The sequence below is a fragment of the Rosa rugosa genome, chromosome 1 (assembly GCF_958449725.1).
Source record: "Rosa rugosa chromosome 1, drRosRugo1.1, whole genome shotgun sequence".
NCBI lineage: Eukaryota > Viridiplantae > Streptophyta > Magnoliopsida > Rosales > Rosaceae > Rosa > Rosa rugosa.
Window position 1 is genome coordinate 20,757,230 of NC_084820.1, and position 68,714 is coordinate 20,825,943.

At 38.9% G+C, this 68,714-nt stretch overlaps 6 protein-coding genes and 2 long non-coding RNA genes across 16 annotated transcripts; 3 read left to right on the top strand and 5 right to left on the bottom strand.

The window, feature by feature from the left end:
- Positions 1-6,991: 6,991 nt before the first annotated feature.
- Positions 6,992-9,467, bottom strand: LOC133727549 (uncharacterized). Its single transcript, XM_062155146.1, has 4 exons — positions 9,098-9,467; positions 8,502-8,984; positions 7,732-8,403; positions 6,992-7,644 (listed from the first exon to the last, which is right to left on the bottom strand). The coding sequence occupies exons 1-4, from the start codon at positions 9,380-9,382 to the stop codon at positions 7,114-7,116; spliced, it is 1,971 nt and encodes a 656-aa protein (XP_062011130.1). The 5' UTR covers positions 9,383-9,467; the 3' UTR covers positions 6,992-7,113.
- Positions 9,468-12,869: 3,402 nt separating this feature from the next.
- LOC133723908 (disease resistance protein At4g27190-like) lies at positions 12,870-15,377 on the bottom strand. The gene has a single exon (XM_062150809.1). The coding sequence runs from the start codon at positions 15,375-15,377 to the stop codon at positions 12,870-12,872; it is 2,508 nt and encodes an 835-aa protein (XP_062006793.1).
- A 4,705-nt stretch (positions 15,378-20,082) lies between these two features.
- LOC133723322 (uncharacterized) lies at positions 20,083-21,056 on the top strand. The gene is made up of 2 exons (XR_009852934.1): positions 20,083-20,475; positions 20,511-21,056. It is a non-coding gene; the product is annotated as an uncharacterized LOC133723322 (long non-coding RNA).
- LOC133723306 (uncharacterized) lies at positions 20,900-25,434 on the bottom strand. 5 transcript variants are annotated; one of them, XR_009852933.1, is made up of 3 exons: positions 22,033-25,427; positions 21,132-21,193; positions 20,900-21,038 (listed from the first exon to the last, which is right to left on the bottom strand). XR_009852933.1 is itself a non-coding variant. In XM_062150118.1 (3 exons), the coding sequence occupies exons 1-3, from the start codon at positions 25,108-25,110 to the stop codon at positions 22,131-22,133; spliced, it is 324 nt and encodes a 107-aa protein (XP_062006102.1). In that variant the 5' UTR covers positions 25,111-25,434; the 3' UTR covers positions 21,279-22,130. The 5 variants fall into 5 exon arrangements, 1 of the variants encoding a protein (XP_062006102.1); XR_009852931.1 differs by having other exon boundaries at positions 20,911-21,049; positions 21,132-23,137; positions 24,369-25,424; XR_009852930.1 differs by having other exon boundaries at positions 20,911-21,049; positions 21,132-23,201; positions 24,369-25,424.
- A 9,076-nt stretch (positions 25,435-34,510) lies between these two features.
- On the bottom strand, positions 34,511-35,751 carry LOC133737086 (putative disease resistance protein RGA4). Its single transcript, XM_062164712.1, has one exon. The coding sequence runs from the start codon at positions 35,726-35,728 to the stop codon at positions 34,565-34,567; it is 1,164 nt and encodes a 387-aa protein (XP_062020696.1). The 5' UTR covers positions 35,729-35,751; the 3' UTR covers positions 34,511-34,564.
- Positions 35,752-38,530: 2,779 nt separating this feature from the next.
- LOC133723993 (disease resistance RPP13-like protein 4) lies at positions 38,531-39,976 on the top strand. The gene has a single exon (XM_062150860.1). It carries the CDS (start codon positions 38,531-38,533, stop codon positions 39,974-39,976), a length of 1,446 nt encoding a protein of 481 aa, XP_062006844.1.
- A 16,658-nt stretch (positions 39,977-56,634) lies between these two features.
- LOC133727551 (uncharacterized) lies at positions 56,635-60,059 on the top strand. 5 transcript variants are annotated; one of them, XR_009855241.1, is made up of 8 exons: positions 56,635-57,127; positions 57,474-57,581; positions 58,547-58,621; positions 58,721-58,852; positions 59,116-59,161; positions 59,269-59,313; positions 59,417-59,549; positions 59,794-60,058. It is a non-coding gene; the product is annotated as an uncharacterized LOC133727551 (long non-coding RNA). The 5 variants fall into 5 exon arrangements; XR_009855239.1 differs by having other exon boundaries at positions 59,116-59,313; positions 59,794-60,059; XR_009855242.1 differs by lacking the exon at positions 59,116-59,161.
- Positions 60,060-64,476: 4,417 nt separating this feature from the next.
- On the bottom strand, positions 64,477-66,696 carry LOC133724150 (uncharacterized). The gene has a single exon (XM_062150897.1). The coding sequence runs from the start codon at positions 66,694-66,696 to the stop codon at positions 64,477-64,479; it is 2,220 nt and encodes a 739-aa protein (XP_062006881.1).
- Positions 66,697-68,714: the final 2,018 nt, after the last annotated feature.

Genomic DNA, 68,714 nt, shown 5'->3' on the forward strand with positions numbered 1-68,714 from the left:
TCCTCTGAGAATCTCAGATCTCCAATCACCAGTTCAACAACTCCAATCCTTCTAACAAAATCTCCCTCAAACACTAAACCATGTATTCCTCGATATTCACATCCTCTCACCTCATGACCCAAGAGCCACGAACTCTGCAACTAATGGAGCTCCAAACCCCGCAACAAATGGAACCACAACAACAGCAACCAACAGAGGAGGGAGGAAACACCCAAGCAGCTGGAAGTAGTGCCAACATGGATTTCTGGCGAAGCCGTACCAGATGGATTCCTACTCCAGAACAAATAAGAATCCTCAAGGATCTTTACTACGTCAAGGGATTTAAGTGCCCATCTACAGAGCACATTCACGAGATCTGCCTCCAGCTGAACCAGTATGGACATGTTGAGGGTAAGAACATTTACTTTTGGTTCCAGAACGTCAGGGCTCGAGAGAAGCAGATGAATAGGTGTAATCAGGCTGCTCCAGTGCCCATGGGAACTAGTTCTCTTGGTACTGGTGGATCCATCGATCTCAATTTTGGGTCCACTGGTTCTACTGGTGCTGGTGGATCCATCGACATCAATTTTGGGCCGGCTGGTGGATCCATTGACATCAATTTTGGGTCCACTAGTTCTACTGATGATGGTAGATCCATTGATCTCAACTTTGGTTCCACCTATTCTACTGGTAATGAAGGATTTCTTGATTTAAATTTTGTTTCATATTCTTCCTCACACTTCAACACTAATACCAGTACAACTCTTTTGGCACAACAGGAGGACAAACATCCCTGCAACAACGAGGAGGAGATCACCAGGAGGTTCAAACTCTTCCTCTGTTCCCCGTGCACGGCGAGGACGTCTTTGGTAACCTGAAGGCTACTTCCGAGGAAGGTAGCGCTTTTGGTTACTATTCTGGTGGCTCAGGCGGTTACCACAGTGGCTCAAACGTTTCTCTTGAGCTCAGCCTCAATCCATCCGGAGCTGCTGACTAGGCTTAGTATAGCATAGTCCTCGTTTTCCTTTTTTTTTTTTTTTTTTTTTTTTTTTTTTTGTAATGTAAAATCAATAAGATGGTGTGCATGTTTTCTTTTCTTTTTGTTTAACCAACAACAACACCAAGGATCGAACCTTGGTCACCCAATACTATTTTCAAAACCATAAACAACTCTACTGCACACATCTTTCATAATGATGCAATAAAAACAATCACTCAAAAAGAATCCAACAATCAATTAAGTCGCATCGAGGTCTAGCTAGTATCCTCTGAGTCAAACCAAACACAACAATTTCATCGATAGGATTAGGGATTTATAAAGCTAAACACATCCTGAGTTAGCTAGGAAAAACCCACGTCTTTAGAGTTACTCTTACAACTCTTATAGAATCTCGATAATTCCATCTATCAATTGCTTCAACAAAAACTCACCACAATTCAATCCCTAACATTTAGCGATTCAGAATTCGAATCAAACTCCATATCACATAGTAATTCACTTGAACCACCATGGATACCTAACAAAGTCACTAAAATCAATATCCGAAATTGCGTTTAACTATATCACCTAAAATCAATCACCAAAGGCACACACTCTCATCCAACATCATTCACAAGAACTGATTCTAACTCTCCCAATTAATTACACCAAAATCAACTCCCTTGCAAAACTTTAAGTGTCCCGCCTACTTAAACTTAAAAACACACAACAACTTCAAATTCACTGCAGTCCATCTCCATACTATGATCCAAAACTTAAGAAAACTAGTTCACCACACAAAGGCCACAAAATTCAATTTCATTCACTTGAACAAAACTATATTCACAAGTCACGGTCAGGTCATCAACCCATGGTGTTCAAATGAATAAATTTCAAATCCAGTTTTCCTTTTGAATCGTAACGTATCGTTCCAAAATGATGCAAGCAACATCAACCACGTATATAAGACACGTCTCGCGAACTCAATTCAAATTCCGAATCATCAAAACTACTACTAATTCCAATTCTACCAACAATCCTGATTCTGAAGGAATTATAGTACTCAACGACAACCCAAAACAATGGTCTCTCATCTCTAACCATCGAGCACAAAATAAAATTCTTGTCTCGCACCTTAAACCCTGCTTAACAACTTACAAGCACAAGGAAGAAGTAACCACAATAATTTCTTTCCTAACCTTCAACCCTACTAACAAACTCCACAAGGACATCTCATTACAAAACAAGATATTTAATCCTTGATACGTACATCCCATCCAAACGTCTGTACGTCCAACTTAAGAAGACAAAATTTATAACAATTCATACTCGTATCCACACTAGGTACGTGCATAGGTCAACATCATGCCTTCAACCAACACTTCAACATCCAAAAGGACCTCACTTCCATAAAACAAATCTCACCGACTCATCAGAGTTAAATCTAGAGGTCTCTATTCCTCGAAGATTACAACCTGCGGAAACTAAATTTATTCTAATACGAACTTAGAAGACAACTCTACCGTCCTACAGACATACACGCTGTCTAGACCCCATACTAAGACATACCCAATGATTATACCAGTACCGAAGAGTATATGATGGGGATCCGCTGCAGACGGGCCATCACTCGGGGAGTACTGATTATCACCAAATATGTACCTTACGCTCTGATACCAAACTGTCACGCCCCGAATTTTGAATAATAAATTCAAATCCGAAACATGAATAATTACAATTACAAAATCCAAATCTCGAAACTTCGAGTTCATTATTACAATTCACTCTCACAAGCAATATTGTAAAGCTCAAATGAGCATAACACACCTCACAACGTACAATTGCTGTAAAACTCTAACAATTGCTCTAACCGCACGATCACCGTCCTGGTTCTCCTGTCCTGTAGGATTACCCGCTACACAATTTGAATAGTGTACCGGGAGTTGCAACAACACAAAACCCGGTAAGCTTTTGACAGCTAGTATGAGTAAACAAGAAAGAACTGTTGATTTATTAAATTACAAGACCACCACAAACCCACGTTACTTTCTCACTCTCATATATATATATATAGACACTTATGAGTTACTCTCAATTTCCCCCATAAGGTCACTCAATATTTGGCAGACAGACTAGAGCTCTAACTGATCGTTTCCACCTACCCGGCGCGAGAGCGTGGTTCACGATTTAATACTATTCAGTTCCACCTACCCGGCGCGAGAGCGTGGTTCGCTGATAGTATGCCATGGTCACCCCGTGACCTATTGATCTCCACAGATCACAACAATTTATTGTTCCTCAACAATAAAACTCAACATCTCTCTCAATATATTGTTTCACAACAATAAACTCAATACCCCTCACAATATATTGTTTCTCAACAATAAACTCAATACCCCTCACAATATATTGTTTCACAACAATAAACTCAATACCCCTCACAATATATTGTTTCTCAACAATAAACTCAATACCCCTCACAATATATTGTTTCTCAACAATAAACTCAATACCCCTCACAATATATTGTTTCTCAACAATAAACTCAACACAACTCCAACAATACATATTATTTCACGTAATAATATATATACAGACATTCACACAGGAATGTCTAATACACCAACAATAGTTCATATGATTGCAAAATAAAGCAATTAAATATATTGGGTTCGTAATATGAACCACGTGAGGTTTACTCACCTCCAATTCCAGCTGCGTCTTCTAAAAGTCACATATCCATCTGAATCGTCCACCAACTCGATTCGTCAATCACCTAATCAGATACTATCTTGACTTAGTAAATTACTCATAAACCACACATATACTGAAATCCAACGGTCGGATTCTAATTATATGATGATCCGACGGTCGAATCTTAATTTAATGATGATCCAACGGTCAGATCCTCACGGATCGCCCTTAGGATCATCCTCCAAAATTATAATGAAGATCCAACGGTCAGATCTTCTTGAATCGTCCTTACTAACATCTTCACAAAATTATACGAAAATCCGACGGTTAGATTCTCACGAATCGCCTTCCGAATCACTATTTCACAATTATACGAAGATCCAACGGTCGGATCTTCGCCCATGACCACACAAAGTCATCGGGACAGTCATACGATCAACATATCTAAATTTGAAGTAAAACCGATGGTCAGATCTTCGCAGATCGTAAACTTAAGATAAAACGTAAAAACGTTAAATAGTAACGTAAAAACGTAAATCCACTATTTATCAACTTTTTCTAACCTAACCTTGTAATATATCAAAACGCTCGTATGGATGCGTAGAACATAGCCTAGATAATAAAAATTCAAAATATGGTCGAATGCGCTGCCACAAGCGGTGGTCAGTGGGCGGTCAACGCGGCGGTCAACGCCGGTCAACCACCTCAGATGGCAAAGTGACCAACTACAAACTGGTTCAAAATGAAAGGGTGATCGACTTCCATACCTGGAGCTAAGTCTGGTTTGGCCTAGATCGTCCTAGATCAAGCTTGGAAGTCGGATTAATCCTGTGCGTCCGATCAGATTTCAGATTAAATCAGGGACGTCGAAAAAGTCAAACCATGATCTAGCGTTCTATACACAAAATCGTGATGAAAGGCTTACATGGGGATGATCAGGGGGAAGAGGAGATCACGAAAATGGGAACGATCGGCCCATGCAACGCCGGAATCGGGGATTTCCGGCCTGGTCGGGTTTGCATGGCTGGGGTGTCTTCGATCTCCATCTGGGGGCAACGGCGGGGCAAGGCGGTGGCAGGGAGCGGCTGGACGGCTCGAGGCGACCTCGGGGAGGGCCGGGTCGTGGCCGGAGGACGAGCGACGGCGCCGCTGGCGTCGGGTCGGGTCGGCGGGTCGGCAAGGGTGGGAGGGTTTTGCGCGAGAGAGAGAGAGAGAGGGGGGGACTATTCCGCAAAAATCAGATTTTTTTCGTCCTTAATGAAAAAAATCAGATATTTTTCCTATTTATAGAAAATTCCCAATTTTCAAATATTCATAACTTAATCATACGAACTCCGAATATTACGTTCCACATATGCACGAGATCGTATCGACGAGCTCTACAACTTTCATGAAGGAAGTTTTCCGAAATTCCATACGTATAAAAAGTCAATTTTTGAGACGCTCCTAAATACGTACGATTTCGAAATAAAATCGTTCAAACTAATTCCACCACTTCTCCAAGCCTCGTACTCGCTCCCACTATCGTGAAATCATTTCTAAAAAACAACGGAATTTAATTTGGATTTTTCGGGTATTACACATGGTGTCAAGCTCTCCACCACCCCCAGTGCTGGCCTTCATGGGGCACTAAGTGAACTTGTCCCGGGCACCCGTGGGGGGCCTAGGGGAACGGGTATGTGTCGTCAGAAGGGGGCGGCATATGTTTCCACAAGTCAGGATGTCTCGTGGATGGTATTGGCCGAAAGGCCGATATTGCGGGTCGACGTCGGGGACGAGGTTCGAATGAGGGCGATCCTTATGCCATCGGCGTTAGACAAACATGTGGGCTTACGGAAGATATGTCGGGACCCCGTGGTGCTCATTGGCCACGGAGCAAGCGACATGGGCATGTGTTAGGGTTCGACGTTGCCCAAAGCAAAGTGATGCCAGCAAGCACGGGAGGGGCGACCCTGTGTTAGACTGAAGGAAGCTTAAGAGGGGCATCAAGGATGAGTTGCTCACTCGAGCGGTGTGCCAACAAGCAAGACGACATACCCTCTTGGGGGATTGGCCTATGGGCTAGAATATGCCTTGGAGCCATGACAGTCATCAAGAAGAGAACATGGTAGCCTTGTTAGATGGGAAAGGCCACAAGGCCTCGATGGCTTGTCAAGTTGGTACTGAAGGCTTGAGTAGACGGGCAAGTGTTACCCATGAGCTGAGTGGACTGTCTAGGTGATGCCCATGAGGCAAAGTATGAGGGCCGGTGTTGCCCAAGAGCCAAGTGGGTTGCATAAGAGATACTCACGAGGCAAGATACGACGACAGGTGGTGTCCACAAGACGAAGTGAGCGGGCATGTGCTGTCAAGTAAGGTGCGTAAGTGATGCGCACAAGGTTAAAGTATGCGGGCCTAGGTTGCCCTTGAGCTGAAGACTGAGTGGGTCGCATAAGTGATGCCCACGAGGTGAAATATGTAAGACATGTGTTGTCTTAGAGCTGAGTGGGTGGTGCGAGAGATGCCCACGAAGTGAGGAAGGTGTGCAAGCCACTAATGAATGACTCAAGGAAGAAATGTGAATGCCAACTTAGTCTCGATACACAACCATGCTGCTTGCTATCGACATGCGGGATGCATGCGGGTCAGTAATGGGCTGGCGCAAGCTGGGATGACACGAAAGCCTATCGATTGGGCGAGTGTCTTGGAAGACAACCATGACACAAGGAAGCGATCGGTTAGTCACAGGATGTGAGCCTCAGGTGTGAGTAGCTTTTGTTGGTAAACCTCAACAAGTAAGAGGATGATGTCGAAGAGGGTCCAGTTGACAAGAGAAGCACACAGAAAGAAAAAGAAAAATGGAGTATCAGTGAAGTAAGGAAGATAGGCTGGCCTCGGTTCAGAGGAACCTTGGTGCTTCACGGGCTAATTCCGCTGCGTATAAAGTCGGCCCGTGACACTAATGGCTTTATTATTAATGAACAATTCTTAGGTTCACCCCTATGGTGAATAAGCAAATTCACCCTCTCTTGCGATTAACGCATAATAACTTTATAATTTTGTAATCCAACCATTTATGTTGTATACGTAATATAAAGATTAGCTCTGTAAAAAATCAATCAAATTGAAGACCTTTTTGTTATTCATTTCTATGAAATACATGGACGGTTCATCATAGTAGTAATAAGTGTTATTAGAACCATCCATTTGTTTGATTCAATTAGATAATTAAACGATTTCCGATTCGATTGATTTTTTATAGAGATGATCTTTACAGAATAATTTAAGATATAGACCGTTGGATTATAAATTTATTAAGTAAAAATATGTTAATCGACAACGGGGGTGAATATACTCGTTTATCCTAGGGGTGAACCTAAGAATTGTTCATTATTAATTGACCAAAGGATAAATTTACGGTGAACAAAATTGCTATACAAAAATTCAACAAGGGCTGCACTGCTGCACTACGATCTTGAAAGTTAACTTCCTGAAGGGTCAGATAATCGTTTAGCTCTCACAAGATCAGCAAGCTTTTGCTCTGTATCTCTCCTCTCTGCTTCTTTGGCACTTAATTCTTTCTGCAGACGCCTTAATTCATTCTGCAAACCTCCTATGTCTTCATCAAGCTTAATAGCTATGCTTTGCAACCGTGATTCCGTTTGTACACCATCAAGTTGTTTCAATTGAAGCTGGTTGCCTACATCTGCATTCAAAGGTTCAGTGAGGCTCTCTTCCCTGCCAAAATCAGCCTCCCAAGTATTGGTGACAATGTGCTTGTGCTTTAGGTCCATAGCTTCAGCATGATTCATGTTGTGCGAATTAATAGGAGTTTCTTGAACCACAGCTTCAACTCCACCATGTTCACTTTCAGCAATGCCTGGCCGTAGAGGCCCGTCTTTTTTCGGCTCAGTTTTAAGGCTGTCATCATGGAGTTCTCGTAGATTAAACCCGACATGTTGAGCTCCTTCAGAGGCGTTTGGGGAAGGCTGTTTCTGATTTGTTATCAAGGCCTACAAGAAGAGAAACTAATTTGAGTAATTTCTATTATCAAAGCTGCATGTTTTGAAAAAAGCCATTAGGAAATAGGTTTCCTTTACCTCTTCTTTGGGATGTGACTTTTGTACATCTAGATGCATATTGGGAACAATTTCTTCTAGTACCCCATCGGAGGAAATCTTCAGCTCGAAAGAGCACCATTTTACCTCTAAAGTTTCCAAGGTTTCTGGGACCTTCACCCTGCAATTTCTTGGGCAAAAGCGTTCCAAACTTACTAAATCAGTAAGTTCCAAATGTTGCAACCGGCTGAAAACAATCGTACACTCACTTGTATCTTCTTCCATTCCTTCGCTTGTGAAGACTTCTTTCATTTTTTTACACTCATCAACTTTCAATTTTTTGAGTCTCACTAAACTTTGAGCAACCGTATAAGTTGCCAAATATTGCAATCGCCAGCAAAAGGTTACTTCTAAAATTGTTAGATTCTTGAAGGATATTGCAGAGAACTCTAGATTATTCAATCCACAAAACTTCACCTCTAGAATTTCCAACTTTGGAAAATCTGGGCCAGCTGGTTCGGCGGTGTCCCAGACACGCATAGGCTTCTTCACTCCATGCAGCCTCAAAGTTCTTAAATATAGAAGGGATCCCCCATCTGGATGTCTACTACTGATCACAGAGAAGAGAGCTTTCGCGCACAAAACTGATGGGGCAGGTCGGCTGTGCCAATTGTCCATACAGACGGTCAAATCTTCTAGGTTGGGGAATGAGGTCTGAAAACTTATCAATGTGTATATTATATATGTTAGAACGTCTGAGTATGGCAAGCATTAGATACAGTTGGCTCATGTATATTGCATAAGTGACTTACCGTATTGATCAGAACAGAAGATTGTTTAACTGGAATAGACTGACTGCCCGAGTCATGTGTTTCCTCAGTAAGGCCTGAAAATTCCGGTGTAAAAATATTCACCTGCTGACAATCAAACACTAATGTTTTGAGGTGTGGCCAACTGAAAGCAGGCATACTTGGATAGAATCTCTTAAGTTGGGATAGACTTTTAAGTTCCAAACACTCTAGCTTTGGGAAGAAGTTATCGTGGTTTTGTATTTCTTGTCCCTCTTCCTTGGCAACTATTTCCTCCACTACACAGTCCTCCACTGTCAACTTTTGTAGCTCCTGAAAAGCTCCAGCTATTATCGAGTCTGGAAGAATGCTTTTAAGACTATTGCATCGTTTAACTGTAACGTCCCTGATTTTGCAAAAAGAGTTTCGAGCAAGTTGGGTGTGCCACATTGTTGTCAGCTTAGGTAAGCCATTGATGGTCAATATCTCCAACCTTGGAAACCCTACCTGCATGCACATCCATTTAGAGGAAATCGTAATTGAGAAACTGTTGTTGTCTTCATAAGTGACTGTTGAAAATATATGATGAAAGAAATATAAACATATATGGTATAGTTCACCTTCTCGTCAAAAAGAAAATACGGAGCAGCACTCTCATGATTAGAGATGAAAGTCTCCAACTTAGTGCACTTCTCTAGTTGCAATCTCTCCAGAGATGCAAATTCAACGTAACCTCCTAAGCAGAATCTAGTGAGATGAGGAAGATCACTTAGCTCCAATTTCTCCAACTTAGGAAACATGTTATCCTTGTTTTCTTCACTGTATTCTTTTGTCGATACTATCTCTTCCATGATTTGACATTCTGATATTACAAGATGTTTGAGTTGTACAAAACTTCTTGCCATAGAAGGTGACAATAAGAAACTTGAACCATCACATCGGTGAACAGTGAAGCTTATTAAGTTCCGCAACAGAACCTTGCAGTGCACATTTGCTAATACAAGCTCATCCATCTATTAAGTACAGAGAAACAATAGTTTAATTCACCTTTTTTTGTAAAAAGAAAGTAATTTACAATCGTCTCGATCAATATTTTGTTTTGAGCCCCTCTTCACATTATTTGTGCATTGCAACATATATACACTCAAACAGTCAAAGACTCAAAGATTCTAGTACAGAGTCTCAAGTTTAGTACACTCAACTACGAATATTATTATAAAATTTAAAAATAATAAATTTCCCCTTGATAGGTACTGTCACGCTCCGAATTTTAAATACAATTAAAATCCGAAACATGAATTATACAACTTAATAGAATAAACGTCCTGAATTTTTTTCTCACAAACAACCACACTTCACACCTCTCAATATTACAATAAATCAAATCCTCAAGTTAATTATTACAACACACTCTCACCAAATCAAATTGTAAGGCTCAATGAGCTTAACTCACCTCACTATTACAAATGCTGTAAAACTATAACAAATACTCTAACCCGCTCGATCACCACCCTGATTCTCCTGACCTGCAGGATTACCCGCTACACCGTTTGAATAGTGTACCGGGATTGCAACAATACAAACCCGGTAAGCTTTTTGCAAAGCTCGTATGAGTAAATGAAAGGATTGCACGATTTAAAGTAACACAATCAACTCAAGCACATTTTAATTTTGTTTTGCATAAGAATTGAAGTGTACAACATCACTTCAAGCATCAATCAACTCACATCTCATCATAACTACTCAATAATAAACAACTTCTTACTCAATATATACTCACAGGCTTATGATTTATTTATATAAATCATCCCATGCAGTATATTATACTTACAGGCTTATGATTAATTATATTAATCACCCCATTCAGTATATCATACTTACAGGCTTATGATTAATTATATTAATCACCTCATTCAGTATGTCATGTCATACCCAAGGGCATATGATAACTCGTTTATCCCCCAAGCAGTATGACGGCAGACAGACTAGAGCTCTAACTGTATCGTAAAGTGTCACCTGGGCCAAGGTTCACCTTACGAATGACTGCTTTTCTCAATTCACTCGACTCCTTATTTAATTCATCTCAACGACTCAACTATCGCACTTTACTCAATTACCCATTATCATAGACAACACAACATCTAAGATAAATCACATATTCCAAGGGTAATGCTCAAAATATAACTCAGTAAATCACACCATCCAATATATATTCCACGTAAATATATATATACGTAGTCACCCACACAAGAGTGACCACTAATACCAACTATAGTTCACATGCAATAAAATCTAGAAATTCATTTTTATAGTTTAAACACATTTTACTTACCTATGGACCGTAGTCGATCAAGTCCATATAATTTAAAACAAATATTTATTTTCGTAAAACAATTTCCACAATTTCTCAATTAAATAAAATCACCGAATTTCGGTTCGTGAATGAACCATGTGCGATTTACTCACCTCGATATTCCCGCTGCGTCTTCAATTCAACACAATACACACCGAAATCGCTCACCCAAGGAAGACCGTTAATCACCTAATCACACATGACCTTAACTTAGCCAATAACTCAAAAACATACTCAAACAACAATCCAACGGTCGGATCGAAATTAAATGATGATCCAACGGTCGGATCCTCACGGATCGCCTTTAGGATCACCCTCCAAAAATCATCACGAAGATCCAACGGTCGGATCTTCCTGAATCGTCCTTACTAACATCTTCACAAATTTATACGAAAATCCGACGGACGGATTCTCACGAATCGCCTCCCTAATCACTGTTTTGCATTTATACGAAGATCCAACGGTCGGATCTTCGCCCATGACCACACAAAGCCACTGGGACAGTCATAAGATCATCATATCAAAACTACAAGTCCATCTGACGGTCCTAACTTCACAGATCACAAATCTAACGATCGAAATCGCTCTAAACTTAAAAAATTCATAACTTAATCATACGATATCCAAAAATTGCGTATAATATATCAAAATGATCGTATTGAAATATAGAATCTGAAAATGTACAGAAACTATATTTTTGACCCCCGGAGGTGGCCGGAAAGGGCCGCCGGAGTTAGTGGCAGAGCCGCCGCCGACCACCACCAATGGTGTCGGGGCCGGGCTGCTCTTCTTCCTCTCATCATGCTTAACAACTTTCATAACTACCATGTAAGCTGAAAATGACCGGAAGTGGTTGAAATTACCTAAAACAGTCGAGGTGGCCGGAATTTTTTTCCAGAAACCGGCGAGAATTTGCAGAAGTCGGCGAAGCTCCGATCAACGTAAAAATGTCCTCCTTTCGCTTCGATTCCTTGAGGAGACTTGTTCAGAACTTAAAGACGAACGCACTGGTTCAAGAATCACTCAAAACGAAGCTCTACAGCTCGAGATATCTTGATCGAAAGCGTCGGTGGCCGGAAAATTTCCAGAATCCGGCGAGCTTGAATTCCGACGTAAAAACTTCAATTTCTCGCTTCGATCCCTTCTGAAGAGTTGTTAAGAAACTCAAGGAGAACTCACTGGATCAAGAATCACTCAAAACAAAGCTCTACAACTCGAGATATCGAGCTCCACAGTCCAGTTTCGATCTAGGTCGGGTTGAGCTTCCAGTCGCCACCACAAGCCACGCCGACGTGCAAGGTTACTTCTGGGAGCTTCAGGAAGTTGAGGCGAGCTCGTGGATGAAGTTTGGTGAGGATTGATGGCCGGTAGCTTGAGATATCAAGCTTGGAACCAAAATGAGCTCAAACCGGCCTCGTGTTCCACCGTCGTGTACGGTTCAAGAGCCGGCGAAAGGCTACCACCGGCAGCTGCGCAAGGAAGAAGTGAAGGCGTGGGACGTGGTCTAGGGTCGATCGATGGCCTATGGAGCGAGAACGAGCTTGGAGAAGTTTGCTCTGTTCTTGGATGCTTTCGGACGAGAGAGAGTGAGAGAGAGGTCGATAGAGAAATGAAAAAAAGAAACAGAATGATGGCTCTCCGACAAGAGGAGGACCGTTACAGCTAAAGGGAGGGGTGAGAAAACTAAAGGAAGGGTGAAATGTTTGTCTTTGATTCTTTCACGAGATGGTATTATTCCTCTATCGAGGTTCGTATTATTCCTCCGACGAGTTTCGTACAATTCCTCTAACGAGGTTATTACAGGTACAATGTCCTTTTCTAGGAAGAATGTCAAACAAATATAAAATAAAATCTATTTTGCAGTTTAGTTATGAATTAACGGCATACAATTAATCAAATTGGAATGAGAGGAAAATGATAGATGCAATCTCTTACTATTTTATTTTCTCAAGACTACTGCAAAAAGAATGACAAAAAAAAAAAAAAAAGTAAAGAACATAACAATTAATAGATAATAAGATGTACCATAATCAAACTCATCAAACTGTCAGCAGAGAACGTACCTCCCTGTTAATGGGATATCTTATATCAACATAGTTTTGGACTTGCAAATGTTTCAAACACTCCAAATACTGGAAGTCTTGAGTAACTAATTCATCGAGCATCTCATTGACACCCTCCGTTCCATCCAAGGACAAGTCTTCTGTTCTCTTCAGCAACAATTTTAGTCCTGTATCCAATCCTTCGGTGCTGGTAGTGGGCTTGAGTTTTAGTGTGTTGAGTGTAGTCTCAACCATTAGTAGGGTCTTTCGAGTATATCTCTCAACCCACACGTCCCCAATAAAAACATTGAATCTTTCTAACTTGCGGGAGAACAAGTTTGCTGGAAGAATGTCAGCATTCAGAATATGTATCTGTAATACGGATAACTGAGACAAATACTTCAGCTCAGAAAGGCTTGCGTTGCTTCTTTTAGCTTCAGCCTCCCACTTGTTAAAGCTGTTTCTCATTCTCAAGTCTTCTAGTCTCTCCAAGCTTGATATGACATTGGGTGAAATAACTTCAAGTTCAGAGCAATCAGATAAATCCAACAACCGAAGACGAGTCAAATGCCCTATTTCTTTAGTCAATTGTTTGACACTGGACTGAGAAAAGCTGAGAATTTCCAAGTTACTTAGCTGCCCAACTAAAGCAACGTCTCCCAAGGTGCATTGATTTAAAAATAAGGCATGCATATTCTTCAGGAACTGAAGAGATGAAGGTAGTGACAGCAGATGCAGTCTGGTTAAATCCAACATTTTGAGTTCCTGAATCTCCCTAAAAAAGTTGGATGGCATCTCCACCAAGTTATCACCTTTACCGTGCAAATAAAGCATTTTTAATTTGGGGTGTATCCTAGTTACTTCAGAAAGCACGGGAACTGTACTGGATTGTGGAGATATCATACTGCACTTTTTGAAGAAATCCTTATCTAGCCATTCTTTTAACTCATAGTCACCCCCATCTTCAGCCGATGATAAGATGTGTCCATCTCGGAATGCAATCTGGTTAGCAACATCACGTACAAGGTCATGCATTCTGACAGATCTGTTATCATCATCACTGTCTGTCAGTAGATAAAAATCCTTGAGTTTTTCAACCGATGATTGAAATGCATCTTTTGCTTGCTCCATTGTGTATGCCTTACTGAAGAGGCCCAAACCCATACTAAATTTCAACAAGGCTGGCAAATAAATATCTTTTCCCCATATTGCAAATCCACATAGCAAGAACAACTGCTTCACTTCCTCATCATTCAATTGTTTGTAACTCCACTCTATCCCCAAGTGTGGGTCTCGTGTGATCCTGTGATCTGTAATATTAAACTCTTCAAGGCATCCCAAAGCATTTTCCCATGAAGTTAAAGTAGATATTCTCTTCAAAGTGCTTGCAACTATGACAATTAATATGGGCAAACGTCTACATCTATCAGCAACTTGATTTGCTACATTTCGTATATCAACTGCTTCTTTAACATCATCACCTATCATCTTCTCAAATAGGAACCTAGCCTCTTTGTTATCTAAAGGGCCGAGCTCGAAGTACTGCATTATTGTATCTAAAGGGCCGAGCTCGAAGTACCGCATTATTGTATCAGAGGAGGTTGTTTTAGATGTCAGCAATATCTTACAATTAGGAACACTTGGGAGTCCCAGAGCTTCCAAGTCAATTTGTTCCCAAACATCATCCAGAATCACAAGAATCTTCTTGTCTAGTATCCTGGCACGTAGACGACTTGCTCTTCCATCTAAATTCTCATCCTCAAGAATCTTCATATCTAACTGACGAACAATCTTGCTCTGAATTACTTCCAGGTCTGGATTTTTCTTGACATCTAATAGGATAACCACATTATCAAATAACTTTTTATCTTCTCTAGCTTGCCTATAAACTTCTTTGGCAAGTAGAGTTTTACCCACACCTGTAGGTCCACACACCCCGATCCTGCGGGCACTAGAATTCTTCAGTTCACCCATGATTTCCTCAACAGTTGACGTCCTTGATGGAAAAGCCTGGTACTCCCCGGTGGATACACCCCACTTCTCAAGCCAAATTTCAACTGTGGAAAGTGTGTCCCGGAGATGAACAACCTCCATTATCAATTTTGTTGATTTCCTGCCCAGCCGATAACTGTACTTCAGATTAGGACAAAACCCATGGAGACATTTCAGATCTACTTGGCTTTCACCTCTCAAAAGTTCGTCTGTCACTGCAGCGACCCGCGCCGCTCTTGTTAGGCAATACTGCAAACGCCATGCAACTAGTTCGCCTCTTCTAATAGCCTCATCAACCTCATGTTCTAACGACTCTCTGGCAGCTTTTAACTCTTCCGCTCGGCCTTGCAGTGTTTGAAGGTTGTTTTTGCAGTGAATTACATAACCCACTTGGCGTCCCACCCAGTGTATGGGTTCAATTATTGTTTTTTTTCCCAATGTTTTAAAACGCTGCGTAACCCGAGGTGGAATCTCAGAAGACCTAAAAGCCGGCAAGTGTACGAGCCGAACCATTCGGCGTAAGCCTTGCATCATAATAAATTAAGTATATATTAAAGAAAAAAACTAATAAAACATGTGTGTAGAAAAAATAACAACTAATTATGTATATAGAAAAATAAGTGTTTGTATTGTAGTGTGCCACTAATTACATTAAGATCATGTTTGGTTCGCGGAAAGTAAGCATCAGAAAATGAAATTTGTTCATTTCCTGCGTTTGGGATGCAAAAGTAAAGGAAATCATTTCCTGAAGGAAGTGAAAATAAGAAGGAAAGTGGTTCCTTTCAAACCACAAAGGAATCATTTTTCCCCTTTCTTTCTTTGCATTTATTACTTAAATACACACCCCTAATCACTTAGTACACATCCCTATTATTTTATATTTCAAATTAGATTTTATAGGTAGGTTAAATGACCAAAACAGACATCTATGCATTAGAAGAAGAAAAAAATAGTCATATTTTCCTTATATTATTCTATTTATGTATAAATAGTTAGATAAACACAACAAATTTCTATACATGGCCTCCCAATTTAATACAAGAATAAAGTTAGAAACTATCTAATTTTATTTTTCCTTAAATAAATTGTAATTAAATGAGGTTAGAAACCATAATATTTAGAATTTCAAAATCAATGGCATTAAATATTTTTAAAACATATCGCTTTACTCCCATTTTTTAGTTAATTTCCTTTTTTTTTTTTTCTAAGAGTTATGATTAATCAATTTATTTTCTAATATAAAACATCACAGGTGAAAAAACTTGTAATTGTTAATTTATTTGGCCCCTCTAATGACAACTTTTTAGTTCTGCCACTATGGAGAAACTACTGGTATAGTTTTGGTTGAATGTTCAACTCATAATTTTATACTTGATTAACATGGTGTTTAGTGGATGAGAGTCAAATAACACAAAACCTATTTATATGCATCTATTTAAAAGGAACAATAATAAATCTTTATGGATTTCTCAATAACTAACACAAGTAATCAATATGGTCATTTACAAAACGTCAATATACCAGCATATACTAATCATATTAAATAGTAACCTTAATGTAGTCAAAAAGTAGGATATTTCATGATTTTTGAGATTAAGGGTATTTTAGATACTTTGGGTTGTGTATTTAGTAAAATATTAGAACGAAAAATTAAACGGGTGGTGTATTAAGTATGGAGTGTGTATTAAGTAATTAGGGGTGTGTATTTAAAACTTCTCTTACTTAAAACATATTATTTTATTATATTATTTACAAACTTTTTAACAACTTTCTTGATAACTCACTACTAAGATCAAAGTCATGGATTCGAGTCACCATGGGGGTAGGAGTGAAATCCTTTGATCCTATTTAAAATAAGAAAAAAAACAACTTTCCTGATAACTTTCCTTACGTTACCAAACATCGGAATGAAAAGCTGTTGGAAAATTTCATTTATTTTTCATAGGAAAGACAAAAGAATTATTTTTCTTTCCCTGAACCAAACGAGACCTAACGTATATAAAGTATTTAGGAAAGGTGGAAGACCAATAGATAAGGATAAAGGGGTCTTGACCGATAGCCCCATTTTAAGATAAAACACTCCCAATCACCCCACCAACAAATTAATATTCTCATTCACCCCATTTAAAGACGAAATGTCAATTTTGGATTTTAATAATTAAGAAATTACAAAACATGCCACTCATCACTCTCCCTAAAGTACTCTGACCCCAAGCAAAGCCCGAGATCCATCTCCATCACCGGAAAGCTGAAGATCGCCGCGAAGACGGGACCGCTCCGGTGCAGTCACCGCCGGGGAAGAGGGACAGCCTGAAGGGACCTTTTCACCCGGGCTTCAACGCGCACAACACCACAAGCCCTGCCGTCTCCGTCAACCCGTACCCATGGCTTCCACGCATCATGCACCTCCTCAATTCCTCTGCTGGAGGTCCCCGTCGCCGACGACGAGAATAAGGAGTTTTTCGATGTGCGAAGGTCCGGCAATTCCAAGGCTGGAACCAAGGTCAGTCATTCCCTTTTCAATTTGAGGGAGGCATGCATGTACCTTGAGCTTTGCTCTCTCACGAATAAGAGTGAGGGAAGCATCTGTCACCCGGTTCTGAGACGAAAACCCAACAAAATTTTCTGAGATGATTATTGACATTTCTGAGACGAAACTAGAGTCAGTGAGGCAAAGAAAGCGTGAAGGTTTGAGCTTTTTGGTTTGGCTGATGTGTTTGTGCAGTGGTTTCACTTTCCCATGTAGATTGTAATGTAATATATTATTGAATTACAATGGTGATTTGCCGAGTCACATGGCAATCATTCTAATGTTGGAGAAAGGTACAAATCCTTGACTTGGGTGGTCTTGGTCGCGCTCTTGACTTGGGTGCCCAAAGCAGTTGTTTTTTTTTTTTTTTTTTTAAGTAATGGGGCAGACAGAAAGTGAAATTTTTTTTTTTGAATGTCTATTGGGGGCAGTAGACGTCTATTGGGGGGCAATAGGCGCTTTTCAATTAATATAATCTCTTCGTTTTTTTCTTTAATCAAAGTTTTATTTGTCTAATTTTAGGAATATAAATTCTCATTTCAGCTACCCAAAGTTCTATTGGAGGGCAATAGACGTCTATTGGGGGGCAATACATGGCCAATAGTCGTCTATTGGGGGGCAATAGACGTTTTGAATTGATGTAATTTCCTCATTTTTTTTCTTTAATCAAAGTTTTATTTGTGTAGTTTTAGGAAGATTAATTACCATTTTGGTAATCTAAACGTCTATTGGGGGGCAATAGACGTCTACTGGGGGGCAATACATGACTGATAGTCGTCTATTGGAGGGCAATACATGGCTGATAGTCGTCTATTGGGGGCCAATAGACGTCTATTGGGGGGCAATAGACGTCTATTGGGGGGCAATAGACGTCTATTGGGGGGCAATAGACGTCTATTGCCCCTCTATTAGGGGGCAATAGATGTCTATTAGGGGCAAAAAAAACTTTCCGGTGAGATTTTCAGCAATTTCCGGTGGGCGGCAGCCGGTGACCGGAATCCGGCGACCGGTGACCGGATTCCGGCGGCCGGTGACGGGCTCCGGCGAAGTCTCCTATAGTTTCTCTCTCTTCCATTTTCTCTCTCTCTCTCTAAGTAACAAAGGGGTGAGGGGTAAAATGGTATTAAAAAAAAATTAAAAACAAAAAAAAAATCTTAATGGGGTATTAGGGAAGACTCCCTTAGAGTGTATTGGGTAAGAGGGAATTAAAAAAACTTAATGGGGTGAGGGAGAAAAAAAATCCCTAGAAATGGGGTAAATGGACAAAACCCCAAGGATAAACCATAATAACCTTTCACAAAAACATAGTAATCTTTCAGATGTAATTTGGTCATTAATAGGAGCTTAATCAAATAAATCTGTATTACTTGATTGTATATATGAAGAGATATTATAAAATCTGCACCAAAGCTGCTTCTCAATGTTCTCAATCAATTAATTAAGTCATCTTATGCTGTTCTGACGGGCACAACTCGATCATAAGCTCTCTCTCTCTCTCTCTCTCCGGTTCTATCCCTTTTTCTTTTTTTCTTTTTTTCTTTTGGGCGTACGCCTCCATCATGTTTTTCACAACTCTCGGCGTTTTTCACGCCTTGAAGTACGCATTTTGCCCCTCTACACCTTGTGATGAAATCTGATGCAAAATATATACAAAATAACGTTTTTTGCGCCCCAGGCGTAGCCTAAAGCGCGCTTTTTAAAACACCGAACCCGACAATGCCTATAGGTAGGCCTGTAAGAAGTTCCATGCCTGTTGACTCCTATCAAGCAAATCATGAGATTCAACTCCAACGGAAAAAAAAAAAAAAAAAAAGGGAAATCTAAAGGCAATACTTATATTTAGTTTCTTGCTTTTTCCAATTTAGTAAGTAGATCAAATGAACAATCAAACTACAAGTTCGATGATGCAACGAAACAAATTAACTACAAGCCGACCGGCCTACAACAAATCTGGATGTTAAAGTAACAACAGAGAGTTTTAGAATGAGAATTAATAAGCTTGAACAAGTAAAAACAGAGAGTTGTAATGCATTACACGAAAAAATCAAGCACACATGAAGGAGAGAACCAGAGATTAAGAATGTAGTAAATGGTCTAAATGTAAATATCAGGAAACAAAGCCTCTTTTGCTGTGGGATTATATTTGGGTAGTAACAAAAATTAGGTACTGATAAGAGCAAATGAAATTAAAGGACGTACCTAATTATATGCCTCGTTCGAGAAGAAAATGATATCAGAATAGAAACAAAAACAACAAGGGAAAGTAGTCTTTCAGTTTATGATATATCAAACGGTAAAGAGCTATTTCTCAGTTTCTCTGGAGCTTGGGCATCTTGAATTCTAGATCGAATAGTATAGCACAATGGACGAGAAAGCAGCTCTCTGTTATCAAACAAAAAGTTCAGGGGTTCAGGGTTTAGATTTGTGTAAAGAGAATCGAAGATAGACCGTCAACCAAGCCAAGTAGAAGTGTCAACCAAGTCAAGTATAAGTGTATCAACATGAAGACACGTGTAAACAATACAAAAAAAGGCTCAGAAAGACTAGTCACTAACTGGCCTAAGGAAAACGTTAGTCTAAACAAAAGTGAGGATAGAGAACCAGTCTCAGCAATCTCTGTTTCCTTCATTATTTTGTCAATCTTGATTTCTTTCTTCACCGTTTCATCTTACCCTGAATCAAATCAAACCTAACATACTTAGATCAGAATCATACTTTTCTTTATGTGCTGGGTATTAATCATACTTTTCTTTAGGAGCAAGCTAACAGCCACTCAACTCCGTTAACCTTTAGAAAAAAATCAAGTGACAATACAATACCGTAGAAAGCACGGATCCATAACAAAAATTGGTTGATTTCTCTTCATTATGCTAGAATAGTGAGTAATGCCTTCACGACCTTATCATATTCTCTACTTACATCTCAGCTCAAACCTAGGTAAAATGTTTGAGCTGATCTTTCTCCATTCGTTTACTCTGCTCTTGTAAACGATACAAATAAATATAGATTACATCGGGAAAAAGCAAAGGGCTGGCCTGGTCAATTCCCCTAGTGCTAACTACTGCTATTAATTAATCTGAGGTTGGTTAATCGTCAAAAAAAAAAATTAATCTGAGGTTGGTTGACTTCCTGCGATGTCTACTTCTGTCAGTACACAAAATTGTGGAATTTCCTCCGCCTTCTGAGTCCTCTGTACGGCCTTTCATATCTCCATCAAAGTTTGGAAACAAAAGGAAGGTGTCACCACGTCTGATGAACGCCTGAATTGGCTGTACGGATTTGTTCCTACTTGACCAAATATGTAATCAGAGAAATCTTCATTGCTGGAGGAGTCCGTGGAGCTCACGGTGCTACAAGAACTTGCATCCGAGGAGCTGAAAATCGATGAACTCTCACTTGATGAATCCATAGCAGGAGCTCTGTACATGGAATGAGATCTCCAATCATCTGGATCTAATGATTGATAGCTTGAACCATCAAAATTCATCCTGTCCATTCTCTACTAGACTTTGGTTGTCCTGCGGAACTATTCATACTTGGAACCGTGTATCTCAACTTGGATTTGCTAAGACTTGAAGGGACTGCTTCCGAGTTCCTTCTATAGGATGTCCCAGCATGAGAAAGGGCGTTACTTCCTAACAAGACTGGGGGTCGCCTAGAAACATAAAAAACATAAGGTATTTGTGCCAAAACAAGGGTAGATATATGCTGTAAACTGGAATCATCAACCATATTACCTTGCATAAAGAAGCATGTATGCGCCTTCAGATAAGACCCTCTTTAATTCCACGGGTTCAACCTACAAGAGCATATGTTTATAAATACAATAAAAAAACATATAAGCTAACAATCATCATTCTTCAAATCCTCCCCCCCCCCCCCCCCCCAATAATCAGGTTAGAAATTATCAACACAAGTTCATCCACATAGATGATAACTAGAAGCTTCCATCTGGGCTCGCACCGCCCAAATGTTGGAGTTATGCTTTCCCACACTAATATGATAATCAACTTCAGGCAACTATGGATTCGAACAGTGAAAGTTTTCCACAAAACAATGACATAAGGTTGAGCCCAACGACAAAATCAGAAATGGACAGAGAACATACCGAGCTGCCGTCAATCTTGAACCAGTTCCCTTGACTATTCTTTACATAACATATATAATGGCCTGAATATGCAGCATTCAGAATATCCAAGAGAACAATGACCGCATAAAGATTGTACAAAGGAGATTTATAACTTATATCACTTTTCAACTCCAAGGAAGAAAACTAGGAAATCTAAAGGCAATACTTATATTTAACTTTTTCTGATTCAGTAAGTAGACCAAATGAACAATCAAACTAAAAGTTCGATGATACAACGAAACAAATTAACTGCAAGCAGCCGGCCGGCCTACAACAGATCTGGAGGAATAATAGCTTAATTAAAGTAACAACAGAGTTTTTAAATGGGAATTAATAAGCTTGACGTAAGTAAAAGCAGAGAGCTGTAATAACTTGCACAAGAAAATCATTTAAGCACACATGAAATAGAGCAACCAAAGACTAAGAATTTAGTAAATGTTGATATCAGGAGTAACAAATCCTGTTTTGCAGTGGATGATATTAGAGTACTAACAAAAACAATGACGTACCTTGTATGCCTCGTTTGAAAGAAAATGATATCAGAACAGAAACTAAAACAATGAGGGAAAGTACTCTCTTTCAGTATCGAAGGATGAAGAGCTGTTTCTCAGTTTCTCTTGAGCTTTGGCAACTTGAATTCTAGATCGAATAATGGAGCACAATAATGGATGAGAAAGCAACTCTACATTATTGAAGGAAAAGGAGAGGACCATATTGGATTACGTGCTCATCTACTGTAATATGAACTAATGTATTATTGAGGAGAGAGAAACGACCTCAGCAATCTCTTTTTTTTCTTTTTTGATCCCGAAAGACTTTCATTGCAAAAACACTTCAGAGAGACAGACAACTAAAGCAAAAGTTTATAAAAAAGCTGGCGCACCAGCGAAAGCAACTAGACACTAGAAAGGTGAGTAGGGAAGCCCGTCATTTCGAAGTACAGAAAGTATAGAGGTCAGCAATCTCTAGTTAGTTCTCTCTACTTCACTACATTTTTTTCGGAATTAGATTCTCTGTTATGAACTTATATGCTAGAATCTGCGTGTAGAAGATTGACACATCATCTTGAGCCAATCCAGCTAAAATTAAAAGTCTAACAGCCTCAACATTCTCATGTAACCACTAGATTGGCACGCCTCCCTCCTTCTCAGTTAAACCATAAGAATAGCAAAGCATTTTAAGGTGTTTATAATTCTTCCGACATATAAAAGTTGGAAGAGAAAGAAATGAACATAAAGAGCAATTGACTCAATAAGACTTGAGATTAAATTTATTTTTTATTTTCCCAAAACTGAGGCACCTTTGCCTATAGACACTTGAGAAGGAATGGACAATTTTTTTAAATCATGCAAATTTGTAAGTTGTTTTGTCATGTGATCCGTAGATCCTAAGTGTATAATACAATAATTATGCATAGCATTAACATTAAGAGGAATTGAGAAGCAGTTTAGCTACCTGACACTTCTTCACATGGAACACAATCAGTTTCTGCAACAAAGCCAGCAAACTTTCCAAAGAGTGCAGTGTGGTTTTCATTCCTAGCCATAATTGTTTCCTCGCACCTACCATGCATCTGCTTCTTGTTGAGATAGGCAGCAAACTCATTAATTAAAGCTGCAAGATTTGCAGTAGAATTCATCATTCCCTCAATAGAAGGAGCAGCTGCAAGATTTGCTCTCTGTGGAGGATTGTTACAGCTCTTATAAGCGTTGAGAATCGGTCAATAGGTGAAGTTGAAAAACACAAATAAGCACAGCATACCAAGAGAAACAACCATAGAGATACGGGCACAAGAACACAGATTTAAGGTGGTCCAGCAAAACAATCTTCTACTATATTTATAATGGATACACAATCATACCAAGCCTCAAACAGACTTGATGAACAACCAGAAAGAATAAGAAAACAAGACTCTCTCTTCTCTTCCTATCTCTCTTCTTTGCCCTCTCTCACTCTCTAACTCCAAGAATGGAATACACTTTGCTCTCCGTATCTGTTATGCAAAACCAAGAGCAGAACCCCTCCTTATATAGCCGTAAGGATATTAGCTTTCTTCACTAGGAAAGGAAACCTATTCCTATTGGTGGTAGGCAATTATGCCTTCCCCTTCTCTATAATCAACAAGGATTACAGGTAATCCTACATCAATAAGGATCTTCCTTCCTTATTGGAACTCCATTCATCAGCAGGAATCCAAAACCTACTGGGTAAACATTTTTCATACTCTAAGATAATAGTCTTAAGAAAAAACTCATGGGCTGGAATTTAAATGTCTTACTTTCTTTTGAACTTTCAACATGAATAGATCAGCCAGAAGCCTGGATACAACTGACACCAAAAAAAAACTCCAGAACAGTGACCATAGGAAATGGAGGGAACCACTCAATTTGCAGGTAAACTTATATGTGAAGAGAATGGGGTTAAAAAAAAAAAAAAAACTCCAGAACAGTGACCATAGGAAATGGAGGGAACCATTCAATTTGCAGGTAAACTTATATGTGAAGAGAATGGGGTTTCATTCAACCTCTTACGCTACAATGCACCAAAATATAACTTAAGAGGAACTGAATCAATCCTAGTCACCTATGCATAAATTTGTAATTAACTTGTACTTATGGCAAGCAGAAGTCGATAATTGTGTCATAACATGTGTCTCTGACAAGATTTAACAATTTTTTTTTTAAAATAGCGCTTCAAAAGCAGTTACCATACCAGCGAGAAAGCAATCAAGCCCTTGAAAGCTCTCCCAAAATAAGGAAGGTGAAATAAAAAAAATGAACAAACAAATGTTCTGAAGACATAGAAACCAAATAACTGTAATAAACACATCGGTTCAAAAACTTACAAGTCCTACAAGGCTTTCAATTCATTTTAGTTGCAGCAGAGCAAACAGCAAGCTCTTTCCCCTACAATGATGTGTGTGAGTGAGAGAGAAAGAGAGAGAGAGTCACTCTCACAAGAACCCTTATGCAACAGCGCTGATACTAACAATGGTAGAAGACAAGAGAAACCGATAACAGAGTAATGTAAAGAGAGGCTCTTGGAACCTAAGGCTCTACTTGGATGGAGTGATTCCAAAACATAAGGATTTAGGTACATTATAAGGTTAAGTTGCTTGATTCCATACATCTTAACTTTTGCATTGAAAGAAAACAAGAAAACAAGTGGATTTCAAACGACTCTTACTTCAAATATATGGCATCCAGTATTACAACAAATACATTTTACTTAATGTTGTATAGCTTTTCTAACAAATGTAGCTTTGTCGGCAAATCCATATTGCTTTTTAAAGTCAATCCATCCAGATGGAACCTTAATTTCTCAGTTTTCAATTAATCAAAGTCAAGCATGCATGAATGTCCATTAATTTCTCAGTTTACCAATCCTACAAGACCAGGATCTAACATAATCTATGCCCAGGATCTAACATACTAGATAGAAAGTTCACAACTTTCATAATCTATGCCCAAAATTGAAATCACAGAGAAGCTACAAACTGATAAAGAACAAATTAGAACCCGAGTGAGTGTCGATGATCTTGGCTCGGCCCTCATCGTCTTCCGCCGGAAAGTACCAAAACACTTCATTTTACCAAAACACAAAATACCAAATTTTTCAATTGAGGGGCTGAGAGGAGCAGCGGACGTTGAAGTGAGCGAAGGGCGTCGTTGTAAGCTTGGCGGTGCAAGTGCTCCGACTCGAGGATGACGCCGTCGCAGTCGAAATTCAAGGCTTGGAGAGCGGCAGAAGAGGAAGAAGCTAAGAGCCTAAGAGTGAGATGAGAGAGGTCGTCGTGTGGAGGTGGAGACATTTCTTGGGCTTTCGGAAGTGAAGGCGGGAGAGTAGAAAGAGAGTCATGGCTGGGTTGGGTTTTTCATTTTTGTGGATTTCAATCCTCGAATGAAATTAATATGTAACTAATCCAAATTTGTTTATTTGTAGGAAATAGACACAATTTTAAAAGAAAATGGCGTGATGTCGAAGCAAAGTGAGAAAATTCGAGAAAATGTTTCACTTTACTAATGAATTTTTGGGTAATGAAGCCTTGATATTGATCCGTCTAATTCGTTAACTTAATCCCCTCAATAAATCACTCACCATAATTCGCTTGCTAATTTTTCATCAGCTCTCTAGATCTTTAGTTAAAGATCGAGATATACAAAAGCAACACCTTAATCTACTGAGAGATCTCCTTCAAGATCAATGGAGATTTATCCAGATTTGCTCACCTAAGGGACAGTTTATAAGGGACTGTGAGGGACAAGTGTATCTCAACCACATGTATTAAATATAAAAACAGAAATTATAACAACTGTTTCTGTGTGAGAATACGGAACGGGAACTAAGTATGGATCATGATGGGGAGAGAGAGAGAGAGAGAAAGACACAAGCATGTATAGTGGTTCACCTTGCCCTTGAGGCAAGGCTGCGTCCACTTAGAGAATTCACTATGAGTGAGGCCATGTAGCTTTTGTAGTATACAAGTATGGGGATCATGGATCCCACCCCCTTCCAAGAAGGGGAGGACTTCCTCTTATAGCTAAAAGAAGTCTCATTCTATTCTATATTTCCGATGTGGGACAACAATACACATATTGCTTCTCTTGAAGCCTTTTGGAGAGCATGGGAGAGTGGCCTCCTGGCAAGATATAGGCCGACCTCCACTATAGCAACGTAGCTCGGGTATCGGTCTACCGGATGCATGTCGTAGGCGGGACTAACCATGTCGCGGGGGCCACCTACGAGGTTGTTGCTTATGCTTGGCGGTATGTGATATAGGCGGTATGTACAAGTCCCCCAAGTCCCCGAGTAAGACGCGCTTCTTGGTTGGGGAGTTTAAATATGATGCCGCCAAGTATGAGTGACGACCTTGTTGAACGCCATACCCATACTAGTCCCCGAACTCTATAAGCAAGAAGGGACTCTTCGGGTAGGTTGGTGCCACGGGGCCTCATCATTGGGCTAGTACCTGCAAATAGGATGAGAGTATACAAAAAGCATATTGATTGCGCTAGGGCAATCTAAGTGACACTTGAGTCAAATGCATCAAGGTGCACAAATGTTTATATGAGATGCTGTTACACATTGTGTGTATGCACGTATTATGTAGTGTTGACATACGACGTTTAAGTCTAGAATGTATGTGGTTGTGAAAGTATAACAAAGTGCATATGATGCATAGATGTGTGATGAACACGATGACGCGTACATAATGATATGTATATGTTGTATGCATATGATGCACATGTGTTAGGACCAGGAGTGTTATTACTCGCCAAGTCCCCCAAGTCACGTAGTTAGTGCTTAGGTTACGCTCGAGGATGCCCGTGAGGCTGAGCATAGAGCTCCGATATCGGAGTAACTATCAGCCATACTAGCAAGACTATGGCGTGACCATGATAATCCTACAAGTATAGGTTAGAGGAAGGAATTCTAACTAACTTAACCCGAACGTATAAGCCATAACTCGATTGTTTGGCTTATGCGCGACGGGAGTGTAAGAGTTGAGCTCGCTCATATTGAGCGAGTGATAAGTTGTGTGAGTTTTGTCCTATGGTCTTATTAATGGGATGCAAAAGGAATTTGATTGTTGCGATCAACAATAGGTGAAAAAATCAATATTTCCATTAATAAACCAGAACATGAAACTCACACGTACCATTAAGGCACAAGCGTGATGTTTGCAATGATAGTCCCCGTTCGGGTGCTACCTCCACTTGTGATAAGTGGTATGAATAAGTCCCCCAAGTGTAGAGAACGTTCAGGAGGTGAGATGACTCAAAAGCAAGGGACTGGACCTTGGCTTACCCCCTGGGTACCGCTGTCACGCCCCGAATTTCGAATAAAGATATTCAAATCCGAAACACGATAATTAAACCAACTCTTAAAATTACAAGAAACTTTTTCAAATAAATCTGAGTAACAACAACAAGTGTTTACAAAAATCCAGCGAATGGATATACAAATGTAAACGCTCACTAGGAGCATACCAAAAAAAATAGCAGTACGCTAACAAAATGGGTTATGAACCTAGCGCTGCCTGTACTCCTCGCCTCGATCTCAGCCCTGGTGATCCTGACCTGCCGGAACAACCGCTACACCATAGAATAGTGCACAGGGAATGAACAAAACAAACCCGGTAAGCTTTTTAAGCCCGTATGAGTAAACTCAATTAAAATGACTCACGTCACTCATGCTTATAATTTTTCAACTCGTGAGATAAATTAAAACAACAACACTTAACTCCACAAAACACAACCAAACATACAATCACACTAGGTAAACAATTAGTAATCCCTGCATAGAAAATTAGTTCAGGAGATTACATTAAAACAAACAATACAAAAGGCAGTAATCCCTGCATATAACTTAGTTCAGGAGATTACATTAAACAAACAATTCAAAAGACAGTAATCCCTGCATATAACTTAGTTCAGGAGATTACTTAAAACAAACAATACAAATAGAATGACACGAAAAATAGATAAAGAAGTCAAACAACTCACACTAGAGTCGATGATCACCCATCAACACCAAAGTCGATGATCACCCATCAACTCCAAATAAATCATCTCACAACATGACTCGTTTTCAAAATTCGACATCCTTACCCCCTCAAGGTAACATACATCACAAAAGTAATAAAAAATCATACTATCCCTACTCACTCATAATATGAAAATCATGTCCCTCTTGGACAATAAAAGAAAGAACCCACCCGAACTCTTTTAAAAACACGTGCACTCATGGGCCTCAAGTGACCCAACGCGTCACTCCCATGAAGTACGTACTCATGGGCCTCAGGTAACCCAACGCGTCACTCCCATGCAGTACAAAGGCAGACAGACTAGAGCTCTAACTGATAGTAACCACTAACCCGACCAAAGGTGTGGTTCCCGATATACTTGCCTCAGTCACCACTGTGACACCAGATCCGTAGATTCGAAAACAGTCACAACTGTGACACCAGATCTGTAGATCCGAAAATATTTATGAAGTCCCACACAACTCAACACATCATACTCAACACAAGATACTCTTTAACACAATCACATCAATCAATCACATGATATATTGCATTCCCGAAAAGAGTAAATGCACAATTAATAATGCGAATAATTCCCAAATCATACACATATCCCAATGTCACTCCATCCATATATATATTCCAAGTAAATATATATATACGTAATCATTCACGCAGGAATGACCACTAATACCAACTATAGTTTTATAATTTATACTTCTCGAAAATCATTATATATCAAAACATTGTTTTAACTTACCTATGAACCGTTGTCGATCAAGTTCATATATTTTAAAACAAATAATTGTTTCGATAAATACGATTTTTCATGCTAACAATTAAATATACTAAATTAAACATGACTAATTTATCGACCGAAACACCGTGAGATTTACTCACCTCAAATCCAGCTGCGTCTTCAATATAGCCCAAAATCACATTCACAACCGTCCGCCCAACCAAAATCGTCAATCACCTAACCAAATACGATATTTAACTTAGCGCACAATTCATAAAATGCACATATACAAAGATCCAGCGGTCGGATCTTCACCCATGACCACACAAAGTCATCGGGACAGTCTTACGATCAACATATCAAAACTACAAGTCCATCGGACGGTCCTATCTTCACCGATCACCAATCGAACGGTCGAAATTGATTGAAACATAAAAATTCATAACTAAATCATACAGTATCCAAAAAATGCGTATAATATATCGAAATGATCGTATCAAAATGTAGAATCTAAAAATGCAGAGAAACGGTATTTTTTGATCCCCGGAGGTGGTCGGAAAGGGCCGCCGGAGTTAGTGACAGAGCCGCCGCCGACCACCACCAATGGTGTCGGGGCCGGGCTGCTTCTCTTCATCTTATCATGCTTATCAAAAAACTCTAAAGGCATGCTATCAAAAAACGTCAGGAAGGGATCGAAATCTACCTTTGAAGCTACGTTGACCGGGAAAATTTGCAGAATCCGGCGAGAGCTCCGATCTGCGTAAAAACCTCCTCCACTCGCTTCGATCCCTTATGGATATTTGTTCAGAAACTCAAGGTGAGCTCACTGGTTCAAGAATCACTCAAAACGACGTCCTGTAGCCCGAGATATTTGGATTGATAGCTCCGTTTCGATCTAGATCGGGCTGACTTGCAGCCGCTGCTACGGGCCGCGCCGCCGTGCAAGGCTGCTTCTGGGAGCTTCAGGAAGTTTAGGCGAGCACGAGGATGATGTTTGGCAAGGATCGATGGCCAGTAGTGTGAGATATCGAGCTTGGAACCAAATCGGGGTTAAACCGAACGGAGCTTCCCGCCGCCGCTGCTGGCCGTCCCACGGCACAAGGCTGCCACTGGCAGCTGGGCAAGGTCGAGGCGGAGCCAATGGAAGTTGTCCGGTGTCGATTGATGGCCGGTGGAGGGAGGGAGAGCTCAGTGAAGCTTGCCCTGTTTCTGGGCTCCGTCGCGCGCGCGAGAGAGAGAGTGAACAGTTGGTTTCCAAAAATGGGAGGCCGGGTGAAAATGGAAACTTTTCAAAAAAAAATTAGGGTTTTTTCTTTATATACCCGAAATGGAAAAATCTTGTAAATGTCATAACTAATTCATACGAATTCTGATCCTTGTGTTCCACATATCCACGAACTCGTATCGACACGCTCTACGACTTTCATGAAGGAAGTTTTAGGAGAAACCCAACGAATAAAAATTCAACCCTTGCGCCCCCCCCTAAAATGACGCTTCCTGAATAATTATTCGCCCAAAACACTTCCGCTCCATCCATGAGCCACGAAATCGTCCGATAATCACTAAATTAAATTCCAGAAAATCCTCTGAAAATAAATACGAATTTCCGGGGCATCACAACCGCGCTCCGAGCGAGGATTTTGATGCAAGGGACTGGACCTTGGCATATGTAAGGGAGCTACCCTTTAGTTATCCCGTTGGGATACGTCGCTCGAGTAGAGGATTTATGAGGGCCTGTAGGCCTCATGTACGTACAACGACTTTGGTACCCGTTGGGGTATTGTATAGGCGTCGACCTCCAGTACCCATTGGAGGGCCCGGTCTCTGGTACCAGGCTGGGTAGTGAGAGGGCTTGGTGCCTCTTATTCCCGATGGGATAGCATGAGGGTCTGTACCTCATACCTCATACCCGATGGGGTAGGATGAGGGTTTGAGATTCGTAACCCGGTGGGGTCACATGAGGGCCGGTAGGTCTCCTTTACCCGGTGGTGTGACCCCTGGTAGAATGAGGGTTTGTGCCTCCTAACCCCGTTGGGGTACCTCGCATGATTGGAGGGGATTTATGCAAGGATTTGACCTTGGCTTACCCGTTGGGGGTACCTCGCTTAGGACGAGGATTTTAAGTACCGCGTGTTTACACTTTGTTTGGTGTCACAATTGGGTTGCAATTAAATAAAGCATGACATTAATACATAGGCATAATAGATATGATATCGGAATTAGCAAATGTCGTAGGCATGCTTAGATTATAGAAATCGTTATTGAAGCATGTAAAGCATTGCATTAGCTCAAATTTATATATATATATATATATATATAAGTGTAAATGAGAACTTATCTTTTGCCGATTGGAGAAGTTGAAAATTGGGATTGACCCGAATACCAAATCATGTTGGAATTGTCCAAGCATGACGCTCCATTGTTTTGAATGAGCACTTCAATATGTCGTTGATGGAAGCGATGCTCCGTTATTTGAGTCCTTAACATAAGATAAGGGATTAGCAACTTTGTTCATATAAATAGATTGACTAAATATTTGTAGTTGAGACTTTATGTAATCATGTTGAAACATAGCGTAATTATAACTACATGACATTAATAGACAACCAAATGTTTGAAGTTCACAAGCGTGAGCAAGTTCGAAGTTGGTGAAAACTAATTAATTTTGTGGTCATGAGACATGCCTATGTAATTGAATATATGATTGAATATTTGAAACACACAAATAAGTGGAATAAGCAGTAGACTACCTTGTATGTGAGACAAGTATATAGTAATGGAGGTGAGAGCATGAATATAGAGCTGCTAGCTATAGGAATGCAGAAGCAGACAAGCATGCCATTTTGTGCATGTGTGTCACCAATTTAGAGAATGGCATTGACACATATGTGATTTAAATGATGACAAGTGCGCTTTAGCAGTAGCTATGCTATTTATAAGTTAATTATAACAGGCCGAGTGTATGTGTGCATAGCAACAAAAATGGAAAATCATGCTCAATAAGAATTTGAGTACACGATAAATAATCATGGGAGCGACGGTGCTCATCCCGTATTGATCACAACTATTGCATGGGAATAGTAATGATGGGTAAGTAGGGCATGTAACGATGAACAATTTGCTGTGAAATTAAAGAAGTAAAATATAGAGATGAAACAAATGTGCTATTGTGTAACATCTGTTCTACTCTTGCATGGAATGATGCTTGATAATGTATATTTGGTGAGATGGTTGGTATTTATGAATTGTCATAGGGATGCTAGCCAATGTGATAATGATAATTGATGAAATCATGCTATAGCAACTAAGTGTATTTGTCATGCTTGTCATGTACATTAAGGAAGCCATGTGATATTGTCATGGTAATGCACCCGTGTGATATTAAATGTAGTAATTATGTACTAAGAAATCTATACTTGACATGTGTGCCTCCTAGGATTAAAATAGGCATGACTCATGGCGTTGTCAGAAGCATGTTTCTAACAATTAAATTATCTTTATACATGTTGCCCTTTTTGACTTTGATCTTTTGTAAAAGAGTAAGGCTGGGACTTATCTGGATGAAGAGATTTGTTCAATACGGTGCTCTAGCATGAGAGCACAAGCCTGAAACAGACAGAGGCCGAGCAGGTTGTGTCTCCAGGTGAAGATTGGCTTGATATATGAAGGATCGAGCTGCCGTAAATGGGGAACTCCCGTACTTGAACTCCAAGGTCCTAGCGCTGCAAGTATGTTCTTTAATCAAAGCACAGGGTATTCGGTTACCGGGAGAGTGGTGCCGGGTAAATGAGTTACCGGAAGGGTGGGTGTTCAAACCAACTTCCTTGGGTGCCCAGAGCAGAACCATTCTCTTCTTTCCACTGTTTTTTTTTTTTTTGGTGTGAACGGTACTTGGCCGAATTGAATACCGGCTTCATGAGTTTCAAATGCTGCAAGACGGGTCAACGAGACCGAGATGGGTCAGCGGGTCCGAGACGTATCAAGGCACCGAGACATTGGGGTACCGAGAAGAGCAGCTGGTAGTACCGGTGAGGGGAAGTACAAGTCCATGGAAGCCCCGGACTAGTGCTGGGTTTGAACAGGGAAAGCGCAGCGAGTACCGGAGACTGCTCGACCAAGATGTCACTGAATTTTTTTTTTTTTTTTGAAGTCTTGTCTCGGAGGCAGGAATGTTTGGAAGACTCGGAGTCGGACTGAGAAGAAGTCTCGGTCGTTGGGTCAAGGCTGAGAAGATGAGCTCGATGTTAAGGTACCGAAGCAAACTAGCTGCCAACAGATCATGCCCACTCCGAGTGTCTCGGTGAAGGAGGTGATTTCTCGAATGCCGGGTCAATACTCGTTGTTCCCGGACCGGCCAAGTTGACTGGTAGTGGTGGAATTTCAAGGCATCGAAGTTTGGAAGTTGCCTCATGTCGCCGGTGGGCTCGGAGGTCGTCGACTGATGTGAGAGAAGCATCTTTGGGTGGTACCCGACAGATCAAAGAGAGGAGTTGCGGAGATGATGGACTTGTGGCAGCAGAATCAGACTCATGGCTAGTGTGCGTGAAGAGGTAGATGCGAGAGAGAGAAGGGTCCGGGTTCAGAGAGAGAATTCGGGGTGTCCAAATCAACTTCCCTGGTACTGAGAGCCATTTTTTTTTTTTAAGAACAAGACCAAAGCTCGGCTTCGATAGGTACGGGTACAGGAGGATACTCGGCCGAGGTTGACTTGAGAAGTCACCAGGAGGTTGATGCGGTCTTGAGTGGTGAGATGGTACCGATGAGTCACTGGAGAATTTTCATGGAGGCGTCCCTGAGGCTAGCGAGAAGAACATGGTCCCGGGAGGCTCACGTACCCGCTGGCTCATGAGAGTCCCGGAGAAGAGTGAGGTTTGGGAGTGGGGTTGAGGGTACGGGGATGTGCAAGTACCCGCTGACTCACGTACCCGCTGGCTCCTCGGAGGCTTGGGTGAGGTTAAGAGTGAGGGGTGTCCTGTGTGTACCCGCTGACTCATGGTACCCGTGCATGACCCTTGCTCGAGGTGCGGGGTGTCTTGTGCGTACATGATTGGTGGTTCCCGTACATGACCCTTGCTCAAGGTCGGAGGTTCATACCCAAACCTAGGGGCCCTCCTTCTAGCGCCAATGTTTCTGTGTGAGAATACGGAACGGGAACTAAGTATGGATCATGATGGGGAGAGAGAGAGAGAAAGACACAAGCATGTATAGTGGTTCACCTTGCCTTTGAGGTAAGGCTACGTTCACTTTGAGAATTCACTATGAGTGAGGCCATATAGCTTTTGTAGTATACAAGTATGGGGATCATGGATCCCATCCCCTTCCAAGAAGGGGAGGACTTCCTCTTATAGCTAAAAGAAGTCCTATTCTATTCTATATTTCCGATGTGGGACAACAATACACATATTGCTTCTCTTGAAGCCTTTTGGAGAGCATGAGAGAGTGGCCTCCTGGCAAGATATCGGCCGACCTCCACTATAGCAACGTAGCTTGGGTGTCGGTCTACCGGATGCATGTCGTAGGCGGGACTAACCATGTCGCGGGGGCCACCTACGAGGTTGTTGCTTACGCTTGGCGGTATGTATGTGATATAGGCGGTATGTACAACAACTTAAAACTGTGCATTTATTTTCAGCCGTCAGATTCACTTGTCCCTCACAGTCCCTTAGGTGAGCAGGCCTTGAGATTTACCAGGCTTGAAGATCGAACAAATATTAGTGCTGACATTACATGAAATTAATTTGAAGAATAATAAATACATAAATAATTTGAATGTAAGTTACAATTTGAAAAGGGGTACAGCGGATAACAAGTCAAACTGGTTGTCTTCTACAGGATCAAGAGTGTTTGCGATTGTCTTGGCAACCAACGGTAGACCGTGGCACCGATCCTTGATGTCCTCAATCTTTCTCGTAACTTCATCACTCAGCTTCCCCACTCTAGCCCTGTAAATCTCCTCAAATATACGCCCACAAATCTCTCGGTCCAGAGGCTTAACATGAACCAATTTCAACTCATGTTGTTTCCCCAGCTTTAGAGCTACTTCCTTCAATCTAGTAGTGACAATTATAGCACTACCATTATGCTTGGGCAATCCGCTGCATAAGCGTTCCATAATGTTAATGTGCCGATGACACACATCATCCAACACAATCAAATAACATTTTCCTGATAACAGCAGGCGGCTTAGCTTTTCCAGTAGCTTATCAAGGCCAACAATCCTCGCCTCTATGATTTTGTCATTACCATCAAAGATACATGTTTCAAAGCTAAACCTACTATATTGATGTTCTCCTTCAAAGGGTAGCCACAGTATATGATTAAACTTCTTCTGCACTCCGTCGCTCTTCAAAACCTTCTGAACCAGGGTGGTCTTACCCACTCCAGCAATACCAACGACCCCAATTGCCGTCAATTTACCAGCACTACTAGAACTGGAACCCTCTGCTTCAAGTAGTAGTAAGTTCTCAATCTCCTCTGATTGCTTATCAAATCCCAAAACTTCTGCTGAAAGTTTAGGTCTGGTGACTCCCGTCTTTTCCAGAGGATTGCCACCATTTTGCCGCAACGGCAATTGCTCAAGCTCCTGTTTTATTTTGGCCAGCCGACTCTTTATCTTTGAGATGAAAGTAAATCTTCGAAAGTTGAAGCGTGAGTACATATCAGTAATCTCCATGCACTCATGTGCGAAGACTCGGCACTCAGCCAATGCATCGTTGAGATTATTGTAGAGCACATCGATAGTTTCAGAGTAGGTATAAGGTTTCGGCATTATATCTCTCTCATTCACAACATCTTTGATTGCTTTGAAATCAGACACGAGATCTTTTATAGATGATTTGAAGACAGAGATGGTAATAGAACCTGAATTAGATTCAGACTCTAGCTCTGCTAGAGACTTCAAGAACTTGTTCCACAGGAATTCAGCAACATCCAATGCCATATATAGTACTCGCCTTTGCGCGCAAATGCGGAAACCAAGTCAAACCTGTGAAATTTTTGGATAAAGATGGTTTATATCATCAATGATTTTATGATCTGAGTCTCACTATATAAGCATCTGCACTGAGGTTATATAACAAACTACAAGGGCAAATTGCATTCATAAGAAACTACATAACGCAGCATTGAAACCTCAAGGTTCAAATAGATTTCGTGAAGAAAGTAGAATTTGCAGAAGATAACAGACTACAAGTGCAAGTTAAGATTATGCTCTTTTGTACTCTATCCCAAAGATCAACGTCTTTCTTAGAACCTAGTGTTTCATTCACATTATTTTGCCAATTAATGTACTTGACAAATGCATACTTTTTTCTCTGTGCGACTCTCCTATCAACAATAATCCTATCAACATATTCGCAATTTGGATGTTAAAAAAAAAAAAAAAAAAAAAAAAGAAAGAAAGAAAGAAAATTTGCTCCAGGTGGTTACAAAACATACTTGTAAGTTGATAACAATCTAATGACCGTTGGTGGGTGGCAACCCGGTAGAGCAGAGTTGGAGAGCTGGGATCTGGCCTGGTGAACTGTCTGGAAATTAATCTCCAGCTATATGATCAAATGCATCGATCAGACTTTTTTGATTCAAAATTAAGGATTTCAGTTGAGTAATAGAGATATTATTGTGGAGTTTTGGAATAAAAATATAGCACTCAAAGAATTGATTCGCCAAATAAATAAATCATCTATTCAATCAACTCCGATAGAAGATTTTAAAGCTTAATGAGAGCTCTTCTCTTCTCTCTCTACTGGCGGCGGCAAGCCCTAGGTCTAGGGTTTTGCTCGTCGAGATCTTTGGCCTCCGATGATTCCCCTCGTGAAGCCTGTTTGTCGTCCTCCTTGAGGTCGTCTGTATCCTATGTTCAACCGTTGGGTTGTGGCACCCGTTTCTTGATGGACTGTCATTCTAAACTATACGGCGGTGCTCGTGGGGAGTCTGCTCGGGAGATCATTTGCTTGAGGGATTCTCGCTGGAGGAGGTGCTTCTCCAAAGTGGGTTTGTGGGAGAAAATCCTACTTTGGGATCCTGGATCTATTTCGTCTCTTTCGCGGGGATGGAGAAGTGGGTGCTATAGGGACCAGGTAGGCCTGATGGTGGCAGTCGGTGACAGTAGAGATCGGGATGACATCCGATCGCAGGGGCTGAAGGACTCTGGTTGGTATAGGGGTCCGATCCGGGTTGCAAGGTTGACTTGGGATGGTGGTCTTCGGAGCGCCATTTCCTTCTAGCGCGCCTATGTTTCCTCTAGTGGCGTCCGTTCATTGCCCTCGTGGCCCTCGTGCTCTGGTGTACTGGCAGCAGTGGTCGGGTGGTGCCAGCGAAGGGCTAGGGAAACCAATCGGAGTGGTCTGGGTGGTTCGGGTGCCCATAGTATTTCTCTGTGAGCCTGGGTCTGTATTGTTGGGCCTTGCAGGGTGTGTGTGGGCTTTCCCTAGGCCTACGCACTCTTGGGCTCGTGTTTGGGACCCAGGTGGTTGTTGTTGCTTAATCCGGGCTCTAGTTCAATTTTGGGTTAGAGACTTGGTCTCATGGTTCTTGTTCTTGAGTGTTCGATTGCTAACGTCCAAGTTTTTGACACCCTTGGTAGCCTTCGTCCTCTCGAGAGCCTTACCTCACTCTCTTGAGGTGTATCTCCCAAGTTATGGTTACAATCCTGGTTACAGTTACTACCATAGTTTCGCTGCTGAATTGATATATGCAGTGCAGCTCTTGACTTTTCAGCTTCTAATCATGTCTGAAATGCATTTAGTCATACCCTGATTACTTTTTAAAATTAGATGCGCTTGTGCATCCTGTTATGTTTTATTGCTTCATTTCGATGCGTTTGCATCGCTCCATGTACTCCTCAATTTCACTTAATAAAGCTTTTCGTCTTCCTCTAAAAAATATATATATATATATATATATTTAAAAAATATATATATTTAAAAGTTCAATTAAATACTAAAATAATAATTCACATATCACTTGAAAATCTTTGTCTAAGCGAAGCGCTCAAACTTAGCCAATATATGAATTGTCCAAATTACCTCTCTTAGTCTAAAAAATAAAAACATAAAGAAAAATATAAATACAAATTTTCTTTTTAAAAGAAATGAATGACAATTGAATTGTCTTCACCAGTCACATGTGCATCAAGCTAGTCAAAAAATTTCATTTTCAAAAACCATATATGATAAAGTATCCAATCTGGAATGTCCCAAATTTTTTTTATTTTGCTCTGTTATCCATATTCGATTATTCTTCTTTTCCTTTTCCTTTTCTCTTCTTTGAAGTAATGTAATCAAAAGTATAAGAAGAAAAATAAGAAGAAAAATATAAATACAAATTTTCTTTTTAAAAGAAATGAATGACAATTGAATTGTCTTCACCAGTCACATGTGCATCAAGCTAGTCAAAAATTTTCATTTTCAAAAACCATATATGATAAAGATTCCAGATGGTCCCAAATTTTTTTTATTTTGCTCTGTTATCCATATTCGATTATTCTTCTTTTCCTTTTCCTTTTCTCTTCTTTGAAGTAATGTAATCAAAAGTACTTCAAAATTCTAGAGAAGCACTCCACATAAAGAAGAAGCCTCTACAACAAAAGTTGATTGATCAAGTTGGCTTCACTGAACATAAAGAAGAGGTCTCACCTATCCACCTATCAACTTTTGTTGCAGATCCGTGGTTACCACTCATAGTATCATATACCAGGTTTGAATTTGTCTCTCCAGAGAAGCAGTTAGATGTAACTCAAGAAATGTCAGAGGAGCGGCCAAGATTGGGCAAGGAAGAAGAATCTGATGTCATGATCGCCAACATCAGGAGGAGTTATGAAGATCTTGACGGCACGGAATTGAAGGTCTGCTTGCTTTCTTTGTCGATCTTCCCCGAAAATGCTGCCATAAAGAAGAGGCCTCTAATCTACTGGTGGATAGGCGAGGGCTTCATCACATCTACCAAAGAGAAGAGAGCAGAAGAGATCGGACAAGAAATCTTCGAAAAGCTCATGAGGAAGGACTTGATTCAACCAGGTGCAGGTGAGCCCAACTGTGAATTACTTGTCAAAAGTTGTACAATGCACCCTTGGATTCGTCGCATGTTGATATCATTGGCCAGTGAGGCTAGGCTATTCCACTTCGATTCAATATGGCCAATGATGCCATCTTATTCCATGAAAAAGTATGGGCGTGCATGTTTCGTTTCTAAGGATCCAGAATATGTTAAGCCAATTGCCGAGGTTACCGGTGCTGAGTTCGATACTCTATTGACATTATTCAATGTAAATGTTCGATATCTTGATTTGGAACAAAAACGACTAGAGGAGTTGAAGAAGGTTGAGGTTCTTCAGCTTGGACGGTGGCAGAACTCGCCTACACATCACATTGAAGTGGAACATGGAAGATCTGTTGGTGCCTCATCAGCTGAGGGAATTCTATATGGTTTGGGGGCTCAGAAGTACTTGAAGGATCTGAGCCTCCGAGGAATATCGAGAATTACCCATCTCCCTGATTCAATCTTGAATCTTATCAGCCTCGAAATTCTCGATCTGAGAGCATGTCACGACTTAGAGAAGTTACCTCCGGATATCTCTTCACTGAAGAAGCTCACACATTTGGATGTATCAGAGTGTTTCTTACTAGAAGCCATGCCGAAAGGGCTTCAAAAACTTGCTTCCCTCCAAGTACTAAAAGGTTTTCTGATAGGAACACTGAAGAAAACTCCCTGCCGGCTTGGTGAGCTTGCCAAGTTGAAGAATCTAAGGCGGCTCAGCATACACATCGGAAATGAGGCTTTCGTTCAACCAGGAGAATTCACAAAGCTAGAGGGTGTAACTTCTCTTCGCCACCTGAAAATATCATGGGGAGTGCTTTCTTCAAATTTCAAAGACAAAATCGACAAGGAGTCCGAGAAATTATCGTTTCCACCCAACTTAGAAAAACTTGATCTTCAAGGCTTTCCAATACAGAATTTACCAGACGGGTTGAAGCCTAGCAAACTGAAGAAGTTAAAGAAGCTCTACATAATGGGTGGGGAACTCAGTAGCTTGTCTCATGGGGAACCTAATGAGCACTGGAAAGTGGAAATCTTGCGTCTCCATTTCCTGAAAAAACTGAAATCGCCAATGCTTTCTGTTTCTGGCAAAGTGGACTTGCCAAGCTTGAAGAGAGAGTTTCCTTGTATCCAGTACTGGGCAGTTTCATAAATGTTGGTAGATGAGCAAAATTATGCTACGATCTAGTTAGTCCAATTCTACCTTACATGTCTCGAACACTTGAATTGAACGTTGTGGGTTCTATTGTAAGCTGTTTTACTTTATTTTGTGAATAATAATATAATTGTGTATTTTGTTCCTTAATTACTTTACTTTTAACCACGTGGTGTGGTGTGTTGGTCGAACGGCCTAGTCTGGAACCCCCAGGTCTAGCGTTCGAATCCCAGCTCCATCCCGTGGCCAGCAGATTTGAGGGATCCTTTGGATTCGTGCGTCTGCGGTGCAGTGGAATACCACTGCATGGGTGTGTGAGTTACTAACAGCTAACTACCTGATCAAAAAAAAAAAAAATTACTTTACTTTTAGTACAAAATTTTTGGTAATTAATTGTTTAGCACCTCATAAAATTAATTTTTAATTGATCCATTTACAACGGGTCTCAATTTTCCCAGTAAGAAGCTCTCACTGGAAATTAAATGTTGACCAGAGTCAACATAATTAGAGAGGATTGATTTTTTTTTTTTAAAAACAGAAGATGACCAATAGTTTTATTAAATCAATTCAAATGGTTACAAATGCCAAAGCAATAAGCAAAAGTGCAGAAGACAGAGCATTTTTATTTCAATGTTATCTAGTTTTGTTGTTAGTTAATAATTAAGACCAAATCAACCGCCCTACAATTCTACAAATCCAACGGAAAAACAAGCTATCGAAACTAAAATTGAGGATAATCCAATTGGTCAGACAACAACTTTTCACTGTCGTCTGATGATAAGGCACGTTGCTGTTATCTATCTCAATGTCATTTGATGGGTCAATCAGACAATACATGTAACTATCGTCTGAGATTGTTTTGCATAAGAGCAGCGACTAACATGACTGCTGTCTGAACACAAAAAAGAATTACAGCATCCAGTATCTCAACTCTTTTGCAAATATGCTTCAGTTAGCAGCATTCTGGAGGAAGAAAACTTGTGAAGAATGTAAAACCATATACATGCTCACAACATATGCACATCAATTCGACAATTATCATAAAAGAACTAAAAACATACCTTCAGCAATAACAGGCATGGATTCCATCTTCTGCAGCTGCAAACTCGATCACTAGAATATAGCCTTCTGTTGCTTACCAACCTTGCTTCTCAATGGACAGAACTAATGAAATAATCGTGGTGGCAACAGGGACCAATTCATCCATATATATATAGGAGAGTTAAACCTCAAGAAGCTTCCCATTAAAGCAGTCCATATCGGTTTAGGTTTCCTAGTTAGTGAAGGAATGGATGGATTTCAAAACTTTTTAATTAGTGCGGAATTAGTTTAACCATTAAACTACTAACTAAACATAAAATCCATTCCTTTAACCCATGATCTTGGCTTATTGTGATATGTATATAAACATAGCATGCATAGTAAGGAAGAACAAAGAGGGAGTTTATGTTCTACTCACCCTTGGAGCGTGATTTTAATCCGATCCAAGTGAACCACCAAAGTTTCTCTCCTTGATCTCTCCTTGTGTGTGTTTCCTCCACCTTGAAGCACCTTGGATTAAGAACTCCTTCTTGTACTCCTTCTTGTGCTTGTAATCTTCTCTTTGATGTAACAAGTAAAGCCACAAAAGGATATGGCCTCTAAGGATCTTCACCAAGTGAATCAAGGGATGAAGAAAGATGAAAGAAAAGAAGAAATTATGCAAGTGTTCTTCTTTCCTTTAATTTTGTAATGGACCAAGAAAGAACTCTTTCTCTCTCTCTCTCTCTCAAATCTGAAAATAATAGTGTGGAGACACTACTTATTCTCTTTGTCCATGCTTTCACTTTTATATAATAGGAAATAACTCCAATTACTAAAAGAAAATATTGACTTTCATAAAGCCAATATTTTGGCTGGTCCATACTTGTTATTGGGCACTAAAAATGTGTCTTGGGCTTTCATTTAAATCTCATTTAGTGAAGCCCAAGTCCACACGAAAAGCCCGACAATCGTTTAGGCCCAATAGGTTCGGTTTTACCCGAAAAACCTAATTATGTCCAAATAATAAATCTAATTAATTATTTGGTCATAACTAACTCTTGTTTAATCTTCTTCATATACAATCTCAAGGATCCACTTATATGGTGTGCGATCTCTTAGGTTCTAATTAACAAGGCAGTGAAGTTTATAGAAACCATTCTATTTTGTTTACGAATCAAAAACTCCATTTTTGATTCTCCCTTGTTATTAGGATAATAAATGTTTATTAATCCTCGGGGACTTCACAAGTCATGAGTGACGTCTTGCAACATATCATGACTACCCTAGTTAATGTAGAATGACAAAGAACCTATTCAATTGGAATTACAATACAATACGGTCCTTCTCTAACACGATGTTCTAAATCACATCATCGGGGTATGGAATTGATATGTCAATCCCCTAATGTGATTTTCATTCTTATGTGATTCTTAGAATGTGATTAAAAACTCCTTTTTAAATCTCATTCAATGCTTTGGCCAAAGACTCATTGAATCACATCTTTGAACATACACCTTATTTACTTAAGGATAGAGATTCCTTGTTGTACACTCACATGTCTCCATGACCGAATTGATTATACCAATGAATGCATCTATTATATCCATTAAGGGACACAATATTATTGCATCATCAAGAGATAATCCATTCACTCATAAGACAACTATGGTGTCTCAGGTCAAAGGACTAATTTGTATTATTGCAATTTAGAGTTCAAGTTTGACATGTAAGTAAGACTCCATACAAGAACTCTAATGATCGCGTTCAGTGTACTCTTTAAGTTAAGAGCACCCACATACTTGTATTAGTGTCTCTACACAAATGACAAGAGACATATCATCCTCCATATTGAGCATACATAGTATGTGCTAGTCTTTCCGGATTATCAATGTCCAAGTGATAATCCTATGACTAGGAACCTTTTAGGATAAGAGTGTGAAAGAGTAAAGGTCTCACACATCTAACTCTTTAGATTACTTTCTCTTTAACTCATATTCCTTGGACCTTGTTCAATCAAATATTAAATATAAGCAATGAACAATAAACTTTCCCTTTTGATTAATAATAATTACAATAATAATTACATCAAAATGATTGTTTTAGGACACAATTCCTTCAATCTCCCACTTGTACTAAACCCAATCAGCCATGAAACGTACACCCATCTTCTCAAGATGTTGTTCTAGCTTTGCTTGTGATAAAGGCTTAGTGAATGGATCCGATATGTTATCAACAGATGCTACTTTGAGAATGTTAACGTCTCCACGATTAACAATCTCCCTTATGATATGGAAACGTCTTTCGATGTGTTTGGATTTTTGATGAGACCTTGGTTCCTTGGCTTGAGCAATTGCCCCATTGTTGTCACAGTAAAGTGGAATCGGTGACTCAATGGTAGGAACCACACCAAGTTCAGTGTTGAACTTTTTCATCCAAACTGTTTCCTTTGCAGCCTCTGCAGCTGCAATATATTCTGCCTCAGTAGTGGAATCTGCAGTAACACTTTACTTGCAGCTTCTCCAACTTACTGCACCTCCATTCAAGGTGAAGACGAACCCTGATGTGGATTTTCTGTCATTCACATCAGATTGAAAATCTGAGTCTGTGTATGCTTCCACTTGCAACTCTGATTGCAAATCACCACCTCCATAAACGAGGAATAAATCTTTAGTCCTTCTCAAGTACTTAAGGATATTCTTAACAGCATTCCAGTGTTCTAAACCTGGATTGGACTGATATCGACTAGTTATGCTTACGCCATAACTGATATCAGGTCTTGTGCATAGCATCGCATACATGAGGCTCCCTATTGCAGATGCATATGGGATCTTGCTCATCTTTTGCACTTCCTCAATCGTTTGTGGGCACATTTTCTTAGAAAGGTGAATGCCATGTCTGACAGGCAGAAAACCCTTCCTAGATTGTTCCATGTGAAATCTATTCAGCACTTTGTCTATGTACAAGGATTGAGATAATCCAATTAATCTTTTTGATCTGTCTCTATAGATCTTTATTCCTAGTACATAGGCAGCTTCTCCAAGATCCTTCATAAGAAAGGTCTTGGACAACCAAACTTTAATTGAAGATAACATTCCTACATCGTTCCCAAAGAGTAGGATGTCATCTACATAAAGTACAAGGAACACAACAGCACTCCCACTGACCTTCTTGTAAACACAAGGTTCATCCATGTTTTGTGTGAAACCAAAAGATTTGACTGCATCATCAAAACGGATGTTCCAACTCCTTGAAGCTTGCTTGAGTCCATAGATGGACCTATGAAGCTTACACACTTTATGAATGTCATCTTTAGACGCAAAGCCTTCAGGTTGATCCATATAAAGCTCTTCCTCAAGGTTGCCATTCAAAAAGGCAGTCTTTACGTCCATTTGCCATATCTCATAATCATAGTGAGCAGCTATAGCAAATAATATCCGAATGGATTTAACCATGGCAACAGGAGAGAACGTATCTTCATAGTCAATGCCCTCTCTTTGCTTATAGCCCTTTGCCACCAACCTAGCTTTGTAGGTTTCTATTTTACCATCTGAGCCTATCTTTTTCTTGAAGACCCATTTGTTTCCAATTGGTCTAATACCAGGTGGAGGGTCAACGAGAGTCCAGACTTGATTGGTATACATAGAGTCAATCTCGGATTCCATGGCTTCTTGCCATTTCTTTGAGTCAACATTTGACATTGCTTCATTATAACTAGAAGGATCATGCAGGTTTTCATTGTCACCAAGGAGATTTAACTCCCCAAGGCTTTCATGACACAAACCATACCTCTTGGGAGGTATCCAGATCCTACTAGATATTCTTGGAGTTTGTGTTATAGTTGGTTCAGGAAGTTGTTCAACGGGAAATGAAGTGTTAGTTCGTGGCTTGTTGGACACTTCCTTGAGTTCTACCATTTGCTCAACATTTCCATCAAGGACGTAGTCCCTTTCAAGGAAAGTGGCATTCCTGCTAACAAACACTTTTTGTTCTTCAGGTTGATAGAAATAATATCCTAAACTATCTTTAGGATATCCCACAAATAAACACTTGCTTGATCTAGCTTCAAGCTTGCCTGCTTCTAGTCTTTTGACATAAGCTGGACAACCCCAAATCTTAATATGATTGAGACTTGGTTTCTTCCCATGCCACATCTCATATGGTGTAAGAGGGACGGATTTGGAAGGCACTCTATTCAACAAATAAATTGTTGTTTGAAGTGCATATCCCCAAAAGGATATAGGTAAATCAGTATAGCTCATCATGGAACGAACCATGTCTAACAAAGTTCGATTTCTCCTTTCAGAGACACCATTGAGTTGTGGTGTTCCAGGAGGAGCTAGTGAAGAAACAATGTCTTCTTGTTTGAGATAATCAATAAACTCATTGCTTAAGTATTCGCCTCCTCGATCAGATCTTAGAGCCTTAATACTTCTGTCGGTTTGTTCCTCAACTTCATTCTTAAATTCTTTGAACTTTTCAAAGGCTTCAGATTTGTGCTTCATAAGGTATATATAACCAAACCGAGAGTAGTCATCGGTAAAGGTTATGAAGTATGAGAATCCACCTTTACTAATAGTGGACATGGGACCACATACATCGGTATGTATTAGGCCTAAGAGTTCTTTAACTCTTGTTCTTTGTCCACCATAATGTGACTTAGTCATTTTTCCTTTTAGACAAGACTCACAAGTAGGCATAGGATCAGATCCTAACGACTCTAAATATCCATTTTTGGATAATTTGTGAATTCTATCTTGGCTAATATGACCAAGCTTAAGGTGTCACATCTTAATGGGGTTAACCGTTTCCCGAGATCTCTTAGATCCCAAAGCATTTTCCTTCATATAATTAATACTACCATCTAAAGCTAGATGAAAGAGACCATCAATAATATTAGCATGACATATCATGCGTTCATTAATAGATACAGAACCACTTAGTTTCTCAAAAACTACTCTATAACCATCCTTCAAAAGCATGGAGATGGAGATAAGGTTCTTTATACATATAGGAAGATAAAGACAATTATTTAACTCCAATGTATCTCCTGATGGTAACTTCAAAACATAAGTCCCCACGGCTTTGGCGTCAACTCTTGTGCCATTTCCTACACGTAGGGTGATTTCTCCAGCTTTTAGCTTCCTAGCTCCCACTAGGTCCTGCAACGAATTGCAAACATGGTGAGATGCACCTGAATCAATTATCCAAGTGGAAGTATTATTAACTGTAAGTATTGATTCAATCACATTGATCATACCTGCTGTTGAAGACTGGTTCTTCAAGGATGCAAGATAAGCTTTGCAATTCCTCTTCCAATGCCCATCCTTGTTGCAAAAGAAACAAACACCTTTTGGTTCCTTTTGTTCCTTATTCTTCTTCTTTTGGACTGCTCCTTTAGGCTTTGTCACTTGTTTCTTCTTCCCTTTGCCCTTGCCTTTGGACTTGGAAGAAGAAGCGACAATGGCCACACTCCCACTCTCTTTCTTGATTTGCTTCTCAGCTGTTACCAGCATATTGAGAAGATCAGAAAGACTATGATCCATTTGTTGCATATTATAGTTCATTATGAACTGAGAAAATGAATCATCTAGGGAGGATAGAAGAAGATCTTGAGCTAGCTCCGCATCAAGTGCAAATCCAAGGTCTTGAATTTGCTCAATAAGGCCTATCATTTTTAGACCATGTTGATGCACAGGAGCACCCCTCACATGCTTTGTCTTAACAAGCTCATTGACAGCTGTGAATCGCACATTTCTATTTCTCTCACCAAACAATTCAGTGAGATGGAGTAATATAGAACTGGCGCTATCCATATTCTCATGTTGCTTCTGAAGTTGTGAGTTCATGGATGCAAGCATAACACATTTAGCTTGAGTGTCATCATCCTTATGCTTTTGATAAGCAACACGTTGCTCATCGGTTGCATCTTGAGCCAAAAGAGTGTGAGGGGGTGCATTTTGTAAGACATAAGCGATCTTATCGAATGTCAATACAATTTTCAAATTGCGGAGCCAGTCATTGAAGTTTGGGCCCTCAAGACGATTTTCATTGAGAATTTTGGTGATAGGATGTCCTGACATATTGCAGTCTACATAACATAAAATAAAAGAAGTGAGATTGATTTTAAAACCAAGTGACTCGGGTCTTAAGAATCAAATGGCACCCTCTCACTATTTTAACAAATTCCAAATCCCTCAAGGAATTCGAGAGTATAAATTAAAACTCTTAGTGAGTATGGAAGACTCATTTTCATTAAGCCAACTGCATCATAATAGAACTATAAGTCAACTTAATTTCCATGAGAGGATACTCTTATCCAATCACATCAAATGGGAATATCCATAACTTTGGCCTCTAAAGTAAGTAAGTCTCACCATAATAGGATATTGATAAATTACTCTAGTTAAGCTATACCCATCATCTCATGTAAGTATAGAGATCAAAAATTAAATCTCATCATAATAGAATATTGACCAAGATTTGTCCCTACCTTACAACATCAAATGTTGAATAACCTCTTTTTAATGCTCCTAGCAAGAAATACCCCCGCTCGGAATGATATTCACATGTAAGAACATCTAATAGGAGATTACAATGTTGGAAGGCCACAAAGAAGCATTCATAATGTCTTCTTCGCTTTTCAACTTAATATCACTTTGAGGGAATTTTAAGGTCTCATCTTTAATAATCTCATTAATAACAATCACATTGCATTTGCTTTGATCCTAATGCAATCACATTTTCATTATACTTGATCTATAATAAAATACTCCCACTTAATTATTTTTCGGAAAAACAATTTGATTTCATCAAAAACATTTTCAAATGGAATCATGGGAAGTATAAAATTACTTGATCAAGTGCAACAAACATGCAATTATAATAGGTCACATAGGATGATTATGGACTTGTTGTTTGATCCAACATGAGCCAATATGTTGGATCAAGGTCATGTTTGGGTGGTTGATTTTAATTACGCGTAACGATTACGAAAATTAAATGTAATAACCCCTTTTTTTTAAGTGGAGATTTCTTTTAATAGAAATGGTGCGGCATGTTCCGTGTTTTGAGCAACAAAGGGACGGCTGCATTGCTTTGCTTTGCTTCTTTTGTATATTGAATTAGAATTGGTGGAAGGGGTAGGCAGCACGCAGAAAAGAAAGAAAAAAAAAATAAACCTCTCTCTCTCTGCCGAAACTAGCAACCAAAACAGAGCATTCCTTCTCCAAGCTTGTTCTCGCTCCACAGGCCTTCGATCGACCCCAGACCACGTTCCACAGCTTCACCTTGATCTTGCGCAGCTGCAGGAGGCAGCCTTACGCCGCAGAACGGTCCGAAACGGCGGCGGAAGTCCGGTTAGTTTTAAGCCCGTTTTAGTTCCAAGCTCGATAACTCGTGCTTCCGGCCACCGATCCTTGCCAAACTGCATCCTCGTGCTTCCCTCAACCTCCTGAAGCCCCCAGAAGCAGCCTTGCATGGCGGCGCATCCCGTAGCAGCAACTACAAGTCAACCCAGCCAAGAACGAGACCGAAACTATCGATCCAAATATCTTGAGCTACAGGACGTCGTTTTGAGTGATTCTTGAACCAGTGAGTTCTTATTGAGTTTCTTAACAACTCTTCAGAAGGAATCGAAGCCTTAAATTGAAGTTTTGACGTCGAAATCGAGCCTTGCCGGATTCTGCAAAATTCTGGAATTTTTCCGACCACCGAAGCTTTCGATCGGTATATCTCGAGCTACAGACCATATTTTTCTGTGATTCTTGAACCAGTGAGTTCTTCTTGAGTTTCTTAACAACTCTTCAGAAGGAATCGAAGCCTTAAATTGACGTTTTTACGTCGAATTGGAGCTCGCCGTTTTCTGCAGTTTCTCGCCGGATTCTAGAAATTTTCCAGTCACCTCGACTGTTCTAGGTAATTTCCGACCACTTCCTTTCGTTTTAAGACTTCATGCTAGTTATGAAAGTGGATCAGCTCGTCATTTGGAACAAGTTTGTAGTTGACGACTTTTGCATCGGAGGTGGTTGACCGTCGTTGACCGCCGCGTTGACCGCCCACTGACCGCCCCTTGTGGCGGCGCATTCGACCATTTTTTGAATTTTTATTATCTAGGCTATGTTCTACGCATCCATACGAGCGTTTTGATATATTACAAGGTTATGTTAGAAAAAGTTGATAAATAGTGGATTTACGTTTTTACGTTACTATTTAACGTTTTTACGTTTTATCTTAAGTTTACGATCTGCGAAGATCTGACCATCGGTTTTACTTCAAATTTAGATATGTTGATCGTATGACTGTCCCGATGACTTTGTGTGGTCACGGGCGAAGATCCGACCGTTGGATCTTCGTATAAATGTGAAATAGTGATTTGGAGGGCGATTCGTGAGAATCTGACCGTCGGATTATAGTATAAATTTGTGGAGATGTTTGTAAGGACGATTCAGGAAGATCCGACCGTTGGATCTTCGTGATAATCTTGGAGGATGATCCTAAGGGCAATCCGTGAGGATCTGACCGTTAGATCATCGCGTAATTTCGATCCGACCGTTGGATCATCATTAATTTAGAATCTGACCGTTGGATTGTTGTATATGTGTGGTTTATGAATGATTGCTAAGTTAAGATCGTATCTGACTAGGTGATTGACGGTTTAAGTTGGTGGACGATTGTGGATCGTATTTTGAGCTGTTAAGAAGACGCAGCTGGATTAGAGGTGAGTAAACCTCACATGGTTCATATTACGAACCGAATATAATTAATTGATTTTTTTTGTCGTAATTGTGTGGAAATTGTTTATGAAATAAAGATTTGTTTTGAAATAATATGAACTTGATCAACTACGGTTCATAGGGCTGCGGCTCACAGGTAAGAAAATGAATTTAAGTATAAAATGAATTTATATTTTTAATGCGTGTGAACTATAGTTGGTATTAATAGGCATTCCTGTGCGAATGTCTATGTATATATATTATTTACGTGAAATAATATGTATTGTTGGAGTTGTGAAATATTATGTATTGTTGGAGTTGTGTTGAGTTTATTGTTAAGAAACAATATATTGTGAGGGGTATTGAGTTTATTGTTGAGAAACAATATATTGAGAGAGATGTTGAGTTTTATTGTTGAGGAACAATAAATTGTTGTGATCTGTGGAGATCAATAGGTCACGGGGTGACCATGGCATACTATCAGCGACCCACGCTCTCGCGCCGGGTAGGTGGAACTGATAGTATTAAATCGTGAACCACGCTCTCGCGCCGGGTAGGTGGAAACGATCAGTTAGAGCTCTAGTCTGTCTGCCAATTGTTGAGTGGTGTTGTGAGGGAAATGTTGAGGTTACTTGAGACTGTGAGTGGTCATGTATGAGTGATGTTGAGGTTACTTGAGACTGTGAGGGGTCTTATGTGAGAAGTGTTGAGGATACTTGAGTCTTTTAAGAATGAGTTCTTAAAAGAGAGCCTCAAGAGTATCCTTCCTTTTATGGTGATTGTGTTGAGTTATATTAATTGTAAAGAAATAAATCAACAATTCTTTCTTGTTTACTCATACTGGCTGTAAAAAGCTTACCGGGTTTTGTGTTGTTGCAACTCCCGGTACACTATTCAAATTGTGTAGCGGGTAATCCTACAGGACAGGAGAACCAAGACGGTGATCGTGCGGTTAGAGCAATTGTTAGAGTTTTACAGCAATTGTACGTTGTGAGGTGTGTTATGCTCATTTGAGCTTTACAATATTGCTTGTGAGAGTGAATTGTAATAATGAACTCGAAGTTTCGAGATTTGGATTTTGTAATTGTAATTATTCATGTTTCGGATTTGAATTTATTATTCAAAATTCGGGGCGTGACATTAAATAACTAAGTTAAGCTATTACACTTTGCACTTGAACTTCTTTCAAGGCTAGATGACTTCAAACTTCTTTTTTGAATCATCCTCATGTGCCTCCATCTTCGATTACAAGAGTGGATAAGAGGCATACAAGCTCCCATTTAAATTTAATCAAACTTGAATAAATTAAATAAGCTACTTAGTTACACAACCAAATGAATTACTAAATTAATTACATAACCCAAATGAATTAACTACTTTAATTACATAACCACATTCATTCAAAATGAATACTCGGCCAATCTCATGCTCAATTATATTAGGCCATAGTCCATAATCATCCTTTAATTAACCAAGATTAATAAGGTTAATTAAACAAGCATAATTAACTTATTCAAAATAAATTAACCACTAAATTACTTTAATTTAATGCAAGTAAATTAATTGAGTGATTTAGGGGATGATGTCTTACATCATGCAACACTAACTTTTGGTGAGTAATTTAGGGGATGATGTCTCACATCACTTTTGATGAGTGATTTAGGGAATGATGTTTTACATCATGCATCACCAACTTTTGGTGAGTGATTTAGGGGATGATGTTTTACATCATGATTCACCAACCTTTGGTGAGTGATTTAGGGAGACATGTCTTTTATCTCATAATTTAGGGAGACATGTCTTTTATCTCATTCCAACTTTTGGTGAGTAATTTAGAGAAACTAATAGTAAAGATGACTAACTCTACCAACCTTTTGGTGAGGGAAACATGGAAATGATTTTATGTCATCATTAACTATTAGGTAAATTTGAATTCATGAATTTATGGATCAAAAGTGAAAAACAAACACCATGAAAAATTAGCTAGTTCATAACTAGATTAGACATGTTCCAAAGCTGGAAATAAAATTCCAGCTTTGTGTTCTTCCATTGAACACTTGTTTACTTCATCTTTGAAGCCAAAAATCATGCATACCCTAAAGCATATATAATCTAACATGTTTCTAAGATTAACACCTTAATTAAGAAACATATAGAATCCCTTAATACATATCTCATATGCATCAAAGTTTCATAAAACTTAAACCACTTCTTACATGTAATTTCCAGAAAACTTTTTCTAGCTATCATAAAATCTACCTTACATCACATGCTTCATAACTTTTATGATAAAGCAAATTTTATGATCTAAATTACATATTACTCTAAGCTTAAGAAAATCACATCAACCAACATACTTAGCCATGTTTTTAACATATCAAAATTAAGCCAATGACTTTGATACCAATTGAAGGAATGGATGGATTTCAAAACTTTTTAATTAGTGCGGAATTAGTTTAACCATTAAACTACTAACTAAACATAAAATCCATTCCTTTAACCCATGATCTTGGCTTATTGTGATATGTATATAAACATAGCATGCATAGTAAGGAAGAACAAAGAGGGAGTTTATGTTCTACTCACCCTTGGAGCGTGATTTTAATCCGATCCAAGTGAACCACCAAAGTTCCTCTCCTTGATCTCTCCTTGTGTGTGTTTCCTCCACCTTGAAGCACCTTGGATTAAGAACTCCTTCTTGTACTCCTTCTTGTGCTTGTAATCTTCTCTTTGATGTAACAAGTAAAGCCACAAAAGGATATGGCCTCTAAGGATCTTCACCAAGTGAATCAAGAGATGAAGAAAGATGAAAGAAAAGAAGAAATTATGCAAGTGTTCTTCTTTCCTTTAATTTTGTAATGGACCAAGAAAGAACTCTTTCTCTCTCTCTCTCTCTCAAATCTGAAAATAATAGTGTGGAGACACTACTTATTCTCTTTGTCCATGCTTTCACTTTTATATAATAGGAAATAACTCCAATTACTAAAAGAAAATATTGACTTTCATAAAGCCAATATTTTGGCTGGTCCATACTTGTTATTGGGCACTAAAAATGTGTCTTGGGCTTTCATTTAAATCTCATTTAGTGAAGCCCAAGTCCACACGAAAAGCCCGACAATCGTTTAGGCCCAATAGGTTCGGTTTTACCCGAAAAACCTAATTATGTCCAAATAATAAATCTAATTAATTATTTGGTCATAACTAACTCTTGTTTAATCTTCTTCATATACAATCTCAAGGATCCACTTATATGGTGTGCGATCTCTTAGGTTCTAATTAACAAGGCAGTGAAGTTTATAGAAACCATTCTATTTTGTTTACGAATCAAAAACTCCATTTTTGATTCTCCCTTGTTATTAGGATAATAAATGTTTATTAATCCTCGGGGACTTCACAAGTCATGAGTGACGTCTTGCAACATATCATGACTACCCTAGTTAATGTAGAATGACAAAGAACCTATTCAATTGGAATTACAATACAATACGGTCCTTCTCTAACACGATGTTCTAAATCACATCATCGGGGTATGGAATTGATATGTCAATCCCCTAATGTGATTTTCATTCTTATGTGATTCTTAGAATGTGATTAAAAACTCCTTTTTAAATCTCATTCAATGCTTTGGCCAAAGACTCATTGAATCACATCTTTGAACATACACCTTATTTACTTAAGGATAGAGATTCCTTGTTGTACACTCACATGTCTCCATGACCGAATTGATTATACCAATGAATGCATCTATTATATCCATTAAGGGACACAATATTATTGCATCATCAAGAGATAATCCATTCACTCATAAGACAACTATGGTGTCTCAGGTCAAAGGACTAATTTGTATTATTGCAATTTAGAGTTCAAGTTTGACATGTAAGTAAGACTCCATACAAGAACTCTAATGATCGCGTTCAGTGTACTCTTTAAGTTAAGAGCACCCACATACTTGTATTAGTGTCTCTACACAAATGACAAGAGACATATCATCCTCCATATTGAGCATACATAGTATGTGCTAGTCTTTCCGGATTATCAATGTCCAAGTGATAATCCTATGACTAGGAACCTTTTAGGATAAGAGTGTGAAAGAGTAAAGGTCTCACACATCTAACTCTTTAGATTACTTTCTCTTTAACTCATATTCCTTGGACCTTGTTCAATCAAATATTAAATATAAGCAATGAACAATAAACTTGCCCTTTTGATTAATAATAATTACAATAATAATTACATCAAAATGATTGTTTTAGGACACAATTCCTTCAGTTAGATTCTTAATGTATCACATCATTGTAGTTTTTCTTGCAGACCAAGAATTGGATTACTTACCTTAATGAATTGATACACTCTTTCATTAAGTTACAATATTGATTATCAGTTTGTGTCCATATTGAACTAGTTTTGACATTAAGCTAATTATCAATTTACTATATGTTAATGTGTGACAAGTCCATGTTGATTCTAACAAAGAACAGTCAAAGAACATGCATGGCTTGTAAATATCTCAACTCTTTTGCAAATATGCTTCAGTTAGCAGCATTCTGGAGGAAAGAAACTTGTGAAGAACAGTCAAAGAACAGGCATGGCTTGTAAATAAACTGTTGTCTGAATGGGAACTTCTACATCAAATGACTAGTTGTTTTCTATTGACTGGATTTAAACAAGACAACAAAAAATTGAAGAAGACATTGTTTGTTTGTATTTGATAATAATATAGGTTTCTTAAAAACTATTGTTTGAGTTTTAATTGGACAATGGTTTTGATTTAGAGTCTTGCTGTGCTGAAATGGCTTCATCAACAGATTTTGCTATGCATTTAGTTGTGTTTAACTCCATTGGACAATTGTTTTTACTTAGTTGAGAGTGGTAGGATTGTGAAAGCTAGAAAGAAGCCGCCAGTCAGCATGTTTGAAGACATAAGATTGAAGCTTATGGAGAGGATTCAGTGATAAGGGCAAAAATGGAGGCTTATGGAGGAAATATCTGCCCCAAGCCAAGGGATGTGTTGGAGAAGAGCAAGGTGAAGGTTGCAACCGACTGTACTCCAACATTCAATGGTGGTGATGAAGCTGAGGTTGAGAATATAGAGGGAAACAAGAATGTTGTGGACCTAAGGTTGAGGACATCCAGTTGCATGAGGTGAGACTTGACTGGAATCTCATGCAAGCATGCAGTTTTAGCCATACACTTTAGAAGGCAAGACCTAGATGACTATGTTACTGATTGTTATTTCAAGAAGAGGTATACGGCCGGCTATCTACAACAAATTCATAAGGGCTGTAAATAGCATGGACTTGTGGGGAAGATGTGAAGATCTACCAATCTTACCTCCAGCATATTCAGGGCAGCCTGGTAGGCCTAAGACACAAAGGATTAAGAATTCCTCTGAAAAGCTTCAAACGGCTTAGGGTAAGCTTGGAAGACAGCAGAGATCCCTCAAGTGTGGGAATTGTCACTAAGTAGGCCATAATGTGAAAACATGTCAAAGGCATTTACCCCTAAAGAAAAACAAGAAGAGGAAGTTCAGCAATGAAGAAGGTCAAGATTCTGATCAGGTATTTTTGATTTTAGGATGCTTTGAACTGATTTCATAGGACAAAGAAAGTCAATTTATAACACAATGATACTGTTATTGCTTGTTACAGGTCAAGAAAGGGAAGAAAGGTCCTATGTCTGCAAATGAATTGAGCAAGAAAGCAAGGGAGAGCTTTGAGTATCAAAGGGTAAGATTGTCTTGAGTTATAATGTTTAGCTGCTATTTGTTTGACTGGTTCTTGACTTCATTTAATGGTTGTTTCTGTAGAAAATTTTTACTGCTGCCAAAGCTGCAAAGCTGGCAGCAAATAGGTCTACCCCATCCACATCAAGGCCTGCACAATCTACAACTAGACCTACAAGCTCAAGGCCAGTCCAATCTACAACTGCCCCAACCGAACCTACAAGTTCAAGGCCTCCACAACCTTCTATAGCATCAAGAAAGAAGGCTGCAACTTCAACAAGGACATCTCAGAAGATCAGAGAAAGGTCATTTACAAGAGATAGAAAATAGGAAGTATGACTCAATGTCTAGCGTAGGCAGCAATTTGATTGTTGACATCCTTTTTTGTGCAACTATGTGCTATGTCACTTAGTTGCTAACTCTAATTATCTTTTGTTAAGATGATTAGAGCTACATTTCAAACATATCTGAACAATTTATGAGGGAAGTAATGCTCTAATTTTGGTTTTTGTTACGTTAGAGCTTTTTCGTTAGGTTGCTGCAAATACTATGCCTATTATGAATGAAAGTGTTCTTATTTCAGTTAATGGATTTTTATGAGTGAATGCTTTTGTTGATGAATTGTGATTTTGTTGCTGCTAAATATTTGAGGGTTCACTACACCAATTTCGGAATCAGACAACACATATCAGACGATAGCAAACATTTTAACTGTCGTCTGATTAAATCAGACGACAGCAAGAAATATTATGTCGTCTGAGTTTTTGAATCAGACAACAGTTTTTTCTTGGCTCTTGTGCAATAGCATTTCAGACAATGATTGATTTTTTTTTATGTTGTCTGAATGAATTAATTCAGACAACAGTTATTATGTGATGTTGTCCAAGGTTCATTTATACAATGGTTGATTTTTGCTGTTGTCTGATTATTTTCAGTCACACAACTGTTATTAGGCGTCTGTTGTCTGATATCTTTTAAGTGAATGCCTGCTAAAAGATGTTGTCTAATTTGAGTGGTTCACACAATGCTTTTTAATTTGTCTGTTGTCACATGAGTTTCAGACAATGCACCTTATATTTGATGTCATCTGAGTTTAAATTTTTTTTTTTCCGATACAATAGCTGACTTTAGCTAGGGTTGATATATTGCTTTAACACTTGGACAAAAATCAAAAATTTAAAAACTTTTTCCCTCTCCATTCGACCAAAACAACCGAGCTCTCGCTTCTCTCTCTCAAAATCACTTTCGATCTCACCAACCCTCAGTCCTCAGTACTCTCAACCATCTCTCTCTCTCTCTCTCTCTCTCTCTCTCTCTCTCTCTCTCACCCAGTGACCAGTGACCGCCAATCGACCACCATAGTGACGGCCTCCGTTCGATTCTCTTCCTCCTCCCCCTCGGAACATAAAAGATTAAATCCTTCGATTTCCTCCACCTCGAGAACGATCAAACAGCTTCATCTTCACCACCATTCCTCTCTCTTCTCTTTGAATTTTGCAATTTTTGATTGCATATTTCTTTCATTTTCGATTAATCGCAGATTTTCATCATCTATTTTTGTTTTCTCTGTGCCTCCTTCTCTTATTACTGTGTGAATTTGTGGGTTCAGGTACTATGGATTCATCAAGAAAAGTCAAGTCCCGGTACCCAATTCAAGATCCGCTCTTTCCAAGACAGCATAGTCGAGAAAATGTAAGGAAACCTCTGGGTTCTTTAATTTGATTCGATTTTATTTCAAATTTAGGGTTTTTCTTTGTTAACGATTTGCCCCAATTCTGGGTTTCATTCTTTTTGAGAAAAAGAATGCAACTTTTCTTTTGCTGATTAACATGTGTTTCTGGGTTTGATTAGTAATAGGATTTATAGTCTTGTTTCTTACTGGAGGGCCAGTTGGAGCATTGATTGTTGCTCCTACGAGGATGATTGGTTTTATTAATGGTGGTGGTGATAGGATTGGGGATAAGAATTAACTGTTCAGGATCTCAGAAACTATATTCAATTAAATTTATGAATTGAATTTTTTTCTTTTGTTCATTAGTGCAATCTGCAAGAAGGGATGGAGGGATTTCCTTTTGCTAAAACCATGAAGAATGTTTCAAGAGGCATGGCTGTTCTTACAGTTCCGTTTACCATGGGCTTTCCAAAGGTACTTTGGCTGATTTTCTTTCACGATGTATTCTGTACGAGCATTTTTCCTGTCCTTTTTAGAATATATGTGAATAAAGTCGTGCAATGTCAAGCTGATGGCTTTGAACTTAATGGCACCTCTTGTTCCTTGAAACCAGAGTGGAGCATGAGTTCCAAGGTTCAATTCCCAAGAGCTGCGTGCATTGTCAATTTATGTTCTCAAAGCATCTTGCACTGCCCGTTGAATTCAATGAATTGGCTATGTGGATGTTCATATCTAGATAAGTATATGAAATGTTTCAGTTGTTATAAATATTGTTTGTGGTTAATCTCTGTTGGAAGTTATGTTAATCAAATGTGTTGAATGCCAAAATATTCCCCAAGGCAGTTTCAACTTTCAATTGCATGGCACTTAGTTCCATAAGGAGGGATAGTCACATAATGGTCTGATACAACTCTTGAGTTCTGTTGCATGTATTTTTAAAGGTTGTAGTGGTGTCCATTATGGTATCTGTTCTATAATATTTCTCTTATAACTAAACAGAGCTACCTTTATAGACATAACAAAGGTGATTGGAGGTTTTAGTGTTTAGTAGTGTTGAATTTTTTGCTTGCTCCAGGCAGCTAACTTGTTAAGTCACTTTGATAGTATTTTATTGGTGTCATAAGCTACAAACAATATCATTTTTTTTTGTTTCCGATTAGTAACAATATCTTGCAATGTACTAATTGATAAAGTCATCAGAATTTGATTAATTACTACATCATTGGAAACATTAGGCATTCATTCTGTGTTCCATAGAGATCACACTTACTCATTTGTACCTAAATTAAAGACAAAAGTGTTGGGACAGTTGTGAGATCATGCAGTGTACTGATGGATAAGTTATTGTTAGTGTTTTAGTTAGTAGGTTCAAAGTTAATAAATTTGTTAAATCTTTCTTTCTAAGATTGTATTTCTGACCACATATTATATGATTGCAGATAGAAAATGGGAGGTCTCTAAGATTGTATTTCTCACTGTGAACTATTGCGGTGCTTAGGAAGCTGATAGGAAAGGTAAAGGCCAATGACCTGTTCTTAATAATTTTCAGGGCGAATACCTTGTATATGCTACTTTTGTTGATGTGATTATGTCTCATTGTGGATTTGTCACAGATTCCCAAAGTTGTTGAGAATTCTGAGAGTGCTTGGACCACACCATCAGTAGTTGCCTTCAATCAAAAAGGAGAGCTACTAGTTGGTACTCCAGCAAAACGTCAAGCAGTTACCAACCCATCGAAGAGTCAGGTCAGTTTTCAAGCCTTAAAAAGTTTATTAAGATGATTGCAGGATAATGTCTTGCCTTGGAATATAATTTATTGGTTTCACACAGAAGTTAATATGAGGTGGGAGGCCAAGTTAACATGACTGTGGTTGTGCTTTTTCCACTTGCAGTCTCTATTTGCTTATTTAGCTACTTACCCGTAAACTTTAATCTAATTTGCTTGCCAAGTCTTTGAATCTTGGTCATGGATTACATCCCTGATCGATATGCTTTTTGGCCTCTCCAGTTTTTCTTGGTGCTTACTTTGGACCTATCATTGCTTGGAAAGGATAGTACGGATGAATTCTCAATTGTGCCTCTCTCTTTTTTTTCTTGAAGATAATATGTTATGAAATAAGAGTATAATTGTGCTTGATTCGTGATTTTTTGATGGTGGTAGAATGCAGCTACGATGATTTGACTCTTAGAATGGAAAAGAAGTAAGGTAATTGGTGATGTCTATACTCTATAGTTCTTATTGTTATTTATTTTCTTGCTGCAGATCTCATATCAAAATATATAGCGATGGGTCTCTTTTGGTTTTTAAGGTAAATGTGCCACAGTGGCTCCATGTAGCGTATCGTTTCTAAAGCATCACTACTTTAGGCCAACGGTTCTAAAGCATTGAAGCTTGAAAATAGAATGGCATCGGAATTGTCAAGCTTATGGGATATTAATTTGGTAAGCTTGCATACATATGTATCATAACTTGAAGTTTTTGAATCTTAAGTTAGGTATGCCACAGATTTCATAACTTTTGCGTTATTTTTTTTATATGATTTCCCCAGTTTATCAGTCCCGAGTGTATGTAAACTATTTGATTGACTTGTGTCTATCTACATTTTATACGAGCTTTAGTATTTGATCATGATGCTCTCAATACCTTGATAGTTTATTAATTGCATCTACTTTTCTTTCCTTGCAGTGATTTTGCTTACAACTATCTTAGTGGTACAATACCAAAGGAATGAGCTTCAAGCTTGCAATGATTTTGCTTACAACTATCTTGGGAGATCGAGCAAATTGTATTCTTTTTTATTATCATGTAAAGCTCATAAAACTTGAAAGCTTGTTAAGCAAATGAAATAGATATAGACACTTGGGCAAGGTTAATTCCTGTGTAAATGTTGGGATGAATACTGCTGATGGAATGAAATGGTTTTTGGAATCAAGGATGTGTTGTTCAATTGTACGGAATGTACGTATGTCTTCTCTTCCATCTCAGACAATTCAATACCAATCGCAAACCATTGTCTAACAAATGAACATAAAGAAAAAAGAAAGAAAAAACTGTTGTCTGAAGCAATGACACACAATGGCTTTAATAGTTTTCTTGTTGTCTTGTTCGAAGTCAGTCAAGAGTATTCAATTACTTTGCTGATCTACAAGCTTCCTTTAGACAAAAGTTTTTTTACAAAACAATGTTCTCTAAATGTTAGCTACACGTCAACATTCTTCCAGGGTCTGTCAACTGAAATTACTTTGCACAAGAGTTAAGGTACCAAATGCTGTTGTTCTTCGTGGTATTCAGACAACAGACAATATAGTAGTCGCTGTTGTAGTAAACTTTATCAGACGACAGTTTTCTGGTATTGTCTGATTCATGTATCAGACGGCATTGAGATAGACAACAGCAGACTCCAGTGGCGGAGCCAGAATTTCATCTCAGGTGGGGCACTCGAATTTTTTTTTAAAAAAAAATAGAATTTAAAACATATACCAAAATTTTTAATAAAAGATAATAAATTAGAATAAAGTTACAATAAGATTGATATTTTCCTTAAAATTACAAATTTGATTTATAGTGTTTAGATATTAGACAATTTTTTATTATGGGGATTGGGGACATAATTTATTTTTTATTTTTGAAACTATAAGGAGGAATAGTGTTAGTGTTTTCATAAAAAAAAGAAGTGACAAAAATAAAAAATTGTAAAACCACCAGTTTCATTTTTGCCAACGCCAACGTGAGTCGAGCCTGGGACCAGCTGCAAAAGACATGCAAGCCTTGCCACTACACCAACTTGGTTGTTAATGATTTTGAGAAACTCTATTATTCTTATACAGTTTTTACTTACATAACTTTGAAAAAAAAATTAAAGTGGGGCACGGGACCCAGTAGGTCCCCACGTGGCTCCGCCCCTGGCAGACTCTATACTCAGACGACAGTTTTTACTGTCGTCTGATTGAAAAATTGGTGTAAAAATAGTCAAACTTTTAACTATTTGGAGGGAATTTGGAAGAAACTAAAGTAGGGGCATTGTCGTCACTTTACAAATTCCATGTCTTACGTGGCGCTGAGCTGGCAAGTACACAACTGACACGTCATCGAGCAACTAGAGGAAATGGAGGGAATTGACCAGTTAGACTGAAAATTTTGAGTTCAAGGAGATTTGGGATTAAATTAGAAAGACAGAGACTGAAACTATGACGAAGGCATACTTCAGGAACTAAACAGTATTTAGCCCATTTCTTTTTTTTTGAACTATCCATATTTCCATGATTTTTGATATTTTGGTATAGGGCTTATTCAGGACTAATTATTGGAAATGAAGGGTTTGTTGAAGTAATAGCAGTATATCAAAGCTCTTATAAGAATGGGTGGTTTCAGTTCTGAAAGTTGAGTTTTATTTATTACCTATATAGATATTTTTTAGTTTTAACTCTTCTGTCCTAAAGCTATTGATACCTTGATCTTACGGAACTGTGATGCTGTTAGAAGATGCCCGTGGGTGCTGGAAGAGAATGTCTAAGTTTTTCATCCTTCTTAGTTACCGTCTCTACAAAATGGACTACCAGGAACTCATCAAGGCCCATCGAAACAATAAGGCGAACACTGTTGCAGCATTAGTTGCTAGGAGAATTCATGATCCGAGTTTTGGCTTTTTAGATGTGAATTATGAAAATCAAGTTCTAGAGTTCAAATTGAAGTTGGATGGAGGGCCAATTGATATTCAATCAGAACCAGCACAAAATCAAAATTAGGAAGGAAAAGAAAGATATATTGGGTACCTTTTGGCAGAGTCGGAGAATGATTGAGTAAGAAGCAGTTGTCCAGTGGTCTACCGGCCTCGGCAGTCGACGAAAGTACTCCTGGATTTTGAAGCTTGGATCAGTCTGAGCACGTTGGTGGTGGCGGTGTGTTGAAAATATGGCCTGAGATCGAATAGGGTTAAAGAAAAGTGACGTCGTATCTTTGGGGGTAGCGTGCGATGGTCTGGTAATCTCGATCGATGGAGGAGTGGTTGTGTTTTATTCTTTGTCGCATGGGTTATCTTTTGGTGGTGGCAGTGTCAAAAGGCAACAGCCGAAAATCGAGCTTTCCGGTGTGAAGAAGGTTATAGGAAGAGAGAGAGAGAGAGAGAGAGAGAGAGAGAGAGAGAGGCTAGGGTTTTATTAAATACTAGTCGACGTGAAATGTAAAATTTAGTCAAATGGAGGAAAGTGAAAATTGAAAATTTGGCTAAGTGTCAGGAAAAACTAGGGTGTGTCAACATATTGAACCCTAAAGCTCAGACAACATCAATTCAAGTATATTGTCTGAAAGAGAGTGGCACAACAGACAACTAAAAAACTGTTTAGTGAATCAAAACAATCGGACAACATCTTTTTCAACTATTGTATTGATAGCAATTGCACGACAGAGAGGTAATAACTGTTGTGTGATTGAAAACAAGCAGACAACATCTTTTCTCAACTATTGTGTTAATCAACCTTGGATAACATCAATGTCTGAATTGATTGATTCAGACAACATCGAAAAAACAACCATTGTCTGATTTACAATTGCACAACAGCAATGTAATAACTGTCATCTGATTCGAATATTAGGACAACAGAAAAATTCTTACTGTCGTCTGATTATGATATTGATGTAGTGAATGCAATAAGATAAAAGATGGAGCAGCGTCTCACTACACCATATTAGAAAACTATACTTTGCTAAAGCTTCAACTGCCTTATTTCTTTCGCGAAAAATATGTGAAACACAGAAAGTCATTTGAGAAATCCGGTGCTAACATGAAGTTTCCAGGGAACCATTAGAGGAGATTTAATACAATCAAGAATAAGAGAAAAATCAACTTCTAGTTATATGTGCTTCCAATCACGAACTAGTTAAACCAACTCAATTGCATTGATTACAATCATCACCTTCACCACAATGGAACTAGGGATACAAGGCTAGAAGCAAAGCTCTAAGAGAATGTCTCAAAATTAAAACAGCTCCATAACTTCCAAAGCCCTCATCATGCTTCCAAGCTCCATCAAAATTAATCTTGACCCAACCAATCAATGGGGGATGTCAATTATCCTCTATCACTCTAGGATTACAACACAACCTACATTGGGAACCAAAATATTTCAAAATGCGAAGCTCTTGAATGGTATTATGCATGGTACCCGTTGCCAACCGGCTAATGACTTAAATACATAAATAAGTCTACAGATAATAGCAATTGAAAATACTCTACCCTCATATCTGATTTTACTTCTAGCGTGCCATGCAAATGGTATTGAAATGAAAGACTCTTTGCTTATTTTCTATACTATATTTAAGAGAAGAGGTTTGTCAGTCAAAATTAATTTTTTTTTACAAAATTAATCTTGAAAATTAAAAAACTTTATAAAATCAATTTAACCATTAAGAACAAATGTGACAATTACAAAATAAATTATAATAAAATAAATAATAATTACCCCACAATCCGAACTTTTCTCCCACTTATTTCTCTCTACAACAGGGCCACATATGGGTACCAAGACAGGATTGGATTGATTAACCAATGGATTGGATTTGCAATAGGTTAAGATAGCTAATCCTAATCTTATCAGTTGTTTGTTATAAGATTGCATAACAAATGGATATGTGGCAAAATTTAAAAATAAATAATAAAAAAATAAAACTACATAGAGATCATCATCATCGGTGGTCCTAGTCACCGCTGCTTCTCATCGCCGGTCAACAACCCAGACCCATAGATCCCCCCCCCCTCTCTCTGAGAATATCACCGCTATCGCACTTAACATCCACAGCTCGCCGGTACCTGACCATCGCTTTCGTTCATCGTCAGTCATCTCCATTCAACTTCAAGTCTGAGAACTTGAAAATCTACCTATTGGGCACACCCATAAGATAAATCTACATGAAGATTCGATGGAATTGGATCTAGATCAACAATCCACGTAGAGCAGTGAATCCAAACTCATCAGCTCACAAATTCAATGATTTTGATGATCGGAATACGTTTCATAACGACGATGAGACTGGAGAAATCGGTGGAGAACTACTGTGGAGGATAAGGATGAAGATGGAGGAAGATTGTAAGGGGACTGCGATTTTGGAGGAGTTGCAGGCAGAGGTTCAGTTGTATCGTGGTTGAAGTTGGAGAATTGGAGGCTTTTCTAGTTGGATAAATTATATCTCACTTTCTAACCAGATTAGATGAAGCCTATCTGATGAAACAAACGCGGCCCAAGTGTATTGCACTACATGCAGAGCATGTGAGAAATTGCTAGTGTGTGTGTAGTCTACGGCTATTGACTTTCATAACATAAAGATATGACATAAACGCAACAGTTCTTTTTATTGAATTCACCCGGTGGCTTTTCACCCTGGTGGCTTTTCACCCGACCAAGAAAAGGATTCACCTGGTGGCTTTTCAACTATCAGTTTTACTCTTGCTTGGACCTCTAGCACTTGGAACTGCTCTGCTATGCCAAAATGAGCCATTAATAACCAAACAAAAGTGACAAGCTCTCCACCTTTACTCAGCAATTGGGCATGGCTACTTGGTCTGCAATGACTTGCAGCATATGATAGTAATTCCACCCACACTTCACTTATCAATTTCCATTCCAAATTCTTCAGCTCCTTTGCCAGAATACATGCATCAAACAATACAGACTTGCTTCTATTCCCTTTGACATTAACGGGTTTAATTTCTGTATTTACTTTGAGGAGTTTTCCACAAGCATCTTCTGGTGTTGCATCCGATCTCAGTGCCCTTTTTTCAAAGAATTGTTTGGCTTCTGCAAAAGTATCAGAAAATCTTTTCTGACCAATTCCCGCTACAGAAGACATCAAATCAGGCTGCATTACTAAGAGATATAACATATAATCAGACAATGTCTTACTATACTCTCGATGAGCATTGCTCTTCTTCTCATCACCAGCATTGCTCTCCTTCTTCTCATCATAATAGCGCAACTCGGTTGCAATGTGCCACAACAGAATTCGTCGGTCATAAGTAACATCATCACCAAGATAAACTTGCGATCTTAATTTATCATACTCCTGTGGCTTATCCCCATAGTAGTTCTCCTTATACTTCTTCAGAATCCACTCCCCTCTTGCTGAACATATTTTGCTGCCATTTTGAGGATCAACTGCAACCTCCGATTTACTTTTCAACTCTTCAAAAATGAACTTCCACAGTTCCCCAGAGTCGCGGAGTCTATATATAATTATATATTTCATCTCAACCCAAATAACGTTGAGCCACAAGATTCTGATTATTTTAGTGCCCAAAAGGCCTACATAGTCCATAACTGTAGGTGGCACTCTTCTGCATTCTTTGAGAGAATAATTTATGAAGCTGAACGTAGAGACAGATTCAGACCACCTTCCAAATAACATCTTCCACTTTTCAGTAGGACGCCACCAAGCTCTCTTCAAGTTGAGGTGTTTGTCCATGAGAATAGTGGCTAAAGAACAACACTTCTGGCCACACTTTACGACAGTCCAATCAGATAGGATAAGCATCGAAATAGCTATTGAATCCAAGGCTATGGCACCCAAGAGCAAGGAATAGGTTACTCTAACATCAAACCTGTGGAAGCCATGTTTGTCCAACTTATAGAAGAAACCAAGGGCTATCCAGACCGTTCCAAATGATGTAGCCCTTAAAACATATCCCCACACAGAATGCACCACATGAGCTTTAGTGTAAAGAGCTTCATACATAAAGTTGAGCTCAGTTGCGATTAATGTATAAGCCTCTTCTGCGGTTGTCCTAAGGAAATAGGCACGGCTCTCGTTCCGCTGATGAAAGTCAAAAAGAAGATCTATAATAAGACCCATGGAGATTTCAAATAATTGATAAGCCTTCTGCACCACAGCAATATTTTTAATGTTGTCGGGGCCTTCTTCCACAGGGTGAGTCTCAATCTTGGATTCAGCTGACCCACGGCCTTCGTGGGTGTGTATATGAATTGGAAGATTGGCATCTTTTCTTGAGGAGTACTCATCCATGTATTTTGCATAATCCGGTCCAGTGTCCGGTACTGCAAGTATGGAGTCCTTGAGACTGCTTAAGCTGGCAAGATATAAAGCACGTGTTCGCTCGCCATACTTGACTAGTCCTGGGAAAATTAGCAACAGTGTTGGCCACCATAGCTTGTTTTCTCGAGTTGACTGCATGGTGAAGACGTACGCCACAGCCAAAACCTGGAATATGAGACCAAGAAAGTGTCTTGGCCACAAGGCGTTATCTTCCATAGAAATCGCAATTATGGTGTCCGGACCACCCAAGTGTATCAAAAGAAATGGAGCCCAAAATGCCAAAAGGCCGCCATTGTCTCGGCGACCGTTGGTATCAGTTTGGCTGCTTGCAATTAATCCAATGGCAAAGTTAGCAGCCCAGTCTGCGAGCAAGTAAGATAACCAAATGGGCACGATCACCCATTTGCTTGATGTTCTCTTTCTCAGGGGCGCACAAAAAATTAAAAAGACCTGCAAGAAGAGGCTTAATATGATGATGCCCCGGAGGTTCCACTTATCCCATATTTTCTTCAAGGTGTCAGAAATAGGAACGGCGGAGGAAACCATATCCTCTTTTTCTTCCTCCCACCAGATAATAACTTCAAAGTTCCTACAAAATTAAACGAAGAAGATATATAAAATTAGTTTACTTTATACAAACTCTCTCTCGTTTCAAAATACTTGGTAATGACTAATGATGGATTAATTTCAAGGAATAACCTTAACGGGAAGACAAATATTTGGGAACACCAAATACATTTTTGCCGCTTACTGCTAATGGAAAATCTATCGAATAACAATACATACAAAGATTAAGGGCAAATTTCATTTTACCTCCCTGATCTTTACACCATAAATTATTTGTGCCTCTGAACTTTTAATTTCATCACGCGTGTCCCTGTACTTACCCATTTTAATCAATCTTGTCTAACTCTTGGCTTTTTGCCAACTATTGTGTGATGTATTTTGAAATTGTGGTCACATATAATATAATTTTGTATGTCACATTAGTGAATCGTCATCATATAAGGGAGCCCATTAGAGCCACATTTTCAATTTCCTAAATACTTGACAAAAAAAATGAATTATTGGACATGATTGATTAAATTTGAGAGCACATGGGTACATGTGATGAAATTAAAAGTGCAGGGACACAACTGATTTAACATGTATATGTTAAGGAGGGAAAATGAAATTAGCTCAAAGATGAATGACAAAATACCCCCAAATTATGAAGCTATTTTTATTTTTACACCGATTATCAAATTTTTGCATTTTCATACCTCAAGGTTAATTCTATTAGCATTTTGATACTCTAACCACTAACATCATTAAAATCTACTGATAGTCAATGGCGTTTCTGTCAATCCATCAACTTTGTAATTAAAACTAAAATTTCTTCATTGGGATTGTTTCTGCTATAACTCAAATCTGAAAATGCTTATTCACCGTATGATTGAATTGTTTCTTATTGGCTTCTAATTTACTTATGTGATAGCAATTAGTATGGAATATGGTTGTTTCTTCTTTTACTATTAGTTTTAGTTTTGGTCTTGTTCTTTTATTTTGTTTTACTTAATATACTTATTCCAAAAAAAAAATATCTGCAAATTCTTCTTCCAAATCCAATAGGGCTAATATAAACTACAATATTCCACTCTACAGATTCTTCTTAAGTTCTAGTCATTTTTTGTTCATAATAATATACGTTTAAAAATATACAGTGTATTGTAATTTTGGTGTTTTGTTGAATCTTTTGACAAATACTATATCTAATAATTTCAAAATATATGAAATATATATATATATATATATATATATATATATATATATATATAAACACACACACACACATTTTGTTGAAATAAATGTCAAAAATCATAAAATCACTGAAGTGTTGGAAATACCCTTGAATTTTAACAGTGCTAGCAGTCAGGGTACCAAAATCTTAACAAAATGAAACTTAAGGTATGCAAATGCAAAAGTTTGATAATTGGGTATAAAAATGAAAATAGTCTTATAGTTTATGAGTTTTTTTTTTTGTAATTATTCCTAAGTAGAAGTATTTTGATAAAAAATAATTTAAGAAAATACTTGCATCCAATTCAAACCAGTATGTATGTAAAATGTTTACAGAATGTCAAAAATCATAAAATCACTGAAGTGCTGGAAATACCCTTGAATTTTAACAGTGCTAGTAGTCAGGGTACCCTTAAGGTATGCAAATGCAAAAATTTGATAATTGGGTATAAAAATGAAAATACTCTTACAGTTTAGGAGTTTTTTTTTGCAATTATTCCTAAGTAGAAGTATTTTGATAAAAAAATAATTTAGGAAAATACTTCCATCTAAACCAGTATGTATGTAAGCATTCAAAACTCTCTCTTATTTACATACAGTCAGCAATCTAAATCCATAATTTAACCGTTTAAAAGTTAAATCGACATTAAAAGATAATTTTTGCAAAAATTTATTGTAAACAAAAATCGTTTACTCATGCGATTGCTTTAAACAAATGAACAGCTACGTACGGTGAAAGTTAACAGTCTCATGACTGCCTTCCATTAATTTGATGCAATTGAATG

Excerpts from the sequence above, each read along its gene's own strand:
- LOC133724150 (XM_062150897.1), bottom strand. The coding sequence starts at position 66,696 with ATGGTTTCCTCCGCCGTTCCTATTTCTGACACCTTGAAGAAAATATGG.
- LOC133723306 (XM_062150118.1), bottom strand. The coding sequence starts at position 25,110 with ATGAAGTGTTTTGGTACTTTCCGGCGGAAGACGATGAGGGCCGAGCCA. Across the intron at positions 23,202-25,041 it reads GATCATCGACACTCACTCGG|AGAGCAAATCTTGCAGCTGC; the intron begins GTTCTAATTTGT and ends AATCCTCCACAG. Across the intron at positions 22,163-22,978 it reads TCCATGTGAAGAAGTGTCAG|AATTCAAGTTGCCAAAGCTC; the intron begins GTAGCTAAACTG and ends TATTCGATCTAG.
- LOC133727549 (XM_062155146.1), bottom strand. The coding sequence starts at position 9,382 with ATGGCAAGAAGTTTTGTACAACTCAAACATCTTGTAATATCAGAATGT. Across the intron at positions 8,404-8,501 it reads CTTCTGTTCTGATCAATACG|ACCTCATTCCCCAACCTAGA; the intron begins GTAAGTCACTTA and ends ATAAGTTTTCAG. Across the intron at positions 7,645-7,731 it reads AGTCACATCCCAAAGAAGAG|GCCTTGATAACAAATCAGAA; the intron begins GTAAAGGAAACC and ends CTCTTCTTGTAG.
- LOC133737086 (XM_062164712.1), bottom strand. The coding sequence starts at position 35,728 with ATGGCATTGGATGTTGCTGAATTCCTGTGGAACAAGTTCTTGAAGTCT.
- LOC133723993 (XM_062150860.1), top strand. The coding sequence starts at position 38,531 with ATGTCAGAGGAGCGGCCAAGATTGGGCAAGGAAGAAGAATCTGATGTC.
- LOC133723908 (XM_062150809.1), bottom strand. The coding sequence starts at position 15,377 with ATGGTTCGGCTCGTACACTTGCCGGCTTTTAGGTCTTCTGAGATTCCA.